At 39.1% G+C, this 72089-nt stretch overlaps 1 protein-coding gene and 1 pseudogene across 19 annotated transcripts; one reads left to right on the forward strand and one right to left on the reverse strand.

Moving 5' to 3' along the window:
- Nucleotides 1-10368: 10368 nt before the first annotated feature.
- LOC127128256 (putative pentatricopeptide repeat-containing protein At1g16830) lies at nt 10369-20384 on the forward strand. Of its 19 annotated transcripts, none has more exons than XM_051057487.1 (7): nt 10369-12639; nt 12812-12891; nt 13391-13648; nt 14425-14587; nt 16612-16778; nt 17519-17584; nt 19972-20384. In XM_051057487.1, the coding sequence occupies exon 1, from the start codon at nt 10584-10586 to the stop codon at nt 12543-12545; it is 1962 nt and encodes a 653-aa protein (XP_050913444.1). In that variant the 5' UTR covers nt 10369-10583; the 3' UTR covers nt 12546-12639; nt 12812-12891; nt 13391-13648; nt 14425-14587; nt 16612-16778; nt 17519-17584; nt 19972-20384. The 19 variants fall into 19 exon arrangements, with proteins under 19 accessions (XP_050913444.1, XP_050913442.1, XP_050913438.1 ...); XM_051057485.1 differs by having other exon boundaries at nt 14425-14485; nt 15743-16778; XM_051057481.1 differs by having other exon boundaries at nt 14425-14485.
- LOC127128258 (heat shock cognate 70 kDa protein-like) lies at nt 18201-20213 on the reverse strand (annotated as a pseudogene).
- Nucleotides 20385-72089: the final 51705 nt, after the last annotated feature.

Raw genomic sequence — 72089 nt, forward strand, 5'->3', positions numbered from 1 at the left:
GTGAGCATCTCCCCAGTGAAGTCAGCAGGTATCTGTGAGGGTTTTCCCGAAGCAGAGTCAGGGTTGATATCCCTGGCAAGTCAAGACAGTTGTATCCCCGCAGAGTGTTGGTGGTGCTTATCCCCAGCAGTTTCTCGAGCAGATTGGGTGCAAAGGAGGTTCTTCCCCAGCAAGGGTTGCCTTATCTTCAGCAGCAGTGTTATTCCCCAGCAGGGTGGAATCGGAGCGGTGACGAGTTCCTCAGCAGAGTGTCTCGTATTCCCCAGAGGAGTCCCTTGAGGGGGATGTTTTTATGCATTCATCATGTAAAAAAGGCATAGCATATTGCATAGAAAAATAATCGCGTAGCATTTCCATAATTATGGAGCATTACGCAGAAAAAATCAATCATGCATCATTGCAAACATCAGTTAGTCTCAGACTGTGGTTACCGTTTGAGAGGTGTTTTGCCAGAAGATGAAGGTGTTACTCCGAGTAGTATAGCCTCATGATTTGATCAAAGGTGGTTTCCCAGTAGTACTATACTGGAGAAGATTTCTTCCGTCGGGCAGAGATGGAAAGGTGATGCGTTCAGCTAGTCTCGAGCCGTGGTTACCGTTTGAGAGAGGTTGTGCCAGAAAGCGAAGATGTTACTCCGAAGAGTTTAGCCTCATGATTGGATCAGAGATGTACCCCAGTAGTGCGATACTGGAGGGAGCTTTTCCGTCGGACAGAGATGGAAATAACATCAAAGGACGTTATGCGATCAGCGCGATTCAAGCCGTGGTTACCGCTTGAGATTTGGTTTTGCCGGATAGTGAAGACGATACTTCGAGGAGTTCAGCATCGGGATTTTGGAGCAACAGTATTTCCCAGTCATCAGTAAGTGTCTGGTCGAGCTTTCTTTGGTGTCAGTAAACATCATCATTCGATGTCCAGTAAACGTCGAGTTATTTCCCAGTCATTGTTTAATGTCTGGTCGGTCATTGTTTGATGTCCTGTCAACATCCTTGTTTGATGTCCTGTCAACATCCTTGTTTGATGTCCTGTCAACATCCTTGTTTGATGTCATGTCCGCATCATTGGTTGATGTCTGTCCGCATCATTGTTTGATGTCTGTCCGCATCATTGTTTGATGTCTGTCCGCATCATTGTTTGATGTCTGTCCGCATCATTGTTTGATGTCATGTCCGCATCATTGGTTGATGTCTGTCCGCATCATTGTTTGATGTCTGTCCGCATCATTGTTTGATGTCTGTCTGCATCATTGTTTGATGTCTGTCCGCATCATTGTTTGATGTCTGTCCGCATCATTGTTTGATGTCTGTCCGCATCATTGTTTGATGTCTGTCTGCATCATTGTTTGATGTCTGTCCGCATCATTGTTTGATGTCTGTCTGCATCATTGTTTGATGTCTGTCTGCATCATTGTTTGATGTCTGTCCGCATCATTGTTTGATGTCTGTCCGCATCATTGTTTGATGTCTGTCTGCATCATTGTTTGATGTCTGTCCGCATCATTGTTTGATGTCATGTCAACATCATTGTTCGGTGCCTGTAAACATCGAGTTTCCTCCCGGTCATTGGGTAATGTCTGTTCGAGCTTTTTTTGGTGTCAGTAAACATCATCGTCCGATGTTCAGTAAACGTCGAGTTTCTTCCCAGTCATCAGTCAGTGTCTGGTTGAAGGTGTACCCTCTGACGTGTTGCCCTTAGAGTGGTGATTAGTGAAGTTTCCGACTATCAGGTTGAAGCACTTATGGTATTCAGGCCAGTTTTTCGGAGTTCAGACCGAAGTGGTTTTCGGACCAGGTAGAAGAAGAGAAAATTTTCGGGGTTCAAGAAAAGCAAAAAAAGAATGAGAATCCCGAGTGGATGTGGTGTTCAGACCATGGTTATCCCTGAGTTACCATTTATTTTGGTATCCAGGTCGACGTTTCAGAGTTTGTTTCTTCGCCGATGCTGACAGGCGTTGTTAATTATTATCCCATCAGAGTGCAAATTGTTCGTCTGTTCTTGGTATTCAATCACTCTTCATCCTGATCATCCGAAAGCCGAGGCTATTCGTATCGACAGGTGCACAGTGGATTGAATAGGGGCAGCTGTAACACCTCAAAATTTGCCCTCCTCTCTTGGGACTAGCATTAACATATTTGCATTTTCATTCTAGGTCATTAGGCATCTCATATTGCATAACATGTGGTTACATGGTGCAAGTCATCTTCCCAAGTCTTAATCAGGAGGTGAGGAAGTCAAGGTGCAAGCCTAGGGTTATTGATTGATCATGGCCATCTGAGGATGGGGCTATGAATTAGGGTTTCATGATTCTCCAATGGATGTTGGTCTTCATCTTGATTACAATGATACATCATCATCATCATGGTTGGATGTCATCAGAAGATTGAAGAAGATTCCTTGAGATTAGGGTTTTGACCACTGGTCAACCCTAATCAGTTGTATTGGGCCAATCAGGGCTGGATCAGGAGATGGGGTTATGATGGTTATGGGGTTCATTATTTGATTATTTTGTGTTAATTGAGGCTAGGGTATCACCCTTGAGCCATTTCAGTTGAAGATTGGGGCTTAAATTGATCAATGCATCGCCAAATTCATCTGTCAGATGAAAAGTCAACTGTGGTCAACTGTACATGATCTGATGGATTTGGAGGTGGAAATGAGTTGAAGACACTTCATTCATGTTGGAACAAGTGTTGAATGACATCTCAAAGCTTAAGAATGAAGAAAATCAAGTCAGGACAAAAACTGCCAAAAATAGCAGGTGACTTGTAACTGAAGTTTCCAAAAATGGAAAGTTTTGACCTCAAAAACAGATGTCCAAGGAAGCTTCAAATGAAAAATTGTTCAACATGACAGATGTAGATCTTGTTCTCACCTTTCCAAAAAGTCCAAGAACTTGAAAATCCAATGTGTGGTTTGCAAAATATGGCTCAGTGAATTTCAGAAAAGACCCGTAATCAGGAGGCCATAACTGCCACATACTTTGTCCAAATTGCAAGTTCTTTATATGCACAAACTCCATTTGACATGTACTTTGAGGGTGCATCATTGGATTTGTTCAAAAACGGCCAAGGCAAAAAGTCACTTTTCAACTGGACAGCTGAATTGGACCAGGGGCAAAATTGTCCAAATGTCAAAATAATCGGAATTTTTGAATGGGACTTTTTCCAACACCTCAGGAATGGCATTTTAAGTGTGTTTGAATATTCACTTCATGGTTAATGCACATGGTTTGAGTTTTGGGTTGAAAAATGAAATGCTAAAAATGGATCAATTACCACACACATGTGATTTTGAGAAATACTCAACCAATGGACATGGAACAAGTTTCTACACATTACATATGTCATTTGGGGATTGCTTGGGCTGTCAAAACAGCTGGCACTAGCTGTCATTGTGTATTTACCATTTTACCCCTCCTTTGAAAATGACACTTTCACTTAACATTACCATTTAACTAATTAACTTGATTAGTGAATGATTAAGCTACCATATAAATTCATAATCACTTCATAATCATAACAGAACCTCACAATTACCAAAGTTGGATCTAGAAACTCTTCATTCTCTCCATTTTCATCAAGAACACAAACACCTTCAAATCCACAATTCTTCATCATCCTTCAACGAAATCTCAAGATTCTTTTTGATTTGGATTGGTATCATCATCTTCTCCAACTGTTTGTGAAGAATGGAGCATGTGGAAGGCTAAATCGTAGCTGTTCAAAACTACCTCATCCATGGCAAATGCGGATTTCATGCTCTAGAAGCAACATCAATTGAAGCTGAACGCACATATCATCTTCCTAATCATTCTTGCGCATCTGTTTTGGATTAATTCACGCAAAGAACCTCTCTATCATCGCTGCCATTACAGGTTTGAGGTTTTTCGAATCTCATGAAATGTTCCATTCTCATATGCGTTAGAAAGAGTATGTTATGTAGGTCATGGATATGTGCTTGGTTTTGTGAATGGATGCCTGTAGCGTGAGAGATCTAGATTTAAAGTTACGAACATAAACCCTAGGTTGCTTGATTCGTGTGATAGAGGAACAATTAGGACGAATAGATTGGATATTTGGATTGTATGTGGAAAGACGAGTGCAACGACCATACGCATGTCCATTTTCGTTAACATTGAGTGTTCATCTTTTTTTTCAATTTTCTGGAATTTCTGTGTGAAGGAGACGATGAATTAGTGTGTTTGATCCGTGGAAGCGTTTGAATTTTCAAACTGGGAGTTTCCCGCTCCCGCCACTGAAAATTGCAGGATTGCCATTGTCATTTTTTAATTAATTCATTTAATTTCTAAAAAATATTTAACACTTTAAAAAATTCATAAAAAATAGTAAAAAATTCCTAAAAATATGGAGATTTTTTCCTTGACTTTGTTGACTTGTGTAGGATTTTTTTGACCTATTGGTCAAAGTTGTGCTTGGCAAATATTTTATTTGGCATAGGCTTTTCTAATGTATGTCACATTTTGATACATTTTGGCAATTTGATCATGAAATACTCATATCATAAAATAAATGGCTGAAATTTTTTGTGGTGGTTCTTGACTCATTGAGGATTATTTATATGTAAATTTCATGAATTTTTGATACCTGGTTAGAGAGCAGCAAATTCTGGAACTTAGGTGTGACAATTTGTGTCACACCTCTTGATGTCAACTTGTTGAATTTAATTGGATGACCTATGCATGTTGGAATTGGCTGAAATTTTGCATGATGACTTGTTGACATATTAGGATGCTTGATGAATTTTTGTAGGATTTTTCACTGTATTTTCAATATAATCTTGATTTTTCATTTCTGGTTGTTGAAATTGCAAGCTCATGTGATACAGGTTGGTAGATTGATTGGGAAATCCTCATATTGTATTGTATGGCCATGAAATTTGATATGCATGAACTAGACACATGTTAGGACCTCCCTGTTTTGGTCTCATCCATTTCTTTTTAGTTTCCAATGAGATATGAATTTTTGAAGTGGATGTATGCATTGATGGTGTGAATTGGAGCATGAAAATGTGTCTGTTTTTGTTGATTTTCATTGACATGGTTCCATTTGCCCAATTGAGCTCAAATTTGACATGGTAGACCTTGATTGACCCCTGTTTAGGTGTATTTAATTTGAGATTTTTTTGATGTGTTTTGGCATGGCTTTGAATGCAATACTTCTGTTTGTATATTTGGTGCTTCATTTGAACCAATATGGATTGTTTTGTGCATGAATTGAACTTGATGGATGATATAAACATGAGACCAAGGATGTTTGCTCTTGTTTGATTTTAATTTGATGTTGGATGGTGGATACCTTGCTGTTTTAACTTTTTTCTTGCTTTGGGACCCTAGGCTTGGCCTAGTGGTCTAGTTGCTAATGTTTGCTTGGTTTTTCAGGATCAAAAGCATAATGTACATGGAGAATGATACAAGTTGATTTTAATTGATGTTGTGGATGTTTGTACACTAACATAACATTGTTTTGTAGGTGTTGGAGCTTGGGCTTAAGCCTTGAGCTTGCTTTGTGTTGTATTGTTTAAACTGTTTGATTGTTTGCTGTACAATTTGTCTGATTGAATACTGACTGAGTTTGATTGTTTCCAGGTACTTTAGTTGCTCAGTTCCTTGTGAACTATTGCTTTGCTTTGCTTAAGCAACTTGCATTTGAGGTATAACCTTCTTACTTCATGTAGTCTGGAGACCCGGCTGTTACCGGGCCGGGCAAATTGTCTGAAGTCCTCCTTAAGAGGCAATGATTGTGTATGTTTATTTTTAAAGCCCAAGCAGGGAAAGTCCTTCAAGTAAGGCAATTGGTGGAAGGTAGGGACAAGCAACCTGTCCCCCACTATTCAGTTGAGTCTTCTCCTTGCTCCCATTACATGGTTGTAGCATTGAGATCAAAAGCCCAAGATCTTGTGCAGTGCACATTGTGTCAGAGTCGAGTATAGAAGGGTTCCCCTATTCTGGACCCATGCTCATTTGTCAGAAGCTCTCCCTGGTCAGGGATAAGAGCTGTGAGGTCTGATCCTCACTTCATCCCATCATCTGCTTCACCTTAGCCTCGTAATGGCAAGGTTAAGAGCAAACACAGCCTGTACAGACGATTGCTTAGGCAGTCAAACCTGATTGATTGAGCCCCTTGTTTGGCTATAGTGCGTGTTATGTGGATATCTGATTGACATGCTTGTTTGAGATACCTGTTCTCATTTGATGATATATGATTGTATGCTTGTGTGCTAGCTTCTTTCCTGGTTAGGTTAGTTTGCTTATGCAAGTAGGATAGAAAACCGAACTTAGGGTTAACGATGCATGACAACATTAGGCTCGAGTCCCAGCTCCCTAGTTGTGTATCTTTCCCCGGTTTCTGGTTAGCAATTTAGTCCCTTTCAGGGGAACTACATCGCCCTGATCCTCGTTCCAGACGAGGTATGTAGGCAGGTGGTCGTGCGAGACCACTCCGGGCAACCTTTTTCTTTTTTGCGTGCGTTTACTTGTTATCTGACTGTATGTTTGGGTTCGGATGCCGACGTAAGCCCAGTGATTGGCTGTCGGGCTCCACGTTTGCCCTTTTGAGTGTGTTTTGGTTCGGATGCCGACGTAATTCCATCAATTGGTTGTCGGGCTCCATGTTTGCCACCCTTGCTTGTTTGTATGTTTTGTGTTGTTTGGCGTGCGTAAGCCGAACTACAGTGGCTCTGATTCTTGTTCCAGACAAGATATGTAGGCATAAGGTGCGACGCCTTATCGAGCCCGTTTCTCCTAACCCCACCTGCGTTCCCCGTGTGTGTGTGTGATGTTTAGCAACCTTTTCTTTATTCTAGGACGTAGATCCCTAGGAGTACCTAGGACGTGAGGGGTGCTAATACCTTCCCCTCGCGTAACCGACTCCCGAACCTTTTCTCTCTGGTCGCGAGACCATGTCTTTCCAGGTTTCTCTGAGCGTTTCCTTTCCCTATCTTGGGATAAATAACGTTTAGTGGCGGCTCTGTGTGTTTTTATTTTGAGTCTCGCCGGTTGATTTTTCGCAGGATGCGACAACAAGGTTAGAGCTAAACTTACTAGCTGAAAAGGCAAGCAACTCTCATATGCTGGTAGAGTAACTCTGGCCAAGTCTGTCATTGAGGCCCTTCCAACTTATACTATGAGAAGTAATAAGGTTCATACCACTTGTTTGAAGGAAATTCATAAGATTCAAAGAAATTTCATATGAGGTCATAGTGATGATGAGAGGAAAATGCATACCATTAGGTGGAAGGATATTACTAAACCAAAGAAACTTGGAGGTTGGGATTGAGAAACCTAAAAAATATGAACGAGGTCTGCATTGCCAAACTAGGGTGGAAGCTTATGCTTAAAGAGAATACTTTGTGGCATGAGGTTATGAAAGGAAAGTATTTTAGGCAGTTTGATATTTGTGCCAAAATCATGATTCTTGTAAGTGGAAACAAATTGTGAATATCTGGCCTATGCTAGATAGAATGACCAAGTGGGAAGTGGGAAATGGACAAACTATCAAAGTTTGGTCTGACTGCTGGGTTGACCAAGGAATCAGACTCATTGATTATATAAACAGGCCTATGGAAGTCTATGATCAAGATTCTTTAGCTACTATTATGACTAGTAATGGAAGCTGGAACTTGAACGTTTTGAGGAATACCCTGCCTGCTAATTTGGTAGGGAGAATTTGTGCAATTGAACCTCCTACTCTAGACAACACTGAACCAGACAAGGGAATTTGTGGAGGAACTAACTCGAGATATTTTACAATATCCAATGTTTTTAATTCTATTGCAGGCAGGGCCGACCCTGTGGGTGTGCAAGGAGTGCCACCGCACAGGGCCTCCAAATTTTAAGGCCTCAAAATTTGATGTATGGGCCCAATATAAATATAATATTTACTAATATATAGCATTAGTTGCAAAAATGATCATGAAATGTAATGTAGCTGGGCAGTATTTGTTAAGTCTTGATGGTATAAATATGTGGGTTTGATTCCTTCTAACAATATTTTATGTATATTATTCATTTTAATAAAAAAAAGCCATCATATCAAATCCATTTTGAAATTTATCATGGGTTCACTAATCAAATATCACTTTATGTCTATTATTCATTTTAATAAAAAAAATGTCACCATATCAAATCCATTTTGAAATTTATTATGGGTTCACTAATCAAATATCACTTTATGTCTATTATTCATTTTAATTAAAAAAAATGCCACCATATCAAATTCATTTTGAAATTTATTATGGATTCACTAATCAAATATCACTTTATGTCTATTATTCATTTTAATAAAAAAAATGTCACCATATCAAATCCATTTTGAAATTTATTATGGGTTCACTAATCAATATATATATATATATATATATATATATATATATATATATATATATATATATATATATAAGTATCATTGTTTAATCTTATTTTTGAATAATATTTTAAAATTTTAAAAATTATTATTATAGTTTTTTATTTAAATTAGTATTAAATAGATAGTAACTTAAATTATTAGATTTAAAAGAACTCTTTAACTTATTTTAGCCTAACTTTTTTTAAAAAAGATTCACTAATTTAGATTTTTATCTTATTATATCACCTCTATATATTTATAGATATGTGTAAATATTATCGTCTGTCTTGTTCAAGTGTAATTGAATCTATAGTATAATATCTTTTTAAAATATAAATTTGAAAATATTTATATTTCTCTATCATTGTTAATAAACACATTAATAAATTTGGCATGTTTGTAATTTCACATTGTTTACTTTTTATTAATTAAAACACCTCGGTATTAATATTGTCAAAATTGTTCCAGGAATTATTTTATTTCATCAAATAGTATGAATTTTTCTTGTAATGGTAGAAAAATGAGAAAACTTAAATTTCAATGAGTCAAACTTCTAGACAATATATATATATATATATATATATATATATATATATATTTTAATTTACTGTGTTTTCATTTATTAAAGACCTAATTTAAAAAAAGAACAGGGCCTCTTAATTGTTTGGGCCGACCCTGATTACAGGTACAAGCACTCATATTCAAATGAACAATTTGAATCTTATATGGAAGTTGGAGGTGCCCGAGAGAATTCACAACTTTATATGGACGATTCACTAGAATGGTATCAAGACTAACAAATATCTTAGTCATCTCAAACTAAGATATCCATAATGCGATGAGTGTACTGAAGAGGATGAAATTATCCTGCATGTTTTGAGAGACTTCAGTCATGCTAAATCAATTTGGATACAACTTAATCATAACACACTGATCACACCCCTCATCGACTTATACATAAACATATCACACTTTATAGAGTCTCTCACCTTAAATGAGCAGGACTATTAAAATCATTGTAAAACACCATCATACAGGGTTTCTCGCCGCCGTGGGCAAGTCCTGACAATTATACATCGTTATACACCTATTAATGCCTCTGAATCTCCCTACCCTTATAGGAGTAACATGCACACCTGTAATTCTTTAACTAGTAGAGATGATGAGGACGAAGAGACAATGCTGTTGTAGTTAGAATTAATAAATTTAAATTAAGTTAAAGACTAAACAATGCATTAATATATATATATATATATATATATATATATATATATATATATATATATATATATATATATATATATATATATATATATATATATATATATATATATATATATATATATATATATATATATTTTAGTCACTTAATTTAAAATAATGTTCCACTTTAATCCTTTAATAAAAAAAATTAACATTTAGTACTTAGTTTCATTCTTGTTATCTTATTTGGTATATTCCATCAATCTATAAAAAAAAAGTTAAATTCTGATAACGTGGTATGAGAACAAAGTCATTGGTACAAATTTAAGACTCCATATGTAATTAAAAACTAAAACACTATTTAAATTATAGGGTTTCTAAAAACAAAATCTCCGCGGTTTAAATCGTGTATCAATTTTTAACTATATATATTAACTCAGATTTATACCGATTGACTCGTCGAAAGCGACTAAGTAAGGTAACATAAAAGAAGTTATGTGATTTACAAAACATTAAATTAAATTGAATTAAAAGATTTGGTGATTAATTATGATATATATATATATATATATATATATATATATATATATATATATATATATATATATATATATATATATATATATATATATATATATATATATATATATATATATATATATATATATATATATATATATATATATATAAAATTTTTATATATATAATTTTTTTTTAGTAAAAACATAAAATAATAATAAATAATAAAACCCCTGCTCTTTTACTTTTTTTTTTTTTACTCAAAACCCCTGCTCTTCCAAAAACAATAAACCCCAGAAATGAACTAATAAAACTAAGCAGCTCTGTCATCTTCCCCACTGTTCATAGCCGCAGTTGGCCGTCAAATGCAAAACCTTGCCGGAAAACACATCCGGACTTCTCACCGGCCGCCTTTAACAGTTAGAAACTCCTCCAACTTTTTCTTTTTCTATATATTCATTTATTTTTCTCAGTTTCCCCCTTTTCTATATCGCGCGCATGAACACCATTTTTTCAATAGCATTGCGGCCACAACACCGTTTCATCCCAATCCTCTTAAAGATGATAACAACACAAACAAACTCTCTCCAAATCCCTATCACCACCATCAAAACCAATTCAACCAACAACAACACTGTTTCAGAAATTTCAAAAATCAATAACCAGAGCGTGAAATCGAATTTCTCCGATTTAATCACCCTCGGAAGTTTCCTCCGGTCCTCGAAACAAGTTCGTCAGGACTCCCTTGTCTTCAATCGAATGGTCCCGGTGCTCCGCCGTCTCATTGAGCGTTACGAATCCCCCCAAACGATTCTCTCCGAGTTGGAGTCAATTGGTTGTATTAATCTCTCTAACACAAACAAAACCCCTAATCCTTTGTTACTCTTGTTGAGAATTTTCTCTCGTGCAGGTAATTACGCCATGGTTATTGAAACTTGTCAGCACATGGTAGAGTTTCATGGTTTTGCAATTTTTCGGAATACTTTTGCTTCGAATTTAGTTATGGAGTCGATGTTTAAAACTTCTCAACCCGAACGTGCTTTTTATATTATGGAGAATACAAAATTCCCTAATTTTCTCACTTTCAACATTGCACTTTTCCACCTTTCCAATTTAAATGATATTACCGGTGTTTCGTATGTTCTTAGACACATGTTGAGATTGAGTTATCGTCCTAATCATGCCACTTTTAGTGCGGTTCTGAATTCGTTTTGTAAAATGAATGCATTTCGGCAAGTTTATCAGATTTTGGGTCTAATGGTTGGTCTAGAGATTGACTTTTCTGTTAATGTTTGGACTGTACTCATTCATAGGTTCTGCAAATTGCGTAGGCTTGATGTTGCTTCCAACTTGTTGTACAAAATGATTCGAAATGGTTGTTCCCCTAACGTTGTCACGTATACCGCTTTAATTAAGGCATTTATGGAATCCAACATGGTGACTCATGCCTTACATTTGTTTAATGACATGGTTTCTGATGGCCTAGATCCCGATTTGGTTCTTTATAATGTGTTAATTGATTGTCTTTTGAAGTCCGGAATGCATGATGATGCAATTGAAGTTTTTCACCGGTTGTCGGAACAAAAAAACATGAGACCTGATTTGTATACCCTTACTTCATTGTTGTCTACAGTTTATCGGTCTGAACGGTTTGATCTCTTACCCAAAATAGTTCGAGCTTGCAGACATATAGGTGGTGATTTAGTATTCTGCAATGCTGTTTTAAACTCTTTTATTAAGTCTGGCCGTTCTTCTTGTGCTCTTGAATACTATGAACATATGATTGTTAAAGGTTTTAAGCCGGATAAGTATAGTATTGCTGGGCTACTAAGTGCACTTTGTGCTGAGAGAAGAATTGATGAAGCAGTTAATGTGTATCGAGGTAGTGCTATGATGTATCATGCGAATGATGCTCACATCCATACTGTGTTAACGAGTGGGCTTATAAATGCTGGTCAGTATCACTTGGCTGCCATTGTTTTTAGATCAGCAGCAGTCCAGAAATGTCCGCTTGACAGTGAAGCATATGCTGTTGGCATCCGTGCACATCTTAGAAGTGGATTAACTCTAGAGGCCAACACATTGTTTGACCAGATGAAGGACAATGGTATGGAACCTAATGTTCAGACATTTAATATGATTCTTTTCAGTTCATTTAAAGAAAAAAATCTTCAAAAGATTCAACTGTTGCTGAAAGAGATGATTGATTCAAGGATTGAGTTGGGTGATAGAAATTTCTCCAACTTGTGTAAATTTCAATGCAGTTGGAATCTGTTGGCTGAAATGAGAGATTTGGGTTTATTATCTGCCAAGGTGCTGCATGCCTTAAACTGTGGCAGGCATCCTGAAAGTGTAAAGGCAAATTATAAACACTGTGCTGAAGTTGATACAGAATGCAATCTAGTTCTGGATTCATCCAGTTCTGAAGATATGTCAGATGTAGCTGTGTCAGTTGGTTGAGCTGTTATTGTTACTACTGTGTTGTGGCCTGCATCTGATTGAATGGTTCATTCAATTCCTATATCATGAAATGCGGCATTCTATCCACAAACTGGTACTAGTTATCATGTGTTATATTCTTTATTTTTATTTTATTTTCTGCACGGAGAATAAATATTATTGTTTTCAAGTTAATAATAAATCTTATTGGAGTGCTCATGTCTTCTTGTATCCTGTGTCTCTACCCCTTATTGTTTGTCCTTGATTTGAGTCTGTTTTTTTGCAAGATTGCACGTATTGGTTTAGTGGTGACTGATTTCAAAGACATATTTGATTGGAATGCCAAAGATTTGAACATATCATCATGGTAACTATGATAATATGTATTTATTTATTTATATTTATAATTTATAGTTCTTTACGTTACTTTGTGTTAAGAATGTGTGGTTGAGCCTAATTCAACCCTACAAAACCGGTTGGTAGAATGAGGGCTGCCCCCACTTATAAACTCATGTTCAGGCCATATATTGTCCGATGTGGGACTCTTAACACACCCCCTCACGCCCAGGACTGCACATCTGGAGCGTGGAAATAAATGGTGGGTGACCCGATAGGGAAACCATAGTAGGTGGTCCACCGGATCTTAAACGAGGCTCTGATACCATGTTAAGAATGTGTGGTTGGGCCTAACTCAACCCTACAAAACCGGTTGGTAGAGTGAGGACTGCCCTCACTTATAAACTCATGTTCAGGCCATATATTGTCCAATGTGGGACTCTTAACACTTTGTTTTACAACAAGCCTCAAAATTTGAAGTTTGTTTCACGTCATGGATTAATGTTTCTATGTTTAATTTTGTTATTTAGGTTACTTTATGAGGAAAGAAGGTTCTTCTTATCCCATGAGTGTTTGCCCTGTTCTGATTAATTCAGTGAGGGAAGGTAATTTTCATCAATTTTCATGGTGAGCATTGAAATATTATTTTTTTAAACTTCACTTGCTTTGCTGATAGTTTTTTGTTTTTAATTAAACTCCGGCCGAGTTAAGCAGTGGTGAGCTTCAAACAACTTTATGCATTAAGCCGTGGTTACCAACAAAAGGGTCACTTTGGTGTTTCTTTTTTGGTAAATGCTATGTTGCTGATGTTTACAGCATGCATTTACAATTAGAGCTAATACTTGTTAATGCAATCATTAGTGATAATTTCCTTTGGATATATAAGCTGTTCTTATTTTGTTATGTTATGACTCATGCATAATATATTAATTTTGTTTCAAAGATGAAAAACACCTTTGTAATCAAAACAACTCACTCCATAATAATCAATACCTAAAGTTTAGGAGTAGCAATAACCTATCCGTGTTCTGTTCGTGCAGAATTCTATGAACACTTTGTTTCTAAAGAGATGTCATCTTCAAGATAAGAGTTAGAAATAGTTGAACTATATCCGGCCTTACTGACACATTTGAAGAGAAATATCAATCCCGTCATGTCACAACCCTAAGGCCGAAAATGTTATTAGGTTCACCGCCTTTGTCTTATTAGAATCTAATCCATTGTTAGAAAAGTACTAGATATCACAGGAATTGAGTTGACATTCAAATTTAGAACATAATAACTGAATGACTTGATTTTCAAATGAGACCAAAACCACTAAAGATGTTAGGTGTAGACTCATATCTGAATCAAACACTAACAGCACCTTAACATGTTGTCAGGCAGAAAATGGTATCACTTCCTATGCCAATTGGTATCCATATCTGGCTGAGCAAACCACATTAAACTATAAAGCTTTAGAGACTCCATAGCTGAAATGAATGCATGTAGCAGTAGCCACAGATTTTGATGCAGTGGTTTACTTTTTCTCATCTTCTGCTGTATTTCTTATGATGGATTTCAGATTGGATCACAATTAGAAGAATTTTAAAGCATTTGTTGGTTAAAAAAGTTATTATATTCAGGTAATTATCATAAAGCCAAAGGGGATAGGATCCTATGGAAAAACACCTAAATTCAAGTTGCAACTACTTGAGGACTGTAATCCATTGGATGGTTATCATTTTGTTAGTTTCTTATTCTATCTAGCTGGCATCAGTTGCATTTTCTTATTTTCAAATTTACAACCTTTCCTTTCAAATCCGGAAATGTCAACAAAATATCTGTACCATTATACCCTGTCTTCTATTAAAATTGCAATATTAATCTGTTTCATACTTAATACATATTTTCAAGAAATAGATATACATATCTTTCTAAAGAGAAAACATTGGCTTACGCTTCTGAATTGAAACAAATTTTTACGATGCTTCTATTTTTTGTGTGTAGAGAGATGACTTGTAGATTATGTAGTAAGAAGAGTAGATCAGATGGAGGATAGTCAAATATCTAAAAGCAGAGAAAGAGTGAAAAATCATAAGAGAAGCTGTGAAAACTGAAAAATATATTTCAAGTGTGATTAATGTACATACACTAATATCTTCATATAAACTATTCTAACTTAATGAGTCCGACTAATAGACTAAAGTCCGAATACATATTTCTATTGACAATAGTAAATAGAAATTATTTACAACACTCCCCCCATCAAGCAGGTGAATAAATAGTTATCATTCCCAGCTTGTAGATTGGACTAGGTAGTAATAAGGATCATACTTTAAGTTTAAATTGAATCTTGAATTATACACAGGGCTGTGTATAGAAATTTTTGGGACTTAGGCAAGACTGTCTTGTAGACTTAAAAATGTTGCTAAAAAACAATTCGATGTAGGGTTTGGGCTTTGAAAATTGACATGATGATTTTTTGATAATAATTAGAAACTGAGCTACGGTATAACTTATATTATAGAATATTAGGGTAATAAAATGACCATTTGTCCAGGTAGATCTACTCGTATATTCTGATATAAGACAATTAATACTAATGGATGGGAAATTTGAGGCCCAAAGTGCCTTAGTTGCCTAGGCCAGCCCTAGCCATGGCCATGATTGTACAATAGTTATTTTGCTAAAAAACAGATTATACAGTAATTCAAGGCTAATATATCATTGTTATCCATATTATTTGGGATGAAAATTTTGTAATTAGTTAATGTTAAATGTCTGTTAATATAAAACCCATTCCTGCTAGAAAAACTAGCTACTGAAAAGTAAATTTGCTCTGTTTCACATTCAATATTCCTCTTCTATAAGCTAACAGTTGGCCTTCGCATTTTTCATAGACCACACAAACCAGAAGCTTTAATTGAATATGTCCAAGGTCAAAGTTTTTGAACAAGTGACAGGAATATAGACACAGTATCTAGCAGAGTGATGGATCCCAGTTATGATAACATTATAAGAGAGTTTGTGAATGGCCTGCAACTCAAAAGCTGGCTATGGTTTTGCAATTCAGAACCTGAAATCATTCTTATGATGTGACAATTTTTCCAGTGTTGAGCATCTAAATGCACTGTGTTTTGTCAAAGTTCAAAGAAATATACTGCTCTTGCCCAATCTTAATTATCATATATATGATTAGAATTATTTTAGCATCAACCAGAACTTTGTTGTGGTGTGGTTTTATGTTGCTATACCTTCCTTCACTTGTAATTTGTAATTTTTTATAGATGGATTATTTTCTTTAGAATGGATTAGATGGAAGTGCAACTGACTTACAACAGATAACAATTTCTCCTAGTCACATCTATCTATTATGAGAAAGTTGGGTCCCTATTGCACACATGTTCGCTTCTCTGCCTCAAAATTTCCCGCTCTGTTGCCTATATAAAATTTATATTTTTCTCTGTAGTTTCTTATATGATTGTTTTATTATATTAGTTTATGTGTTTCTTATTCTTACTTTACAGCGATGCCTTTTATGTATCCTGTTAAAAATTTCAAATTTCGAACAAACATTTTTTCCTTCTGCATAACATTTCCGTTTTCCACTTTATCCTTTGTGAGACCACATACGCCACCTCATCATTTTGGTGCTGAAGAGATGCAGTGCTCTGTTTGTGGAAAAGAGATGCTGTGTTCCAATAGTGGGAAATATGAATTTTTAAATGTTTTGCTTCTCTCTCATCTTTGTTTTTCAATGTTGTTGCAGATACGCAGAGGACAAGGCTTTTAGTGGGGTGGTGAGCATTGTTGCAGAACATCATATTTGATGTGTAACCTTATCCTTGGGTTGGAGTTCAGAACTACATAGATTATTATTATTCTATCACCATGTTCGATTCATGTTGACCGCATATTCAAGATTCAGATTTGAAGGTACATAGAAACAACTCAGGAAATCTTTTACTTATATCCATACACCTGTGGCATATTTTTTGTATGTTTTATGGTAGATTTTTCCTCATTCGAATGTTGTAGGCATATAAAAGAAGTGGGAAAAATATGCTTCTCCTGTCCTTTTTACTGTGAATGAACTTATATAAGGGGGTTAAAACTAGTTCAAACTATATGACACTGTTGTTACAACAACAACAAAGCCTTATCCACTAAGTGAGGTTGGCTACATGGATCAAACTACGCATAATGTTCTAAAAGAAACGTATTTCTATCCAACCTCAGGTCAGGTTCTGTTTGGTAAAAAGTAAAAAATGTGAGATATCTCGTAAGTTAGCTGATAGTGGATAAACTAAGTAATTGAATAATTGAATTTGTAGGGTTTGGTAAAATTAGCGGCTGAGCTAATTGCAAAATATGAAATGACATAAAAAGATATTTTAAAATAATGATTTTTTTCCCAATTAAAGTAACAAGGATAAAATTGAGATAAAAATGTTAAACTACAAAATGTTTGAAATAGTTTATCAATAAACGCAATAAACTAGTAATTAAAAGCTGTAAGCTTATTAGAAAAAATTGCTTCCAAATAACTCTATTATGGCACAAAAATTTGCCTTGACTTAACAGAGCTTAATCAATAACTTGGCAGAACTATTTTGTTCTGTTTTTTTTGGTCTGTCCTCCATATTTCCTCTTCAAACCAATGTTTACTTTTTTAGAATGCAGGTTGCGACAGTTTCTGCAAGTTTCCTTGATTTCATGATTTCTCATGTTTTTTTACCGAGGTACGTTACTTTCAGACAATTTCTCTATTTTGCCAATAGTTCAATAAAGCATTTGTATGCATTTTGATGGAGTTTGTATGCCATTGTTGATAACTCTTTTTATGTTTTAATAATTATCATTTTGTTTGTAACCTGTTTTTGTCCTCTATTTTGGAGCACTGATTTTTTTTTCAAGCACTTTTTTTCCACCCATGATTGGTTAAAATCTCAAAAAATGTTATATCTTAAAACGAACAGAGTGTAGTGAAATGAAATAGAGATTTCACTATATTGTTTAAATGTTTTATGATGGAGCATAACAAATTTATCATTCTACCCAAATCGAAGGAGAAGAAAAGTGGTATCATGTGATGGAATGGAATAAATACTACTCCATCTAATGTGTCATACTAGTGTTGGACAAGTTGATTGAAAGTACATTTATTTTCTTCCTCATTGTTCTTAATTCCTATGACTACTTGAAGGGTGTACAACAGTACTAAGCCAAAGACAATAGTTCAATTTTATAAATAAAATTTAGAACACAAACCGTGCGAGATGTGGTTATCAGTTCTCACTCACTTTTGAGTGTTCGATCATTTTCAGACAAAAGTTGTTCCATTATCAAGGAGCTTACTTCTTGAATAGACTCAAATACTTCATTTAATTAGTTCTAAAGTTTCAAACTTCACTAGTGATCTTGTACAAAGCAGAATCAACCATGCCCTGAAATTCCTTTAGAAAATCCACAAAGACATGTGTTTCTTCGTCCTTGTTTCCATCCAGCAAATTTTGGCCTTTCACAACTGCAGTATAGATCTTCAATTTGTCAACAGGGGAAATCAAAGAACTAACATCATTATCAGCAATTACTTTCCTCACATGGCAAAGATAATCATTCAAATCATTTATTGCTTTAACTTTCTCCTCAAGTTTCTTCTCTTCAGCCTTAAAATTCTCAGCTTCTTGAATCATTCTCTCAGGTTTTTCAGTTGATAGGCTTTCTGTTTCATTCATTATTGTAATATCTTTCTTATTACCACTGGTTTCTTCCTCTGCAGCCAAGTTTAATATACCATCTGCATCTATTGCAAAGTATACTTGGATAGGAAGACCGCGTGGTGCAAGAGGAAGTGAGAGAGAAAACACACCAAGCAAGTTGTTCTCACTAGCTATTATTCTCTCACCCTCATAAACCTTAATTGAAACTCTACTTTGGTTATCTACATCTGTAAAATATGTTTTCTTCTTAGTGATAGGAATGGAAGTGTTCCTAGGAATCACGTCCTTTCTCTGACGTACCAAGAGACAAGGGTATGACATTCTCGCAACATTAAGTTTGGAACATACTTGACATTTAACATAGCAGCCTGGACAGCTGCACCATAAGCCACTGCTTCATCAGGGTTGATGCTCATACACAAATCCTTCCCATTAAAAAAGTCTTGCAATAGTTGTTGCAGTTTGGGGATTCGGGACGAGCCACCAATAAGGACCACATCATCTACACTACTTTTGTCCATTCCAGAATCCACAAAGCAGCTCTCAACAATCTCCATACACTTTTCAAAGAGGTCTATGTTGATCATCTCAAATTTTGCTCGAGTGATAGATGAAGATAACTCAATTCCCTGAAACAAAGCATTTACCTCAATAGTAGCAACAACAGCAAAAGAAAGAGTCCTTTTTGCCCTCTCGCAGCTAGTTCGTATCCTCCTCAAAGATCCTGGGTTTTCACTAATGTCTACTTTGTTCTTCCTTTGGATCTCCTCTACGAAGTGATTCATCATTCTGTTGTCAAAGTCCTCTCCTCCGAGGTGAGTGTCTCCAGCAACAGCCTTAACATGAAAGACATTATTCTTAAGTGTGAGGAGAGATACATCAAAAGTTCCAACACCGAAATCAAAGTTGAAAATGTTTCTATCTTCAACACAATTAGGTCTTTTTTGAAGGCCATGTGCAAGGGCAGCAGCAGTTGGTTCATTGATCATCTGCATTACATTCAAGCCTGCAATGGCACCAGCATCTATGGTGGCTTTTCGCTGAGAATCATTGAAATAGGCCGGAACTGTAATCACTGCATTTTTAATAGGTGTCTCCAAAAGTTTCTCTGCGATTTCCCACATTTTTGTGAGGATCATAGATGATATTTCCTCTGGAGAAAAGCTTTTTTCTTCACCCCTGTAATTAACAAGGATCACTGGGTTGTCATTAAAACCAGCAATGACCTTAAAGGGCCACAACAGTAAATCATTCTGAATAGTGATATCACTGTATTTCCTTCCAATTAACCTCTTCGCGTCTGCATAAACAAAATTTAGGTGATGTATAATTCGTTCTTTTCTATTCAAAGCATTATGGATAAGTATTATTAACCAGATTATTTAATGTACAAACCATTTATGCAGACACCAAAAGAAGAAAAATTACCAAAGATAGTGTTGGCTGGATTTGAAGCAGCTTGATTTTTAGCAGCATCACCAATCAACCTTTGATCACTAGAGAAAGCAACAAAAGAAGGCGTGATTCTGTTTCCTTGTTCATTGTGGATAATCTCAGTTCGGTTGTTTTGCCCCTGCCATACAGCAACACATGAATAAGTCATGCCAAGGTCGATTCCAATAGCAGGTCCCTCATATTTTTTGGCCATTCTGTTTCAAGTGAATGAATCTATTTTAGGGAATTTGGATAGATAGAATTTTTGAATATGTTTTTGGTTGGCTTTAATATACACCGTGAAATGTAAATTAGCTGAATGCGTCCACTTTTTAATCTTCTGTAATAAAAGTTGTATATGCATGTATATAGTTGGCTCCTTAAATTCCATAAAATCAATTAACACATCTTTCCTATACAAATCCATGACTTTTTATTATCCCCATCACTAAATAGGGTCTCTTTGTTTTCTTTTGTGAAGAATAAACTGAATGCTTTTGAGTGATTTGTTTGAAGTAAATGGAGAAAATTGATTAGTGAATTTACTGTATTTATTTTGTATAAGCACTACATTTCTCTTTCTAAATATAAGATCTCTTTGACTAAATTGCAGAATTAAAAAGTAGTATTAAATTTGTTAAAATTATTTTAGAAGTTTATCCTTCAAGAGTGAGAGTTAACATCGGGTTCTTAATTCTCGCGTTCCATTACTATTGTAATGACCAATTATGACGTCTGAAGGATTCTTATAGATCAAGACGTTCACAAGATATAATGTACACCAACTTCTCATCGGTAAGAAAGAAGTAAGAAAGGCAATAAAATTGCAATTCTTGGTAATTAATTGCAAGTCAATTAACAATTGTATAATTGTATAATAGGTCTCCTTACTTTGGCTACCAAGAGAAGGATGACAACAAGGGGAAATGACCTTTACTACTCGAGGGCAAGGAGAAACCAGAAGATTAGAAGTCCAAAGACAAGGGAAGGGGACTCCTACTCATTAAAGGGAAATCAAGAGGCATTGGAAGATGTATGAGCCAAGATAAAAACTGACTCTTCAATAGCAAGAAGTGAGGTCCAAACACCCCTGATTCAAGCCAAAAAAGCGGGTTCTATAGACTATCATTGTTTATTTAACATTGTTTTATGCATGGATGACTTTCTCCATCCAAATTTTGTCTTTTGTTTTCCATTTATTTTTATTCAAGAATTAACTTCTTTATTTATTAACTGTATGATGATCAAGTAAAGTTTCTAACACATCAAAAATCGTTCCTAAAAGGGAAATACTGTTAAGTTAAAGTAAAGCCCTTGTAAAGGAACCAAATAATCTGACTCCTTATGGTAGGAAAAAAAAAATGAAAGCCTCTTTTGATGGTATAAAGACCTCACTTCCCGGTTCCCTACTGAGGATACAAATGGTCATCCGTGAGCAATCCGCCCTGCATCCAAGGCCAAAACCTGAATTAGAGGGCAGCCAAAGCCATGAACATATCTATTTCAGAAACGCCTTTCACAACTAGAAACCAATTTTGGGAAGGACAAACAATTTTAACCAAAAAAACCCACCTCAAACAAAACAATAAAACACAAAGGATCTAGAAGACGAATTGTGCCTCAGTTACTCATAAAACACAAAATAATAAAAGCAAATTGGGATCATACTCGCAAAATTATAGGAGATTTTTTAAAACACTATATTATTAGGAAATCACATGAAAATATAAATATGCTTCCTGATTTCGAAGATATATATCCGAATGCATCCTAAACACACACAACTTAGACCAATTCTGAGTCACACTTAAGAAGTGTGACTTTTTCTTTGATTCGAAGATGTATTTTTGGAAACTGTCGGTAAATGCATATCCGTAGCATACTGAAACAAAAATAGAAATAGAAAACTACAAAATTGTATTTTGACAAAATAAAATTATCATTCATAACATAAAATCAACATTACATAGGTGATGTTAATAAAAAATCAGACATTGCATTTTAATATCCAGGTGGACGCTTCAACGTCTTCACAATATCTTCGATCGATCTTGAAATCATTGCTTCCACCTTGATCAAAATTTTAATTTCGAAACGGAAAAATGTATTCTACATAGCCCTTACATCTGTATCCGTCTTGAGTTCATAGTTGTTGAACTCAATCTTGCCTTTGTTGTTAATTGACAGTGAACGGTACTCGAGCCTCAGAATTTTCGATTATCTCCGTAAGGTAGGAGATTTTGCATTCCGTATTCCAGATCTGCAAAAGAGATGTACTCATTGATCTTAAATTTTTATCCGACTGTTGCGTTGGAAAAGGAGACATTTGCGACATATTAGATGATGTTCATTTGTGACATTTTTTGTTTGTATGAAATAAAAAACATGAGCCTATATTTATAGAAGTTATAGACAAACATGGACCTCAAAAATTCTATCTTGTATCAGTGGAGGTTTCAGAGATAAATCACCAGTACCACCCTATTGTCTTATTCTGTAGATGCATCTCTGGAACCTCTGTTGATCTAGATAGAAAATAGAACCTCTGTGTTTTGTTTGACAAACGAAAATTGTTGTGGTAAACATCAAAATGATTTAAAATATCTGAAATTGTATATATTACACTTCATTAATATTAATACACAATTATATATAATTAATTAATGGAGAAAAATTAAAACGAATCAAAAGATTTCGAAAAATTAACACTTGACGTGGGTTTGGCAAATCCTAGAGTGGTAGCCATATTTCGAGAACTTCATCCCCGACGTTGAGTCTGAGGGACATCATGAGGTTTCCGTGCCTACTGCAAAGTCCCTATTTGACGGAATATGTTAAAGCTTAGGTTATATCTGACCCATCTCCTCAAAGCCCAGTACTTGCCTGACCCAAAGCCCAGTTCCTGTCTGACCTACCTCCTCAAAGCCTAGTTCATGTCTGGCTACCTTCCCAAAGCCCAATTCCTGTCTTGCCCACCTTCTCAAAGCCCAGTTCCCGTCTGATCTACATTCTCAAAGTCCATCTCCTTTGTGATCCATCTTCTCAAAGCCCAGTTCCTGTCTGACCCGTCTTCTCAAAGCCCAATCCCCGTCTAGCCAATCCTTTAAAAGCCTGGTATTTGGCCCTTTATCTCCAAGTCCAATCCCTGCCTGTTCCATTATATCTATCCCCAACGTAGTTATATATCACTCCAAAGCCCATGTTTCACCTGTCAAACCATCTTCAAAATCTTACATGATATATTCTCCAATGGAAAATATTTTCACTTCTAACCAATACCTGCTTAACTTTTTAGTAGAGACAAAAACGAAAAATCAATCATATAATGCATACATAATATATTGAATATGTCATGCATTGACCAACATTTATTTTTCAACTACCCCATTTTCCCTCAAATATTACAACTAATCCCCAACAGCTGGCCCTATACAAAGGCCAATTCATCACTCCATATCCCCAATGAAGTTCACCAAAACCTATCTCCACATTACATTTCATTTGTTCCTGGTGGGCAATTTTTTTTGATATTTTGGTATTTAATCCTCTCCTACCTCGAATATCTGGAAGTCGTTGCTATCCATACATTCAGGTCCGAGATGATTAAATAGGGGCATCTATCATATCCCAATTTTTTTCTTATCCCTCACAATGTTCATCTAGTCCATAACCCTAATTCATATGCCTACATTCATACTCAATCATTTCACTTTCATTGGACTTGTATAAGACAAGAGGACATGCATCATGGATTCAAGGTATATGTAAGACCCCAATTTTTACCCTAAGATACCTCATGCTATCTCATCACTTACATTGACTTTGGGACCACACCTTGGCATCCTCCTCACCCCTAATTCATTGGGTTTGCATTGAGAGAGATCACCAAACACTTTTGACTGTATCATACTTTATTTTCTTTTATTCACTAACCAAAGTACCAAAAATATGTCTATGTATAACTTTGTTTCTTTTGTAGGCGTGTGTGTCCATTTATGCCCCCACCAAGCTCCTAACTAGGGTTTAAGACCCTCAATACAAGAGATCAATCAAACAAAGGTTCATAATGGTTCTAAGTATAATATATGGATCCCAATGATCTTTAATTGACATTTTGATCAAGAATTCATCAAGAGTTTGAAGCTTGTTTGTCAAGGAAGCCCTAATTCATCTAGGTATCTTGTGTGACTTCCTCAGCAAGTTTCTTCACCAATTGGTCAAATATATCAAACGATACTCCATTTAACATCATCATAATAATATATGATCCTCCATGAGCCCCAAAGATCAAAAGAACCCCAGGTTTACAAGTTGGTTCAAGGAGGTTGACAAGAAAAGTCAACTGGTCAAATCTAGGACTCCCTAGACCCTATCTCCTACAATTTTTGTCATACGAAAATTATTCCAAGAGAAAATTTACTCTTTATGACATTCTAAACAACTTTAATATTGTCATCAATATCTAATTTTGATTGGAAAGTCATTTTTTATGGTGAAAGATTATAGGTCATTTTGTTTGTGCCCTAGATGGAAGGTCAACTTCCTAGAACCGTAACTTGCTCAATTTTTATGATATGAAGGCTATTCAAGTTTCATGATCAATTTCAAGCTGTCTTCTACAACTTTTATTCTTTGAGAAATGTCAAATTCTACTTGCAAAAGCATATACCAAGAGGAAACATTATAGATCATTTTGAGCCATTACCATTGAACAAACATTTTTCCTCAACTTCTACAATCCATAACTCCCTCATGAAAGAATCAAACGGTGTCTAATTTGTGATCAAATTGAATAGAAATTAAATATCTACAACTTTGAAGAAGGAATTTTCATTTGAAGCTCATAGTAAAAGTTATTCAAGATGGAAAAAATGGTCATTTGACTTTTAACTTAGAGAATTTTCAACTATGTTTGATTTCTCCAACTTCCACCTCAAAATTCATCATGATCCAAGCTCCAAATTTAAAAAGTTTCAAAAGAAAATTTTTCCCCCTTCATGTTAGCTATCCAAAGAGTTCAAGATCATGGCATTTGGAGCATTTTGAGTGACATGCGCATGGGTGCAATGCATGGCTTCATTTGGTAAGTTCCATGATCAATTTCCATTTCACTAATGCATGAATTCATGCTATTGTTTCAGGTTGGTTTGTGCATAATTTCGGACCAATTCCAATCATTTGATGGGCCTATCACACGCCCATGCAACCATGCACACTAGAATTGCTATTTTTGGCATTTGAATGGAAGTGTGTGAAAATCAATTGGGAAGTCTATAAATGAAACTCATTCTGCTCAGAACCAGGGACCTCTTGCCCAAGCTTTGACCTGCAAACACTCCCACCCTCCATTGATAGAATTTCTTGAAGATTTCTCTTGAAATCGAGTTTTGATTCCCAATCTGTTTTTAAATTGAAACTCCAACAATTCAAAGCCCTTTTGCATCCAAATCATCTCCTGCAAGCTAGTAGAGGCAAGCCCAAGCAAATTGAGATCCAGATCGAGCTTTATCAATGCAAACAGAAGATGAATTTTGTGAAACTTTTCTTCTTCGATTCTCCCTCAATTCTCCATCATTTTACTTGGTTTTTGGTTGACTGAAGTCCTACCAATGTAGGCAACAAGATTGACTTGCTGTGAGGTCAAATCGAAGCAACCCAATTCATACTCCTCAATTTTAAATTCCACGTCTCTTTCAATATACTTGGAATTGGAGAATTTTGAGGTCAGATTTGGATTCATGACGATTTTCTCTTTAAAATAGAGTACTCACTTTTTATTTTCATGGAAGTTGGTGGTGGACCAGTCCGGTGAGGTCCACCGGAGAAGATGACCGGAGCTAGGGCTCCGGTGTTACGCTGGAACATCCCAGACCATCTAATCCTTATCTCACATTCTAATCTTGGCCATTGGTTCAGATGACTCATGTTACAAGCGCGTTGACTGAGGTGTACCATGGATGATACGCGCTTGGCCATCAGATCTGCCATCACAATTAATGAGGGAGGTCTGATGGCTCATGTTTTTTCCCATTTTATTTTAATTTCTGATTTTCTATTTAATCTATTTATTTTATTTAATTGATAAAAATTTCATTTTTAATCCAAAAAATATGTGACTTTCACCAAAAATCTTCAAAAATTTTTCTCTTCCATATTTTGAATTAAAATAATTTTTTGGATTAATTTTGATATTTTTTGTGAATTAATTGATTTTGGACTTGTTTTTAAATATTTAAAAATACTTATGACTTTCCAAAAATCATGAATTTTTTTGTCCAAGGTCCTTTGACCTTCCTTGTTTGACCTAGGATAAATCCCTTGGCCATTTATTTGGTGATTTGAAGGGATTTGAGGTTTTGTTAATTTTAAAATGCATTTTAATTCATTTTTAATTTGATTCTTAATTGTTTAAAAATTTTGTTGAGCCATTTGATTGACTTTGTGATGTTTGACTTTCTGTTTGGCATTGGTCATGGTTGATTTGAACTTCCGTTTGATCAATACTATTGGATTTAGGGGGTTGATGAAATGTACATTTCATCCCTCAAAATGAATAGATAATATTGATCAGATGAAATTCCTCCTATGACCAATTTGGGTTTCTATTTCCCCTCCTCTCTTCATCTTCATCCCTATTCTTCCCCAATTCCTCATTGATCAATGAATTCTCTTCAATTCAAATGTTAGTTGATTCATCAATGACCTTGTGTCAGATGAACCAACATGAGCTTGACTGAGATAGGTCCTTCCCATTTTATTTTTAGTGTGTGGTATGTTTTAGGAGTTTGGTTCTTTATACCAAGTCTTTAACATGCACTAACACCAATATCTTTATTTCCCGACCTCAGATAGTTGCGACTTCTACATAAGTCTAATTACAATTGCTTAACATAGAGCTAAATCTGTCCCAAAAAAGCATAACATTCTTGTAAGTGAGATTGTAAGTCTCTCATTCTTCATGGTATTGTGTGAAAACTTGACATTTTTTCCATTCATGAGAGCTAGTGGCATACTTGTTGATTTATCCAAGTTGGAGCCCTTCTCATGGATGATGTCTTGGTTCATGTATTCATACTTGTGAATGGATGGTTGAGTATTCTCCAAGGGATGACTTAAATAAATTAAACTCTTCACTAACATTTGACTAACTCTTTATTAATATTGCTTTACTTTCAAGTCATTTACTTAATGCAATTTAAACTTCAGTATCTTTATCATTCATTGCCATTTACATTTCATGCAACTTGTTTATGTTTCAGTTCTTTTCACTTTGCTCACTTGAGCCATATCTTGTGAGTGTATATATTTGTGCACTTGTGATTTTGTTCTATTTGTGGTCTTAGGACCTTAAAATACCCAATAACAACAGAAAACCTTAACAGATATCTTGGTGGACTGTTGGACTTGATATGAACTTTTGGACTTAGAATAGACAACCTCCCTTTGCTTTAAGGACTTGGCCAATGCCACTATCTGAGACTGAGCTATCCTTGATTGTGCCTTTCATATGGTGCAAACCTTAAGTGTAATTGGTTCATCTGTTATGTGGTCTCTATGTTTAAGCTGTTATTTTGACTTTGTGATTGATGTCTGATGATTGTTTCTGAGATTTTGCCAAGGAATATTTCATATGATACATTAGAAAACATTGAAGACTGCTAGCTATTGGAGTGCTTGCTTGGATGTTATGGATATCTTTATTTGATGCCTTGGTCTTTATATGATTTGCTTTAATGTTTTCTTATGCTTATTGCTTGCTCAAAAGTCCAAAGGAAATGGTTTTCTATCTGACATTTTTGTCTTGTGGATTGCATCCCATTGGTCAGATCTTTTCAACTCTTAACTTTTAATTTTTGTCTAGGATAATCTCTTTATCTCCTACCACTTCTTTAATTTCAAAATCTCTCCCTCTTTTCAAAACCTTACTTGTTTGTGATTTTCAACTTAGACATGTTTTAATGAGTAGAAGCTTTGGCCTTATTCCAATGAATGTTCAAACTTTTTCTTAAATTAAACTTGTAAATGAATTTAACCATATTGACCCCAATTTCAAAAGACAAAAAAAGGAACTAACAACCTCATTCAAACCTTTTGGCCTTTTTGTGCCTTTTTTGTTAAAATCAATTCACCAACTTCTTTGAAATTTTTACCACGAACTACATGGTTTTGATTCCTCATTTTTATGTTGGTACGTAGGCATAAGACCGAAGTTCTTGTCAAATACAAAAATATAATTATTGAATTCTTCTCTCATCCCATAACTCTATATTTTTATCAAACATCATTTTGATCAAAATACTTGCACATAAAAAAGGGCTCCCTAGGAGTACCTAGGACACTTTGGGTGCTAATAACTTCCCTCTGTATAACCAACCCCCTTACCTGTAATCTCTGACATTTTATTAGTTTTGATTTGAAAACTTCTTATCTTTGGGTTTTGTTCGTACTTTTCCCTTTTCCTTTGGAAACAATAAAAGTGAAATTCTAGTTATCAGACTTGGGATGTCACACGGGTTGTTATGACATCCAATTCTGCACAGACAGGGATTATGCAGAACTTAACAGTAAGTGCAGTAAATAACACAAGTAATTGTTTACCCAGTTCAGTCCAACATGACCTACATCTGGGGGCTACCAAGCCAGGGAGGAAATCCACTATTAGTAGTATCAATTCAAAGCTAAACTCACCCGTTTACAACTTATCACTTAATCACTACCCAATGCAATTTCAATCTTAACCTAAGATCAGAGTTCCTACTCACTCCCCCTCAATCACCTCAGTGATTACTATCTTTAAACAATATTAAAGACAAGTTGAAGTCACACTTCAAACAACTCTTGATTGTGCTTCACAGCTTTAATCAAGATACACAGCACTCACGCTTAAAAGCTTTGAGTGACACAACACTTACAACTCAATGAACACCCTATGCCACAGCAATCATCTACTTGATAATGGCTTGGCTTACAAGATACGTCTAATACAAGACTCACAAAAATACAGCAGTGAAGTATGATGGACACACAAAATCTTCACGCCTCAAAATCCCTGAAACTGAATGAAGGAACGCCTTCCTTTTATATTGCAGTATCCTCGGCTTTTGCACCTGTATTCTCCTGAATTTAAGGTCACGCGAGTTCCCATAAATTCAACATTTAGGTTACTAACAAATAGGCTATTTGTTAGGTTCATTGAATGTAGCTTGGTTGTTGATTTCCTGGATTTTCTCTCAGTTGTTGAATCCCTGAAGAATAGCCTGAGAAAAAGCTGAAACAGAAAACTGAACAACCTACAATATAGCATATGCTGTCAGGCATGAATGTCACGACATTCAGCTTGACATCAAGGTCCATATGCTGAGTCTGTTTTTCCAGAAAACAGACTGTACAATTTTGCTGACCTGTACATGATCAAAATGACCATACTACAGTAACAACTTACATTAATAAATGTCAAAGTGTCCAACTTAACATTTACACATTTGGCCTTAATTTAGTTATGTTATTCTCTTGAAGAACAAACTAAGTGACATGCTGAAGTATAGCAGAACACCACTCTGTCTAATGTTCAGTAGCTGTTGTCAATGATGAATGTCATAACATCCAGTTTGACATTCAGTCAGTAGGCCTTATGCCAGGTCTGGTCTTTCCTTGATAACCAGACTGGAAATAAATACTAAGTTCTAACAGAACACCAGCTGTTCTATTTCTTAGTATCTGTTGACAGGTATGAATGTCACAGCATCCAGTTTGACATTCAATAAATCCTGTGTTAGCTAGTCCTGCAGTAACTACAATATAGTCACACATACATGTCATGACATCAGTCAAGACATTAGTACCCATCTAGTGTTTTACCATATAATGCAGCCAATTAAACACCTACAAACTCCCCCTTTGGCAAAATTTTGGCTAAAACACTTTGATCCCCATAACAGAGTTCATAGCAGAGGAATTACACACCTAGCAGGAATTAATACTAGCTAATACACTCAGAGTGGCAGCACACTCACACACATACAGAAGTTAAATAAAAACTTCACACACAATCGCTGCAGGGGAGGAATCTGTCGTCATGAGAGTCTGTTGTAGAGACACCCAGTCTGTTGTAGAGACACCCACTCTGTTTGTCAGGGGTTACTCCCCCTTTTTGTCAAAAATGTTGCCAAAGCCAACAACATAACCATAAAATAACGACAGAGTTACAGACTTGGTTTTACTTCACAGTTTCAACCAAGTTACCATCCACTTGATCTTGCTTCACAACTTTGATCAAGTAACCACCCACTTTTGCTTTACAGTAGGTACCACCATATCAGATGCCATGATGTTGTTTCTGACATCCAGAACCACTCCTGCATGAACAACATCCTTGAACTCCTGCAGGTACATTGGCCTTCTCACATTAGGGTGTCTCCTTACCCTCTTGTATCCACCCTTGTTGCAAGTGGCATAGCTATGATCTGTTGGCCAATCATAGCCTAGTACAAATTGTTTAATAGGCAGAGATATTAAACAATTTATCCCAACCATCAGTGGTTGCTATAAGGTCTCAGAGAGACATATTCCCAGTTTGCTCCTTAAATTTTCAAACTGAGTAGCATCCAGAGCCTTTGTAAATATGTCAGCCAGTTGAAGATCCGTGGCTACATGTTCCAAAGTGATCACCTTGTCTTCCACCAGATCTCTGATGAAGTGGTGCCTAATGTCAATATGTTTGGTCCTGCTGTGTTGGATGGGATTCTTGGAGATATTGATGGCACTGAGATTATCACAGAACAATGTCATGACATTTTGAGTGACATTGTACTCAGTGAGCATCTTTTTCATCCAAACCAGTTGGGAACAACTGCTTCTAGCTGCTATGTATTCAGCCTCTGCAGTGGACAGAGAAACACAATTCTGCTTCTTGCTGAACCAAGATATGAGGTTGTCTCCTAAGAAGAAGCATCCACCTGATGTGCTTTTTCTGTCATCAGCACTCCCAGCCCAGTCTGCATCACAATACCCAAATAGGACAGGCTCAGACCCATGTGAATACAGCATCCCATAGTCACAGGTCCCATTGATGTACTTGAGAATCCGTTTGACTTGATTCAAGTGGCTCACCTTAGGCTCTGCTTGATATCTGGCACACACTCTAACTGCATAAGAAATGTCAGGTCTACTTGCAGTTAGGTACAGCAGACTACCTATCATGCTTCTATACAGGCATTGATCAACACTAGGCCCTCCATCATCTTTGGTCAACTTCAGATGAGTGGGAGCAGGAGTCCTCTTGTGCCTAGCATTATCCGTACCAAACTTCTTAACTATGTTCTTGGCATACTTGCTTTGCGAGAGAAACATAGAGTCCTCCATTTGGTTTACTTGCATTCCAAGGAAATAGGTCAGTTCTCCCACTAGACTCATTTCAAACTCAGACTGCATCTGGTGAACAAATTTTTGAACCATTTGTTCTGACATTCCACCAAAGACTATATCATCAACATAGATTTGAGCTATCATGATTTTGCCTTCTTCATCCTTCACAAACAGGGTTTTATCTATGCCACCCTTTCTGTATCCATTTGAGGTCAGAAATTCGGTTAACCTTTCATACCATGCTCTAGGTGCTTGTTTTAACCCATACAAGGCTTTCCTCAACTTGTATACATGCTCAGGTGTAACACCTCAAAATTTGCCCTCCTCTCTTGGGACTAGCTTAACATATTGCATATCATTTTTAGGTCATTAGGCATTGCATATTGCATATCATGTGGTTACATTGTGCAAGTCATCCTCTTAAGTCTTGATCAGGAGATGAAGAGGTCATGTGCAAGCTAGGGTACGACTACCCCCTTTCATCATCAGACACAGATGCTACCTAGTGTACGGTACATTTCTGAAGTGTAGTCTAGCGTACGACTACCCCCTTTCATCATCAGACACAGCCTAACGAACGGCTCATCCTGCAACTCCAATACGGTCTAGCATAAGACCCATTTGGATCTTCAACTCAGATACAATCTAGCATACGATCCGGTCTGATCTTCTATCCCCAGTGAAATCACCCGCTTAATGGAGGTTTCGTTCTGCAACTCAGAGACGATCTAGCGTACGATCCATTCTGATTTTTCATCCTCAGCAAAGTCATCCGCCCAATGAACAACTCACTCTAGTATTCAGATGCGATCTAGCGTATGACCCATTCTGATCCCTTATCCCCAGCAGCGTATAACACACTCTGACTCCCCAACGAAGTCGACAGCATAATGGATAACTCACTATACGGGCTAGCGTATGACCCGGTACGACATCCATGTCTTCAGATATCGTCTAATGTACGACGCACTCTGAAGCTCTCATCATTAAATTCCCTGGATGGCATCTTTAAGCCTATCTCCATCAAGACTAGCTCCTGATTGACAAGCGCAAATTTTTTGGGCATTCTAGTGTTCAATAATCTTCCACCTCCAAACCACGAATGGCATACATGCCATCCTAACTCTCTCGGTTCAAGAATATTGAACAGGGGCAGCTGTCATACCCCAAAATTTGCCCATTAATCTTGCAAAACATTTCTCGAAGCACTCCGACTTGTTCTGCAAGACACTGACCTTAAAGGAACAAAAGCCCAGCTCACAAATGGCCCAATTCAGAAAATGGCCCAAACTAGCCTGCTCGCTAGGCGAGTAATTCCTTCGCCTAGCGAACACTTCGTTATGACACTCGCCCCAGCGAAGCATCAGATCCAGTAAAAGCCCAAACTAGCTTGCTCGCTAGACGAGCAACTCCTTCGCCTAGCGAAGCTTGCGAATATCAGAATTTCTGGGCTTCATTCTGAGCCCATTAGGTCACAATAAGAGCATTATAAATAGCCAAGCTTCAGTAACAAAAAGGAGAACGAAAAACCGGGACGGAGACGGCCGGAAACCCTGGCATAGCAACCCCGGAGAGTAGCCCAGAGAAGTCGGAGTGAAGAAACCCTGACGGCCGCTCATCCGCACCGAAGTTACCGCCGCCCAACTCAACCCGATACCAAAAGTGACTTGCCAATTCAGCATTACCACTCCATTGCAAACAGGTTTGTGTATCATTATTGTTTTATGCTTCCAATTTGTAAATCTCTAAATACATAATGCGTCATGATTGAATTTTTGGATATGTAATTAGACTTTGCATGTGAATTCCAGTACGCCTGAATATCCTGAGTGTTTGACCATATTATTTCTGTAATTGAATGCAATAAGGCATGCAGCATGCTGAGATCATACTGTTCTGAAATTCAAAACCCGCAGCCGCTCGCTAGCATATCGCTAAGCGAGCATTCGCTAGGACCTCGCTAGGCGAGGCAGAGGCGAACGGGACAGCCGTTGATATTTGTTATGTCTTATGCGTAACCTGATCTATTCTATGTTAATTATGCACTGTTTTGCCTGACATTCATGCTGCTGTGTTTTCTTTTGCGGTGTAATCCTCGATTGCACCCTGATTGGTATTCTAACCCGTTTGCTGAATTTTGTAAAGGTTCACATATCCCAGGAAAAGAGTGCTGTTTAGGCCTTCCACTTTATTTGTGGGATACCCTTATGAAGATCCACCCTAAATTACTTAATTAATTTTAATGTATTAATTTTGATGTATTAATTTTAATGTATTGATTTTAATGTGGAGATTCATCCTAATCACCTAATTGACTTTAAAATATGACCTTTAAACATGTGATTTGGACCTCTCTTTGCTGCCCTACGGTATTACGGTATAACGGTCATGTCCCGCGAATGTGGGGATATACTTAGCCCAGACCCTTCGATTAAATCATCATAAAATAAATCATAGTCCCTCGAATGTTGCCTTCGAATATATGATTTTGTCCCTCGATGACCCTTCGGTGTAGCCCACGGTTAAATGATGATCGTCCCTTCGAATGCTAAGGTATCCTTACAAATGTTGCCTTCAATGACCAATCGATGACCAATCGACGACCCTTCGATGACCCTTCTACATCCAAAGGATAAAATTACTTACTTCTCAATAGTAAGGACAGTTTTACCCTCATAAGGATAGGAAATGCCCGAAAAGACCTCGGATAGGTATAACTCTTAATTGCTTATTCACAATTTAAAACTACTTTTCACACCTTACACTTTTCAAAACCTCTATTAGAAAATCACCACTTGGCATACATTCGCACTAGAAGCATTGCCGAGTTATATTTTTCTAAACTATTTTCAAAACTAAACGAGATAACCACTTTGTATACATTCATTCAAGAATCATTACAAAGTTAAATTCTCCTTTTCAAAACATTTCCTACACATTTCTCAACCACTTTTTCAAACTAGAAAAACATAAATGATTGAGCAATTAAGAGCCCATGGATAACCATGGATATAAAGGGTGCTAACACCTTCCCTTTGTATAATGTACCTCCCGAACCTAAGAATCTAAATTAAGGTCTTTCCTGTTCTTTTCCACCTTTCCTTATTGGATAAAAGAAAATTCGGTGGCGACTCTTGCTAACCGCGACATTGCGATTAAAAAACACAAAAAAAGTCAGTTCACCGTATGACAACAGTGATTTGAGGATCATTTGCGCAGAAGAAAATTTCAGGGTTCAAGAAAAGCATAAAAGAGAAGAGAGAATAATAATCCCGAGCGGATGAGTGGTGTTCAGGCCATAGTTATCCCTGTGTTACCATTTATTTTGGTATCCAGGTCGACATTTTTCGGTGATCAGGCCGACTTTCTCCGTACCAGACGGGATTTCTTTTTCAAGATTGTTTCTTCGCCGATGCTGACGGGCGTTGTTAATTATTTTCCCATCAGAGTGCAAATTGTTCGTCTGTTCTTGGTATTCAATCACTCTTCATCCTGATCATCTGAAAGCCGAGGCTGTTCATATGGACAGGTTCACAGTGGATTGAATAGGGGCAGCTGTAACACCTCAAAATTTGCCCTCCTCTCTTGGGACTAGCTTAACATATTGCATATCATTTTTAGGTCATTAGGCATTGCATATTGCATATCATGTGGTTACATTGTGCAAGTCATCCTCTTAAGTCTTGATCAGGAGATGAAGAGGTCATGTGCAAGCTAGGGTTTCATTAGACTGGTCATTAATCATCTGAGAATGTGGAGGTCCAAACTAGGGTTTTGTGGTTCTCAAAGGAGATTGGTCTTCATCTTGATTGAAATGATTCATCATCATCATCATGGTTTGTCATCATCAAGTGTTGGAGCAGACACCTTGAGATTAGGGTTTTGACCACTGGTCAACCCTAATCAGTTGCATTGGGCCAATCAGGGCATAGCAAGGAGATGGGGTCTATGATGGATATGAGGATCATTTCATGATTTTATCGAGCTTATTGAGGCTAGGGTTTCATCCTTGAGTCATTTCATCAGAGGATTGGGGCTTAACTTGATCAGTGCATTGCCAAATTCATCTATCAGTTGAAAAAGTCAACTGTGGTCAACTGTGCTTGATTTTATGGATTTGGAGGTGGGAGAGAGTTGGATACACTTCATTCATGTTGGAACAAGTGTTATTTGACATGTCAAAGCTCAAGAATGGAGAAAATAAAGTCAGAACAAAAATTGCCAAAAATAGAAAGTGACTTGTAATGGAAGTTTCCAAAAATGGAAAGTTTTTGACCACAAAATTACATATCCAAGGAAGCTTCAAATGAAAATTTGTTCAACATGAAAGTTGTAGATCTTGTTCTTACCTTTCCAAAAAGTCCAAGAACTTGAAATTTCCATGTATGGTTGACAAGTTATGGTCCATTCAATTTCCAAAAATACCTATAATCAAAGTGGCATAACTTTCACATGGAGTGTCCAAATTGAGTGATCTTTTTATGAGCAAACTCCATTTAACATGTACTTTCATGGTGCATAATCAAAATTCTTCAAAAATGGTCAATGCAAAAGGTCAATTTTCAAGTGCACCAATTAAAATCCAAGGGCAAAATGGTCCAACTTGAGAAATAATGGGAATTTTGGAATGGGAGTTTTTGAAACACATCATATATGCCAAATAGAAATGGTTTGGACTGTCATAAGTTTTCAAGGTGCAATATTTGGCTAGGCCATTTTGGAACTTGCACTTAAAATGCAAAATTTGGCATGACATAGTGAAAATGAAAAATACAATGCCAATCAACATGGGATCAAAGCCAACACATCACAAATGATATTTAGGAGATGTATGAGCTGTCATACAGCTGTCATGAGCCCTTATGTGAAATACCAATTTTGCCCTTGCATTGAAAAAACCACATTATGCTAATTACATTTCATTTGGTTAATTGGTGATTAGTAAGGTGATTAAGCAAGAGTATAAAGCTTTAATTGTAACTGAATTTGGATGACAATCACATTCACCAAGATCTGTAACAGAATTTCACCAAGAACCTCTCAAATTCTCCAAAAAGCTTCATCACTTTTTCTCATCAATCTTCTTCAATTCTTCACCAAAGTGCAAAATTCTTTTTGCTTCGTGTTCCTTGATCTTCCTTTTCCAACTGTTTCATCGATTCATTGCCAAAAAGCATTGGATTCGTGACTGTTCACATCATGCTCAACAATGGAGTTTGGAGATTTCTCTCATCTGGATCGTGCTTGAGCTGAAATACAAGTTGCTTTCATCTTCCTAAGCCTTCTTCTTCGTCTGTTTTGAAGAATTACACGTGGAAACTCAAAGAACATCAACTGCTCCATTCAAGGTACATGAACTCGAATTTCACCATTCCTTGAATTTCCGTATGCGTTTTGAAGATCTTGCAATGTAGATCATTATGATAGGTGTAGTTTTTGGAATGATTAACTGATGAGTGAGATATCTTGATTTTTAGTTTGGATGTCACTTAGGTTTTTGATCGATCCCGATGATACAGTTAGAATTAGGTTGAATTAGTTACATATTTGGAATCCTCATGCTCATACGGTTCCAATGGTTATAAACATGTTAATTTTGGTGAGAATTCATTGTTCATGATGTTCATGCGTTTTCTGGAGTTTCTGGGATGAAGAACGTGAATAGTAGCTCGTTTGATCCAAATATTGCCTGGCCTTTTGAATTTCTGTGTTTGGCGCCACTGTTGGCCAATCACAACATTCCGTTACCACTTAGTGAAGCGACGCCGTTTTGGCGCTTGGTTCAGGAATTACGCTTCTGCCATTAACAGATTTAATTAATTAATTATTTCATTTCATTTTCTTTTCTTATTTCATTTGATTCATTGAACTTCAAAAATTCCTAGAGAGTTCATTTTTCATCCAAATTTTGTGAGATTTTTTGTGCCATGCTCATGATAATGTGTAGAATTTTATGATGATTCTTGTGAATTTTTTGCATGTGTAGAAAATTAGAATGCTTAGGGATTGTTTGATGTGTCACATTTTTGTACACTTCACCATTTTTAACATGAAATGCTCATACTTCCAAAGAAATGAATGAAAATTTTTGTGCTTATTCTGGACATGTTGATGGTGATTTTCATGTAGAGTTTGTGATTTTTGGATACTTGGTGTTGGAGATATGATTTTTTGAATCTAGGTGTGACAATTTGTGTCACACCAAGCTAGGTCAACTTTCTGATTTTATTTGCCTGGCCTAGAAATGTTGAATTGCTCCAATCTTTTGCATGAATGATCATTGATATGTCAAGATAACATGTGATTTTTGCTGGAATTTTTGATGTCATTTTCAAATTGATTGATAATTTTCTTCTCCGTATGCTCATTTGGTAACATTGTGTGATACATGTTGGCATTTTGCTTGTGAAATTCTCATATGGTACTGGATGAAGATGAAATTTGATATGTGGATTGTAGACACATTGTGGGACATCATGCTTTTGGTCCCATTCATTTCTTAATTGTTGTCATAGTTTTATGAATTATTGAAATGGATGCTTGCTTGGATGTCTTGAATTGGCTTACATAATTGTGTCTGGACTTTTTGATTTTCATTGACCTACTTTCTTTTGTCCAATTGAGCTGAAAATTGACATGCTACTTGTTGATTGTGTCCTGTTTAGGTGTGAATTATTTGAGGATTTTTGGAATTGTTTTGGTATGCCTTTGATTGAAGTCATTCTGTTTGGACTTTTGGTGTTGTATTTGACCTAGTTTGTGGTATATTGTGCATGAATTGATATTGGTGAATGATATGAGCATGAGACCAATTGCATTTGCTTTCTATTTGTTTGAATGTGATTTTGGATTGGTTTTGCTTGCTGTTTAGATTTTTTTTATCCCTTTGGACCCTAGGCTTGGCCTAGTGGTCTAGTTTCTCACATTTGGTGTGGATTTTCAGGTTGAAAGGCAAAAAGCTTAAGGAGATAAATGCAAGTTGCAAAAATTGAATTTGTTTGATGTTGTAAACTAACATTGATTTTGTGTTGTAGGTTTGATGCTTGAGCTTGAGCTCATAGCTTGCACTTGTGTGCATTAACTTGTGTTGCTTGTACAGATTAACTGATTAACCATTTGCTGTTTACTGTTTGTCTGTCTGAGTACTGATGATACTTGATTGATTTCAGGTACATTTAGTCGCTTACAGTTCTTTAAGAACTTGCTTGCTGCTGCTTGGTTTTTAAACCAGTTGAGGTAGGACTTCTATTCTTCATGTAGTCTGGAAGACCTGGCTTGTTATTTAGCCAGGCAACTGTCTGAAGTCCTCCTTAAGAGGCGATGTTTGTGGTTGTTTACATTTGTGCCCAAGCAGGTAAAGACCTCTATGAGGCAATTGGCGGATCATAGGGATATGCAATCTATCCCCCGCTATTCTGTTGAGTCGTCCCTCTGCTCACACGGCTGTGTGTTGATGCATTGGGACACAAACCCAAGATCTTGTGCTGTTGCACAATCGAGTCAGAGTCTTGAGCGTAGAAGGGTCCCTCCATTCTGGACCCACGCTCCTTTGTCTGAAACTCTCCCTGGTCAGGGATAAGAGCTGTGAAGTCTAATCTTCACTCACCTTTCATCTGCTTCACCTTAGCCCCGCAATGGCAAGGTTAAGAGCGAATACTACCCCTGTACAGACGACTTGCCTAGGCAGTCAAACCCATTGTTTGAGCCCACTTGACTGAATATAGTGTGTGCTTTGTGAATATTTGTTTGAAATGCTTGTTTTGATCTGTTGATGCTTGCATGCTTGCTTTCTTCCTGGATAGGATTAGCTTGCAGTTGTGCAAGTAGGTAGAAACCGTAACATAGGGCAATGATGCATGACAACATTAGGCTCGAGTCCAGCTCCCTGGTAGTGTGTCTTCCCTTGGTTTCTGGCTAGAATTTTTTTCCCTTTCAGGGGAACTACGTCGCCCTGATCCTCATGCCAGATGAGGTACGTAGGCAGGAGACCGTGCGAGGTCTCTCCGGGCACCCTTTTCTTTTTTGCGTGTGTTTTGTTTGGCAGCTATCAGGCTCGAGTTCCCGACTCCCTGTTAGTCTGTGTGTGCCGTTTCTTCTGACGTCTCAGCGTCTCTTCTGGCTTGCTTGATGACTTGTAGGCTCGAGTTCCCGACTCCCTACTAGTTTGCATGTTCTTTCTTTCCCTTTCAGGGGAACTACATCACCCTGATCCTCGTTCCAGACGAGGTATGTAGGCAGGAGACCGTGCGAGGTCTCTCCGGGCACTTTTTTTTCTTTTTGTGTGTGTGCTTGACGGTTATAGGCTCGAGTTCCCGACTCCCTATTAACTTGTTGGTTGTTGTGTGCTTGGAAGCTGATGTAAGTCCATCGAGTGGCATTCGGGTTCCAGTGTGCGTGTGTTTTGGTTCGGATGCTGATGTAAGTCCAGTGATTGGCATTCAGGCTCCATGTTTGCCTGTGTTTGTGTTAGCTTGTTTGGCGTACGTGAGCCGAACTACGACAGCTCTGATTCTCGTTCCAGACGAGATACGTAGGCATAGGATGCGATGTCCTATCGAGCTCTCTTCCTCTTAACCCCACCTGTGTTGTCTTCGGTGCGTGTGTGTGTGGTGTTTTAGCAACCTTTTCTTTTCTTAGAGCGTGGATCCCGTCGAGTACGACGGACGTGAGGGGTGCTAATACCTTCCCCTTGCGTAACCGACTCCCTTACCCTTTCTCTTTGGTCGCGAGACCATGCTTTTTCTAGGTTTCTCTGAGCGTTTCCTTTCCCTATTTTGGGATAAATAACGCGCAGTGGCGGCTCTGTGTTGTTTTTGTTTTAGCCCGCCGGTTGTTTTTCGCGGATGCGACAGCTGGCGACTCTGCTGGGGACTGCATAGATGTTGACCTGTGCTGGTCCATCTTCCCTAAGCGAGTCCTTCCTAGCGTGCTAGGATTAGTTTAGGTTGCTTGTGTTGTGTTATTTATTGCATTTATTATTCTAACCAGTGTATATATTTGCATAAATATTTGCATGCATCATACTATCATGTTGCCATCCTCTGTGCAGGTGGTTCCTCTGTGGGGGTGGGTGTTCTGAGTGGGGCTAAAACCCAGGCCCGAGTATACACCTAGGATTAGTGTGGTCTCATGTTGCCTCCTTCATGTTAGGTCAATATGTGCCTGGCAGCATGATGTACCACAAGCCGGACGAGGTTCATTTGATAGTGCTTTCCTCTGTGGAGTATCCACTTTGGTTGAGTTACTTCATTTGAGCTGTTGACTCTGGTGACCGATCATTTCCCGGATCTTTGGTTTAGACGATCTCAGGAGAGCTACAATGGCACACCCGAAAGGGCAAACCCATTGAGTATCTCTGCCCGATTGTCGAGACTATTATCCGCCTTAGGGTGACCTGATTAGAATTTACCTGTGAGGGGAGGGTGGTTCTTTCAGATGCATGTTCAGATGGTGACTTTGATGGTGACTTTTGGTTCCGTTGATCAGAGTCGTATTTATAAGTCGGATTTATGGCCATTTATTTCAGAGACGCCGAAGTGCTGTCCGTGTTATTTATCAGTGGGGATCCGTTTATTTCAGGATTCCCCGGGCCGATTCAGATGATTGTTGGTATCTGTTCAGAGATGGTTTGATGATGATGATGGTGTATCTGTCTTCCGTTTATTTCGGAACCCTTGAGGTGGATTTGTGGTTACATGTTCCCTCAGATGGTTGTGATCGGTTCAGAGATCAGGGCTGTGATTCAGAGCAACAGATGATCAGAGGACTTGGAGGATGGCACAATGCATTGCAATTCATACATCTGCATCATTCTCATTTTGCATTCATCTGCACCTAAATTACGTCTAGCCATACGGGGAGTATTATGGATTGAGAATCTGGTTGAGAGACATCCGGATGTCAGAATATTATTGATGAATTTTTATCTGTCTCGATGAAACCAGAATCAAAGGACAGAATCTTCCTCATATGGATAGACGTTGCATTCATGCATATTAACCTGTTTGCTGTTTTGCAGGAATCATTGATCGCGCTCGTAGAACTGTACCTTTGCACTCAACCCGTCCTCACAGATACTTCACCAGACGCAATACTCCCAGACTGATGGATCCGCCTAACGCCGACCTTCTCGAGCTGAAAGAGAAGATGGGAGAGTTGATCAATGTCATGCAAGAGTTCGCCTTGGGGCAGAAAGTAATCGCCGAGAAGGTGGGGAGGATTGAAGACTGGCTGAAGATGGGGAACATGCAGGGAAACGTTTCGTCGTCTGGACCGAAGAAATCCTTTGGTAATGACCAGCGCAAGGATGAGGGTGAATCGAGTGCTGTGCATGCCCAGAGAGGACGTGGTAGGGATCGTTACTACCAACACACTGCTGCGGTAACTATTTCTGCTGACAATCAGCCTGCGCAACAGCAGCGTCAGCCATTCCAGCAGAGGCCTCAGAGGGCTGGATATCAAGTCAGGGGGAGGATGAATGATCGGCATTTTGACAGGCCGCCTGTGACATACTCTTTCCTATTGAAGAAGTTGAAGGATCTGGGGCTGGTACAGTTGAGGACTTTGGCACCTTTGAGACCTGATCAAAGGCCATCCAATTTCGATGAGAATGTCAAATGTGAATTCCATTCGGGTGCTCCCGGGCACAGTGTAGAGGACTGCAAAGCTTTTAAGCACGTAGTCCAAGACCTGGTGGATTCTAAAGCAATCAACTTTGCTCCATCTCCGAATGTTAATGCTAATCCCATGCCGGCACATGGTCAGGCAATGGTGAGTGCAATTGCTGAAGATTCGGATCACGCCTGTGGGATGGGTGAAGAGACTGATGGTAACTGCGAGTTTGATGGTTGGATAAAGTCGTGCGTACCAGGGATGGAAATCCAGAACTGGAAGGCTGAAAAGATCATCCGGGTCACTCTACTTGAAGAGTAATAATTTCTGTTTTCAGTTTTATTTGCATGAAAGCCATACGTGTTGCCCGACACGTAATGGTCCATTGTAAGGGCCACCTCATGTTTCATTTTGCAACATTTCTGCATCATTAATAAATGGATGTTTTTCAGTCAAAAAAGCGGTGTTCCCTGTTTTTCATTTATTTTGCAGTTTAAAAACAAATAAAAATGGCAATGTTTATTTTCATTTTTCTCTTTTTTTTGATTTGTCTCGTTCCAAATTCAAAAATAATTCTCCGGATCTCATTGATAACAATTTGGTTACACCTCATATGACTTCGACAATCCGAGCAATCAGGCTGAAGAAGAAGGCGAAGGAAATTGTGATCTGCTGGAATATTAGCCAGGTTGTTAAAACAAGAGGAGAAGGTGATTCAGCCGCTCGAGGGCGATGCGAGATTGTTACTCCAAGCACCGCCGAGGTCAGGAAAAAAATTGGGGCCGTTTCAGAGGCGAGCCGAGAGCAGAATGGTAGCCCTGTTAAAAGAGCATGTGGATACCTTCGCCTGGTCATGTCTGGATATGCCAGGGTCAAGTACCAATGGCGTTGTGCACGAGCTGCCATGGAGAGAAGACTGTCCTCTAAAGAAGCAGAACGCCAGTGCCTGTATCAGAGAGCCAGGGTGACTTTGTTTCGTGATATGATTCATCATGGAATCAAATGCTATGCTATGACATGATAGAAAAGTCCCCAAACAGGAGAGGGGCATCTGGCAGATCTGGCCAAGCTGAGTGGACCAGTTGAGATGATTCAAACTGAGGTTGAATTGAATAAGTGCACTATCAGAGTGCGATCCGGTAAGATGCTAGGGTTCATTATAAGAGAGGAATCGAGGTTGATCCTGCTAAAAAAAAAAAAAAAAAAAAGGGAAGAAAAATAAGAAATGCCTGAACCGAGAATGGAAAAAGAGGTTCGTGGTCTCTTAGGTAGATTGAACTACATGTCATGGTTCATATCTCATCTAACAGCCACGTGCGAACCCATAATTCAAGCTGTTGGAAAAAAAAGATCAAACGGTCAGGTGAAATAATGATTGCCAAGGGGCATTGAAAGAATAAAAGGAAAAGTCGCAGGAACCTCTGATTCTGATGTCTCCTGTGGAAGGAGCAACTGTTAATCTGTACTTGATAGCCTTTGAGGGGTCTACGAGGTGAAGTGGGTCGGCATGACGAGTCTTGTCGAAAAGAGCATGCAATTTACCTAAGCAAAAAGTTTACCGACTGTGAAACAGTACATTCACTGTTCGAGAAAACTTGATGTACTTTGGCATAGGCTGCTCGCCGACTGAGACAGTATGTGCTGGTTCATATCACTTTGTGGATTTCAAGATGGATCTGATCAAGTACATATCTGAGAAGCCAACATTAACCGGACGGGTTGCGAAAGAGCAAAAGAATGTTGATTGATTTGGGATACTCTTAGAAAAGCAATCAAGGGGTGTATTGTCTGATTACATCGCCCCGCAACCCGTTGAGGATTATCAACCGATGAAGTTTGAGTTCCCTGATGAGGACATCTCGAGGTGCTCCAATCGAAAGATTGAGAGTGACCGATCCCGGAGGAGGGGCTTGACCCTGAATCCGAACGGATTCTGATGTCTGATGGGGAAGGTTAATGTGGATGAGTCAGTGCCGTGTTGGTTACGCCAAAAGGATCCCGTATTCTTTTTGTTGCCCGGATGACATTTGAATGCACCAACGATGGTGGCGGAATACGAAGTTGGTATCCTGGGTATCGAACCTTGGTGCGCCTACTGGGGCAACTCATTGGTATATGATATGGAAGCAGTGCTACCGGTTGAGGTTCAGATTCCCTCTTTGAGAGTCCTGATGGATGTCAAGTTGCAAGAGGCTGAATGGATAAGGACCCGGTATGAAGAGCTGAGCCTGATTGAAGAAAAGAGGCTAGCAGCCATCTGTCATGGGCAGTTATACCAACAGCGGATGAAGCGTGCTTTCGACAAGAAGGTACGACCTCGGGTATATCACGTGGGTGATATGGTGCTGAAAAGGATCCTTCCTCCTCAAAATGATCGTAGGGGAAAATGGACACCGAATTATGAAGGTCCATTCGTGGTTAAGAAGGTTTTCTCTGGCGGAGCCTTATTGCTAACGACCATGGATGGCGAGGATTCTCCATCCCCTGTGAATGCGGACGCAGTTAAAAAATACTTCGTGTAAAGAGACCCGCTGGACGAAAAGAATAAAATAGTCCAGGCAAAAATGGGCATCCTGGCGAACCAAAAACAGAAAGAAAGGTTCGGGCAAAAATTAGTGATATAAAATGAAAAAACGTACACCCGGCAAGTCGAAAACCTGAAAAGGCGACTTGGGCAAAAAAGGGTATCCCGGTGGACTGAAAACCCGAAAGGGCGGTCCAGGCAAAAGAGGGATTGAAACGAACAACTGCGTCCGGCATGATCGTTTGCGCTTTGGTTAAAGCATCATGGATAATACCCGGTAGGGATCAATCAGAAACGTCTTGTTCAGAAGGCCGAACGCACGGAGAGTCTGAGGACATATGGGGTGTAACCGAGTTGGAACTCGATGAGATTGCGGGTTTCACATTGCCATTAGGATAGATTTTTCCTTTTGTGCAATTACCTCTTTTCAGGAATTGCTTCCTTTGTATTGCTCATTTGAGCCACACACTTTTCAATCAATAAAATGCATATTCAGTCAAATAATTTTTTTTGTTTTTGTTTTCATTACCGCTTTGATTGCAAAAACATCCAGATATTTTTGATAAAGAATCTTGCATTTTAAGACATACAGGTCCCTTCCAATGCATGTTTATAAGATTGAAAGCTTGAAATCTTATTCGGAAGGATGAGTGACTCAAGTGTTGAAATCTTGACACGCCTGGGGCACGGTTTTATCTAACGATCTGTTTTGCAAGAACTGTTAGATGTTTTCACTCACTTGCAGGTTGTGATGGAAAACAAATCCCCATGGAGTCCAATCAGGAACGATTGAATATGAAGGAACGAGGGTACGTTGATACGTACGACGATCCTTGATGATAATCAAGAAGACTCTTCAAAATCGGAAGATTGGAAAGTCTGTAGAAATTCCCCGCAGGGTCCAAACAGGGACGAATGAATGGGTAGAGAAGCGATGAGAATACGTCGAGGCGTACGACGGCCTTTGGAATTAATCAAGAAGACTCTTCAAAGTCGGAAAATTGAAATTATGTATAAATCCCAGGAGTACGTTTCCGTCGAGCGCGGAGCGATTGGGAATACAAGATGATGGAGCAGAAAAGGTCCAGACGAGTCTGGGAGTTCTCAAAAGTGGAAAGCCGATACGAGATTCGGAGGCGGATACCATGGTTCGACGAGTCGATGGGTGTTCTGTACCAACTTTTCTCATTTCCCCAGCGAGGTCCCCAAGCAGAGTTGAGAGGACCAATTCCCAGCAGATCCAAGGTCTGTGGATTCCCTAGCCGAGTCAGGATGGTTATCCTCGGCAGGTTTAAACGTGTTTCCTCAGCAGCCAGGCCTGAAGGTTGCTATTCCCCGAGTGGAGCGGGTTTCAATGAAATATATCTCCAGCAGTGTTCATCCTACCAGTGGATTGGATGAGTTTCCGTAGCGGACTGATATCTGCATCCCCAGCTGAGTTGATTCTATCTATGGATTGCATGGGTAATCCCCAGCGGAGTGGCATTCGCTTCCCTAGCAGGGTCAGGATGGTTATCCCCAGCAGGTGTTAGATCGATGCTTCCCCAGTTGCCAGGCCTGGAGGTGGCTGTTTCCCAGCAGAGTATCGGTGAGCATTTCCCCAGTGAAGTCGTCAGGTATCTGTGGGGTTTCCCCAAAGCAGGTTCGGGATTGATATCCCCAGCAAGTCAAAGATTGTTGTATCCCCACAGAGTGCAAAGGAGGTTCTTCCCCAGCAAGGGTTGCCTTGTCCCAGCAGCAGTATTGTTCCCCAGCGGGGTGGAGATTGGAGTATTGACGAGTTCCTCAGCAGAGTGTCTCGTGCTCCTCAGCAGAATCCCTTGAAGGGGATACTTTTTATACATTCATCATGAAAAAAATAGCATAGCATGTTGCATAGAAAAATAATAAAGCGCGTAGCATTTCCATAATTATGGAGCATTACGCAGAAAAAAATCAATCATGCATCATATTGCAAGCACAAGCTAGTCTCAAGCCGTGGTTACCGTTTGAGAGGTGGTTTTACCAGAAGTAGAGGTGTTACTCCGAGGAGTTTGGCCTCATGATTTGATCAAAGGTATTTCCCCAGTAGTGCGATATTGGAGGGGTTTTTCCGTCGGGCAGAGATGGAAAGGTTACGCGATCAGCGCGATTCAGGCCGTGGTTACCGCTTGAAGGTTTGGTTTCATCAGATGGTGAAGATGGTACTCCGAGGAGTTCAGCATCACGACGTCAGATCAACAATGTTCCCCAGTAGTGCGATATTGGAGGAAATGTTTCCGTCGGACAGAGATGGAAATAATATCAGAAGACGTTACGCGATCAGCGCGATTCCGGGGTTCAAATGGAGAAAAGGAGATGTTGAGGCATTTTCTGGAGATGGGGTTCAAATGAAGAAAGGGAAGTGTTGCGACATTTTCTGGAGATCGGGGTTCAATCAGAGAAGAGTATATGCTGAGGCATTTTCTGGGGTTCAGATGAAGATTGGAGTTGAAGAATGTATCCGGGATGAGGTCCTTAGGATTATCTTCTGTTCATGTGTCACCTTAGACTCTGGCTGAGGCTGATGGAGGTCGTTATGGGTGTCTTCTGAGGAAGAGATACACATGCTACCTTCCTTTGTGAAGGTATACCCTCTGACATGTCGCCCTCAGAGTGGTGTTGGTGTTATTTCCGGCGTTGCCAGCGGAATTATCACAAGAAGTTGAAGAACGGGGTTCAATCGGAGAAAGGGAAATGTTGAGGCATTTTCTAGAGATGGGGTTCAAATGGAGAAAGGGAAATGTTGAGGCATTTTCTGGAGAACGAGGTTCACAATGGCGATCGTGAGTTATCATCAGGTGACTGGGGTTCAAACTGGAGAATGGGGTTCATTATTTGGCAAATAGGAGAGCGGGGTTCAAATGCAGTTGTCATACCCCAAAATTTGCCCATTAATCTTGCAAAACATTTCTCGAAGCACTCCGACTTGTTCTGCAAGACACTGACCTTAAAGGAACAAAAGCCCAGCTCACAAATGGCCCAATTCAGAAAATGACCCAAACTAGCCTGCTCGCTAGGCGAGTAATTCCTTCGCCTAGCGAACACTTCGTTATGACACTCGCCCCAGCGAAGCATCAGATCCAGTAAAAGCCCTAACTAGCTTGCTCGCTAGGCGAGCAACTCCTTCGCCTAGCGAAGCTTGCGAATATCAGAATTTCTGGGCTTCATTCTGAGCCCATTAGGTCACAATAAGAGCATTATAAATAGCCAAGCTTCAGTAACAAAAAGGAGAACGAAAAACCGGGACGGAGACGGCCGGAAACCCTGGCATAGCAACCCCGGAGAGTAGCCCAGAGAAGTCGGAGTGAAGAAACCCTGACGGCCGCTCATCCGCACCGAAGTTACCGCCGCCCAACTCAACCCGATACCAAAAGTGACTTGCCAATTCAGCATTACCACTCCATTGCAAACAGGTTTGTGTATCATTATTGTTTTATGCTTCCAATTTGTAAATCTCTAAATACATAATGCGTCATGATTGAATTTTTGGATATGTAATTAGACTTTGCATGTGAATTCCAGTACGCCTGAATATCCTGAGTGTTTGACCATATTATTTCTGTAATTGAATGCAATAAGGCATGCAACATGCTGAGATCATACTGTTCTGAAATTCAAAACCCGCAGCCGCTCGCTAGCATATCGCTAAGCGAGCATGTAGCGAGCATTCGCTAGGACCTCGCTAGGCGAGGCAGAGGCGAACGGGACAACCGTTGATATTTGTTATGTCTTATGCGTAACCTGATCTATTCTATGTTAATTATGCACTGTTTTGCCTGACATTCATGCTGCTGTGTTTTCTTTTGCGGTGTAATCCTCGATTGCACCCTGATTGGTATTCTAACCCGTTTGCTGAATTTTGTAAAGGTTCACATATCCCAGGAAAAGAGTGTTGTTTAGGCCTTCCACTTTATTTGTGGGATACCCTTATGAAGATCCACCCTAAATTGCTTAATTAATTTTAATGTATTAATTTTAATGTATTAATTTTAATGTATTTATTTTAATGTATTTATTTTAATGTGGCGATTCATCCTAATCACCTAATTGACTTTAAAATATGACCTTTAAACATGTGATTTGGACCTCTCTTTGCTGCCCTACGGTATTACGGTATTACGGTATAACGGTCATGTCCCGCGAATGTGGGGATATACTTAGCCCAGACCCTTCGATTAAATCATCATAAAATAAATCATAGTCCCTCGGATGTTGCCTTTGAATATATGATTTTGTCCCTCGATGACCCTTCGGTGTAGCCCACGGTTAAATGATGATCGTCCCTTCGAATGCTAAGGTATCCTTACAAATGTTGCCTTCAATGACCAATCGATGACCAATCGATGACCCTTCGATGACCCTTCTACATCCAAAGGATAAAATTACTTACTTCTCAATAGTAAGGACAGTTTTACCCTCACAAGGATAGGAAATGCCCGGAAAGACCTCGGATAGGTATAACTCTTAATTGCTTATTCACAATTTAAAACTACTTTTCACACCTTACACTTTTCAAAACCTCTATTAGAAAATCACCAATTGGCATACATTCGCACTAGAAGCATTGCCGAGTTATATTTTTCTAAACTATTTTCAAAACTAAACGAGATAACCACTTTGTATACATTCATTCAAGAATCATTACAAAGTTAAATTCTCCTTTTCAAAACATTTCCTACACATTTCTCAACCACTTTTTCAAACTAGAAAAACATAAATGATTGAGCAATTAAGAGCCCATGGATAACCATGGATACAAAGGGTGCTAACACCTTCCCTTTGTATAATGTACCTCCCGAACCTAAGAATCTAAATTAAGGTCTTTCCTGTTCTTTTCCACCTTTCCTTATTGGATAAAAGAAAAGTCGGTGGCGACTCTTGCTAACCGCGACATTGCGATTAAAAAACACAAAAAAAGTCAGTTCACCGTATGACAGAACTGGCGACTCTGCTGGGGAATACAAAGAGAGGTCACCTTAAAAAAATCATTTATGCTTTAAATCGTTCCTTCTTTTAAGGGTATTTTTGAGTGAAAGATCCTACACCCGGATCTAGTGTACCTTAGGTAAGTAGCAAAAGATCATCGCGACTATCCGGCGTATACTGGAATGGTCAAAATGATGGCTACGGTTAATGTGACACTTTGGATGTCCTGATGTTCCTCATGTTTACTTGAGGAAAAATTTGGCTTCCGCGTGGTGTAATTAAAGCATTAACCAGACCTTTAGAACCCTAATTGACTCATCCTAGCCATTAGAAAGTAGTGAGATAACTGACTTCGGTTCCGACTGGGGTTGGTTGAGACTCGATACTACACTCTTTGAGATTGGACTTTAGGGAAGCTTTGGTCAACCACTTGGCGTTGCACTGAAGTGGACTTAAAGAAAGGTCGATGATCTGAGATCCTTCTAGAACCCGGTTACTATTCTAAGACAGGTTGAACCAACCAAACTTCAGTGGGGAGGGTACTTACCTATGGAACTCATGCAAGCCTTAAAACTTAGGAATGATGGTTGTGTGACTTGCTTGTGCTTGTTATTTACTTAACATCATAACATCATGACATCATGACATCATGGCATTGTACTAACCATTTCAAGGACTTTAAACATTGAAAACATTTCATACATTGCATAGCATGACATAACATTGCATAACAGGTATTCTAAGGGATCAGTGTTCTCACGGTTTTCCTCCAAACAGAAAAATGGACCTCGAACAAACCGTCAAAGATCTCCATGCTCAGAATGCTCAACTCCAGGAGATGATCTTGAACTTATCCAAGGGGCAGGAGGAACTGAAGGCTCTCTTGCTCGAGAAGAAAAAGGACAAGAAATCTGTGAGGCACATTAACCCGGGAAGAAGGCAGTTTACGAAGATCAATATGACTTTAGCACAAGCACTGCAGGGTATGCTAAAAGCAAATTTAATTACCCTCAGAGATCCTCCTGCGAAACCCAACACTACTTCTCCTAGTTATAATCCCGACGCCAGGTGTGCGTATCACTCCGATAGCCCCGGGCATAATACGAACGATTGTTGGTCGTTGAAGAATAAAATTCAGGATATGATCGACGCCGGAGAATTTGAATTGGATCCGCCTGAGACTCCTAAGGTCATCACTGCTCCTCTGCCTAATCATGACAAAACTCTTAATGCTATAGAGGATGCTGACAGCGATTGCGACCTGGATAGCTGGGTCTACCCAACAATTGGTGACGAACTCAATAATTGGAAGGCTGAAGACACTATCCCGATTTCCTTTAGTCGGGAGTAATTGTTATTGCTATTTTAGTATGTCAAAAGCATTGTGTCTATACCCGGGGCATAATAGCTAATTTTAAGGGTTTGTCATTTTCATAAGCATATTCATATTCAATAAATCAATGGACTTTTTGCATTCAAATATTGTGCTCTTTATCTTTCCTGTCATTTTTCAAACAAGCTATGTTTCTTGCACACACTCACGTAACAATTTGCCGATCCATATTCACTCTGGATCCTGTTGGTAATGACTCTGCTACTGTTCATTATGACTTTGAAAATCCGATCTACCAAGCCGAGGATGGAAGCGAGGAAGATTGTGAAGTCCCTGGAGAACTTGCCCGACTACTGCGAGAAGAAAAGACTATACAGCCACATTGAAATTGTAAATCTGGGTACTGAAATAAACAAGAAAGAAGTCAGAGGTTTCTTGGGGCACTCGAATTACATTGCCCGATTCATTCCACACTTGACTGCTACCTGCAAACCATCTTCAAATTACTAAAAAAGAAAAATCAAGAGATGGTATGGAATGATGAATAACAAAATCAGGAAATATCTCCAAGAACCTCCAATTCTGATGCTACCAGTTGAAGGAAGACCTCTAACTATGTATTTGACCGTGTTAGAAAATTCAATAGGGTGTGCTGGGGCAACATGACGAGTCTGGTCGAAAAGAGCATGTCATACACTGCCTTAGCAAAAGGTACCGACTGTGAAACAAGATACTCACAGCTCGAGAAAGCTTGTTGCGCTTTGGCTTGGGCTGCTCGCCGACTAAGACAGTATATGTTGAATCATACCACTTTATTGATTTCTAAGATGGATCTTATCAAATATACATTCGAGAAACCTGCTGTCTCCTGAAAGAGTTATCACTGATAATGGTACTAAACTGAACTCTGCACGCAGTGCAAAATAAAACACCATAACTCTTCTCCGTACCGGCCAAAGACGAACGGCGCCGTGGAGGCTGCTAACAATATCAAGAATATAAAAGTAACATACAAAGACTGGCATGAGATGTTACCTTTTGCTCTTCATGGTTACCGCACTTCGACAGGGGCAACCCCTTTCTCTTTAGGCTATGGAAGGGAAGCCGTTTTACCAGTGGAAGTTCAGATTCCCTCTCTAAGAATTGTGAAAGATGCAGGCTTAGATGAGGATGAATGGATTCAAACTCGACTCGATCAGATAAATCTGATTGATGAAAAGAGACTTGCGGCTGTTTGTCATGGGCAGATATATCAGAAGCGTATGACCCAGGCATTCAACAAAAAGGTCAAGAGACGAGTGTACCAAATCGGCGACTTAGTTATCAAGCGTACCATTCTACCGCAAGGTGATCCCAGAGGTAAATGGACTCCCACATACGAAGGGCCATTTATGGTTAAGAGGATATTCTCTGGTGGAGCCATGATACTTGCTACGATGGACGGCGAAGATTTCCCGCATCCTGTGAACGCGGACATAGTTAAAAAATACTACGCATAAAAGAGATCCGCTAGGCCGACGTATCTAGGAAAAAGTAAGGGCATCCCGGCAAACCAAAAGGGTTCGGGCAAAATTAGGGATAAACATATAAAAACGTACACCCGGCAAGTCGAAACCCTGAAAAGGCGGCTTGGGCAAAAAAGGGTATCCTGGTGGACTGAAAACCTGAAAAGGCGGTCCAGGCAAAAATTAGGAATAAAGCGTAAGACTATGTCCCGTTCTCAGCCAGCTTCACCCAAGTCAAAGGGACGGAACAAGCCAATCACTTCTATCCGACAGCAGGAGATGAGATGCTTGAAGACATAATGACAGTAGTGGAATTAAAATCAATAGGACCTTTTCTGCATAGCTTTCTCTTTGTTTTCTTGACGATTTCCTCTTACTAGGATTTTTGTCTCCTTGTACACAAATTGCCTGTTTACAGGCCCTCTTTCAAAATCAATACAATGTCATTTCCAAAAAGATGCTTTTGTTTTACCTTTTCTGGTTTGTTTGCGTAAGTGTCCATTGATTTACTTTGAATTGATTTATGCATTTGAATATGATCAATGTTTACCAAAAATGCATGCCTAGAATAGTAATAGCAATTACTACACGACTTCAGGATCGAGGAGAAGGTCTAATCACGCTTCCCAATGAACCCGTTGCTAATTCGATTCCCCGGCAACGCCAGTTATTCCCCGGAAGAAAGTGGCATCACTAGACTGGTCATCTCTTCTACCCCCAGCCAGGCTCTGTTGAATATCTCTGCCATCGGATAAAAGTCAAATACCCCTAGCTAAGGAAGGGTCACCAATACGAATATCTCCGACCAGAAGACTGAGATTTATTTCCCCAGTAGAGTCCCCTGGAAGAACGTTCCAGACACATAGTGCATACATTACATCATTTCATAACATACACATGTATACAATGCTCTCATTTATTCCAGACGCATAATTCACTCATTACATCATTTCACAGCACACGCATGCACACAACATTTGCATCTCATGCATCATGACATGGCATGAAGCTAACTTTATTTAGCAGGTCAATTATCCTCCTGACACAGTCAAAACAAAGGTCCATTCAGACGGACATCTTTATCAATTACATTCAAGATTCAACTATATCCCTCAGATACTGCCTAGCGTACGGTATATTCCGAGGTGTAGTCTAGTGTACGACTACTTTCTTCTTCAGATACATCTTTCAGATATACTCCATGTCAACATTCATTCTGACATCCTCCTAACGATGGCATCTATAAGCCCATCCCAAATATTCATTGCAAATACAACATATGCAAATACTATCAGATATAGCCTAGCGTACGGTTCATTCTGATTCAGCCCAACATATGACTCCTTCAACTCAGATGCGATCTAACGTACGGTCCATTCTGACCTTCAACAACTCCAATACAGTCTAATGTACGACCAAGTTAGACCTTCATCTCCTCAGATGCTACCTAGTGACAGGTACATTTCTGAGTTGTAGTCTAGTGTACGACTACCTCCCTTCATAAGCAGATTCATCCTAATGGACGGCTCATTCTGCTACTCAGATGCTACCTAGTGACGGGTACATTTCTGAATTGTAGTCTAGTGTACGACTACCCCTTTTATAAGCAGATTCAGCCTAATGGACGGCTCATTCTGCTCAGATACGGTTTAATGTACGACCCAGTTAGACCTTCATCTGCTCAGATGCTACCTAGTGACAGGTACATTTCTGAATTGTAGTCTAGTGTACGACTACCCCTTTTATAAGCAGATTCAGCCTAATGGACAGCTCATTCTGCTCAGATACGGTTTAATGTACGACCCAGTTAGACCTTCATCTGCTCAGATGCTACCTAGTGACAGGTACATTTCTGAATTGTAGTCTAGTGTACGACTACCCCTTTCATCGTCAGATTCAGCCTAATGGACGGCTCATTCTGCTCAGATACGGTTTGATGTACGACCCAGTTAGACCTTCATCTGCTCAGATGCTACCTAGTGACAGGTACATTTCTGAATTGTAGTCTAGTGTACGACTACCCCTTTTATAAGCAGATTCAGCCTAATGGACGGCTCATTCTGCTCAGATACGGTTTGATGTATGACCCAGTTAGACCTTCATCTGCTCAGATGCTACCTAGTGACAGGTACATTTCTGAATTGTAGTCTAGTGTACGACTACCCCTTTTATAAGCAGATTCAGCCTAATGGACGGCTCATTCTGCTCAGATACGGTTTAATGTACGACCCAGTTAGACCTTCATCTGCTCAGATGCTACCTAGTGACAGGTACATTTCTGAATTGTAGTCTAGTGTACGACTACCCCTTTCATCGTCAGATTCAGCCTAATGGACGGCTCATTCTGCTCAGATACGGTTTGATGTACGACCCAGTTAGACCTTCATCTGCTCAGATGCTACCTAGTGACCGGTACCTTTCTGAAGTGTAGTCTAGCATATGACTACCCCCTTTATAATCAGATTCATCCTAATGGACGGCTCATTCTGCTCAGATACGGTTTAATGTACGACCCGGTTAGACCTTCATCTGCTCAGATGCTACCTAGTGTACGGTATATTTCTGAAGTGTAGTCTAGCATATGACTACCCCCTTTTATAATCAGATTCAGCCTAATGGACGGCTCATTCTGCTCAGATACGGTTTAATGTACGACCCAGTTAGACCTTCATCTGCTCAGATGCTACCTAGTGACGGGTACATTTCTGAATTGTAGTCTAGTGTACGACTACCCCTTTCATCGTCAGATTCAGCCTAATGAACGACTCATTCTGCTCAGATACGGTTTGATGTACGACCCAGTTAGACCTTCATCTGCTCAGATGCTACCTAGTGACCGGTACCTTTCTGAAGTGTAGTCTAGCATATGACTACCCCCTTTATAATCAGATTCAGCCTAATGGACGGCTCATTCTGCTCAGATACGGTTTAATGTACGACCCGATTAGACCTTCATCTGCTCAGATGCTACCTAGTGTACGGTATATTTCTGAAGTGTAGTCTAGCATATGACTACCCCCTTTTATAATCAGATTCAGCCTAATGGACGACTCATTCTGCTCAGATACGGTTTAATGTACGACCCAGTTAGACCTTCATCTGCTCAGATGCTACCTAGTGTATGGTATATTTCTGAAGTGTAGTCTAGCATATGACTACCCCCTTTTATAATCAGATTCAGCCTAATGGACGGCTCATTCTGCTCAGATACGGTTTAATGTATGACCCAATTAGACCTTCATCTCCTCAGATGCTACCTAGTGTACGGTACATTTCTGAAGTGTAGTCTAGCGTACGACTACCCCCTTTCATCATCAGACACAGCCTAACGAACGGCTCATCCTGCAACTCCAATACGGTCTAGCATAAGACCCATTTGGATCTTCAACTCAGATACAATCTAGCATACGATCCGGTCTGATCTTCTATCCCCAGTGAAATCACCCGCTTAATGGAGGTTTCGTTCTGCAACTCAGAGACGATCTAGTGTACGATCCATTCTGATTTTTCATCCTCAGCAAAGTCATCCGCCCAATGAACAACTCACTCTAGTATTCAGATGCAATCTAGCGTATGACCCATTCTGATCCCTTATCCCCAGCAGCGTATAACACACTCTGACTCCCCAACGAAGTCGACAGCATAATGGATAACTCACTATACGGGCTAGCGTATGACCCGGTACGACATCCATGTCTTCAGATATCGTCTAATGTACTCAAGACTAGCTCTCATCATTAAATTCCCTGGATGGCATCTCATCATTAAATTCCCTGGATGGCATCTTTAAGCCTATCTCCATCAAGACTAGCTCCTGATTGACAAGCGCAAATTTTTTGGGCATTCTAGTGTTCAATAATCTTCCACCTCCAAACCACGAATGACATACATGCCATCCTAACTCTCTCGGTTCAAGAATATTGAACAGGGGCAGCTGTCATACCCCAAAATTTGCCCATTAATCTTGCAAAACATTTCTCGAAGCACTCCGACTTGTTCTGCAAGACACTGACCTTAAAGGAACAAAAGCCCAGCTCACAAATGGCCCAATTCAGAAAATGGCCCAAACTAGCCTGCTCGCTAGGCGAGTAATTCCTTCGCCTAGCGAACACTTCGTTATGACACTCGCCCCAGCGAAGCATCAGATCCAGTAAAAGCCCAAACTAGCTTGCTCGCTAGGCGAGCAACTCCTTCGCCTAGCGAAGCTTGCGAATATCAGAATTTCTGGGCTTCATTCTGAGCCCATTAGGTCACAATAAGAGCATTATAAATAGCCAAGCTTCAGTAACAAAAAGGAGAACGAAAAACCGGGACGGAGACGGCCGGAAACCCTGGCATAGCAACCCCGGAGAGTAGCCCAGAGAAGTCGGAGTGAAGAAACCCTGACGGCCGCTCATCCGCACCGAAGTTACCGCCGCCCAACTCAACCCGATACCAAAAGTGACTTGCCAATTCAGCATTACCACTCCATTGCAAACAGGTTTGTGTATCATTATTGTTTTATGCTTCCAATTTGTAAATCTCTAAATACATAATGCGTCATGATTGAATTTTTGGATATGTAATTAGACTTTGCATGTGAATTCCAGTACGCCTGAATATCCTGAGTGTTTGACCATATTATTTCTGTAATTGAATGCAATAAGGCATGCAGCATGCTGAGATCATACTGTTCTGAAATTCAAAACCCGCAGCCGCTCGCTAGCATATCGCTAAGCGAGCATGTAGCGAGCATTCGCTAGGACCTCGCTAGGCGAGGCAGAGGCGAACGGGACAGCCGTTGATATTTGTTATGTCTTATGCGTAACCTGATCTATTCTATGTTAATTATGCACTGTTTTGCCTGACATTCATGCTGCTGTGTTTTCTTTTGCGGTGTAATCCTCGATTGCACCCTGATTGGTATTCTAACCCGTTTGCTGAATTTTGTAAAGGTTCACATATCCCAGGAAAAGAGTGCTGTTTAGGCCTTCCACTTTATTTGTGGGATACCCTTATGAAGATCCACCCTAAATTACTTAATTAATTTTAATGTATTAATTTTGATGTATTAATTTTAATGTATTGATTTTAATGTGGAGATTCATCCTAATCACCTAATTGACTTTAAAATATGACCTTTAAACATGTGATTTGGACCTCTCTTTGCTGCCCTACGGTATTACGGTATAACGGTCATGTCCCGCGAATGTGGGGATATACTTAGCCCAGACCCTTCGATTAAATCATCATAAAATAAATCATAGTCCCTCGGATGTTGCCTTCGAATATATGATTTTGTCCCTCGATGACCCTTCGGTGTAGCCCACGGTTAAATGATGATCGTCCCTTCGAATGCTAAGGTATCCTTACAAATGTTGCCTTCAATGACCAATCGATGACCAATCGATGACCCTTCGATGACCCTTCTACATCCAAAGGATAAAATTACTTACTTCTCAATAGTAAGGACAGTTTTACCCTCATAAGGATAGGAAATGCCCGGAAAGACCTCGGATAGGTATAACTCTTAATTGCTTATTCACAATTTAAAACTACTTTTCACACCTTACACTTTTCAAAACCTCTATTAGAAAATCACCACTTGGCATACATTCGCACTAGAAGCATTGCCGAGTTATATTTTTCTAAACTATTTTCAAAACTAAACGAGATAACCACTTTGTATACATTCATTCAAGAATCATTACAAAGTTAAATTCTCCTTTTCAAAACATTTCCTACACATTTCTCAACCACTTTTTCAAACTAGAAAAACATAAATGATTGAGCAATTAAGAGCCCATGGATAACCATGGATATAAAGGGTGCTAACACCTTCCCTTTGTATAATGTACCTCCCGAACCTAAGAATCTAAATTAAGGTCTTTCCTGTTCTTTTCCACCTTTCCTTATTGGATAAAAGAAAAGTCGGTGGCGACTCTTGCTAACCGCGACATTGCGATTAAAAAACACAAAAAAAGTCAGTTCACCGTATGACAATAGTGATTTGAGGATCATTTGCGCAGAAGAAAATTTCGGGGTTCAAGAAAAGCATAAAAGAGAAGAGAGAATAATAATACCGAGCGGATGAGTGGTGTTCAGGCCATAGTTATCCCTGTGTTACCATTTATTTTGGTATCCAGGTCGACATTTTTCGGTGATCAGGCCGACTTTCTCCGTACCAGACGGGATTTCTTTTTCAAGATTGTTTCTTCGCCGATGCTGACGGGCGTTGTTAATTATTTTCCCATCAGAGTGCAAATTGTTCGTCTGTTCTTGGTATTCAATCACTCTTCATCCTGATCATCTGAAAGCCGAGGCTGTTCATATGGACAGGTTCACAGTGGATTGAATAGGGGCAGCTGTAACACCTCAAAATTTGCCCTCCTCTCTTGGGACTAGCTTAACATATTGCATATCATTTTTAGGTCATTAGGCATTGCATATTGCATATCATGTGGTTACATTGTGCAAGTCATCCTCTTAAGTCTTGATCAGGAGATGAAGAGGTCATGTGCAAGCTAGGGTTTCATTGGACTGGTCATTAATCATCTGAGAATGTGGAGGTCCAAACTAGGGTTTTGTGGTTCTCAAAGGAGATTGGTATTCATCTTGATTGAAATGATTCATCATCATCATCATGGTTTGTCATCATCAAGTGTTGGAGCAGACACCTTGAGATTAGGGTTTTGACCACTGGTCAACCCTAATCAGTTGCATTGGGCCAATCAGGGCATAGCAAGGAGATGGGGTCTATGATGGATATGAGGATCATTTCATGATTTTATCGAGCTTATTGAGGCTAGGGTTTCATCCTTGAGTCATTTCATCAGAGGATTGGGGCTTAACTTGATCAGTGCATTGCCAAATTCATCTATCAGTTGAAAAAGTCAACTGTGGTCAACTGTGCTTGATTTTATGGATTTGGAGGTGGGAGAGAGTTGGATACACTTCATTCATGTTGGAACAAGTGTTATTTGACATGTCAAATGTAACACCCCGATAATAATATGATAATTAATTAAATTAAGTTAATAATATATTTATTAATTTAATTAGATAATTGGATTATTATTATTAGTATTATGTTGGAATTATTGAATTATTATTATTATTGGAATAATAATATAATTTGGAAAATATATAAGTGGGAATTAAGGAAAAAGAGTTCATTTTTGGAAAATAAGGTTTTTACGTGAAAAGCAGAGAAGCGATCGTGAAAGAGGAAAAGGGGCAAAGAGGAAGAACCAGAGAGCAAAGGTTGGAGAAGAGCTTGGAGCTTAGAGATTTTGCCGGATTAACTCAGGTAAGGGGGGTTTATCGTCGATTAATGGGTATTATGGGATAATATGTGATGGGTAGTGATAAGCCGTTAATTTGACCCTAATTGGGATTATTGATGCTGAAGAATTATGTTGGATAAATTGTATTTAGACTGTAATTGAATCTGTGTTTGGGTTAGTTGTGAAATTCCGAACGTATAGCTTTTTACGGAATCGGAATCGGAGGTCTGGAAGTCCTCCAACGGCGGAAAATGCGGAGAATTCTGCATTCTGCCTTGTGTTAGCGCAGGAACTGCTGTTTTGTCTGCGTTAACCGGTTAACCCAGGGTGTTAACCGGTTAACACTGTTTTGAATTGTGAAAAGGTGCTGTTTTGCCTGCGTTAACCGGTTAACCCAGGGCGTTAACCGGTTAACACTGTTGCGTTTTGCCAGAAAATGTGTTTTTGCCTGCGTTAACCGGTTAACCCAGGGCGTTAACCGGTTAACACTGTTGCAGAGTGGAAAATTGGCTTTTTAATGTTGTGTACATAATTGAGAGTTGGCCTATGTTGGCGTATGATGTAATAGGGATTATTTCCCGCTGTTTTGAGCAGTATAGGTATTAGTAGAGTGTGCTAATACTGTGTTTAATTGATTGACATGATAATGATGTGTTGATACATGTGTTGATGATGTATGATGATATGCATAATGCTATGAATGTATATATTATGCATGTAATTGTGAATGGACTGTTGTATGGCTTAGAGTGTGAGCATGTGTCCATTGTGAATTGTTGTTGATGTTGCATTGCTAGATGATTAGCGTGCATAGCATAGCCTTTGGGGCTATAGCTAATTCCCATGGTGAGGAATTAGTGAGTGAACCATTGTGAATTGTTGTTGATGTTTGCATGCTAGATGATTAGTGTGCATAGTCTAGCCTTCGGGGTTGTAGCTAATTCCCATGGTGAGGAATTAGTGAGTGAGTCACTAGGTCTCAAATGAGTGGGACTAGTGAGCTTAGTAGCCGTATCTGGAGGGATCGGTGAGCTTGAACTATATGTTCAAGAATAGTCGGTACCGCATGTGTGGAGTCTCATTGCATAATGTATGTATGGCGTATAATATGAATGGATGTATTCCAATATTATACGTGTGTTTGTGTTGTTATGGAGTATGATTTAAGATTATACTTGTGTTTTATGTTGGTGTTGAGTATGATGTTGAGCTGATGTGCTGTTACTGATAGTATGTTGTGATTAGGGTGATTAATGTGTTAAATTACTTAACATGACATTATATTCTATAATGCTTATTATATCGATTGAGGAACTCACCCTTACAACTATTTTTCAGGTAACGAGAAATGAGTTGAGTAGAAGCGAATGCTTGGAGTCTAGTGTAGTCTCCTTAGTGGGTCGTGCTCTGATAGATGTAACATCGGGATGGGATGTTTTATGTTGTTGAATAATTTACATGTGAATGTTACATGTTTTACATGATTGAGGAGATCTCTATCCGCTGCGTTTTATGCAAATGTTTATGTTTTGAATAAATAAAAGAGCATGACCGTTATATTGTTGAATGGTGTGAATAATTGTGTGACACCCTTGAATGGCATAATTACTCTGAATTGTTATATGTTTATTATTTTTAATTAAATATTTGGGGTATTTTAGAAGGGTGTTACATTAGTGGTATCAGAGCATAGTCGGTCGAGTCGAGTCGTAATTATTCTGTTTCCCCTGTACGGGATAGGTGTTGTGTAACCCTATCAGTACTTATTGTTTGGCTTGTTGGGTTTTCAGAATAGAGATGGCTGGAAGAGGTAGAGACGATGCTGCGATTGCTGAGGCTCTGGGTATGCTAGCTGGAGTACTTGGAGGGAATCCGAATGTTGTGGGAATGGGAGCTGCTCGTCAATTGAGTGAGTTCCAGAAGAACAATCCTCCAATGTTCAAGGGAGCATACGATCCAGATGGCGCTCAGAAGTGGTTGAAGGAGATCGAGAGGATCTTCCGAGTAACTGAGTGTGCCGATAACCAGAAGGTCAGGTTCGGTACGCATATGCTATCAGAGGAAGCTGATGATTGGTGGGTTGCTACCCGCACTGAGTTGGAATCTGCTTGAAATGCTGAGATCACTTGGGCTGTGTTCAGAGAGAGATTCCTGAGGAAGTACTTTCCAGAAGATGTCAGAGGAAAGAAAGAGATAGAGTTCTTAGAGTTGAAGCAGGGTAACAAGTCTGTTACGGAGTATGCTGCTAAGTTCACAGAGCTGTCGAAATATTACACTCCCTATAATGAGGCTGCTGGAGAATTTTCGAAATGTGTGAAGTTTGAGAACGGGTTGCGTCCCGAGATCAAACAGGCTATTGGATATCAGCGGATCAGAGTGTTTTCTGACTTGGTCGACTGTTGCAGGATTTTTGAACAGGATTCCAAAGCCAGAGCAGAGAGCTATCAGCAGAGGGTTGATAGGAAAGGCAAGAATCAGAATGATCGTGGAAAACCGTATGCAGCTGGCAAAGGTTTTCAGAAGCAGAGTGGGATGAAGAGGCCTAGTGGGGGAGACTCTAGTGCTCCTGTTAAGTGTTATAGATGTGGTCGGGCCGGACATCGTGTCCATGAGTGTACCAGTGCTGAGATGAAGTGTTTCAAGTGTGGAAAAGGTGGTCATTTGGCTGCAGAGTGTCGGTTGAAGACTGTAACTTGTTTCAACTGTGGAGAGTTGGGTCATATCAGTCCACAGTGTCCTAAGCCGAAGAAAGAGAATCAGTCAGGAGGCAAGGTCTTTGCTTTATCGGGTTCTGAGACTTCTGCAGATGATCGTTTGATCCGAGGTACGTGTTGTATTAATGGCTTTCCTCTTGTAGCTATTATTGACACCGGTGCTACTCATTCCTTTATATCTTTGGATTGTGCTGTGAAACTTAAGTTAGAAATATCTGAGATGCTTGGAAGTATGGTGATTGATACTCCTGCAAAGGGTTCAGTGACTACTACTTCAGTTTGCTTGAGTTGTCCTTTGAGTATTTTTGGTAGAGATTTTGGGATAGACCTTGTGTGTCTTCCACTAGTGCAGATTGATGTTATCTTGGGTATGAACTGGTTGGTGTTTAACCGAGTTTCTATCAACTGTTTTGATAAGACTGTGATATTTCCTGAGAGTGAGGAAGGAAAGAGTTTGTTTCTATCAGCAAGGCAGGTGAATGAGGAAGTAGCAGATGGGGCAGAGTTGTTTATGCTGTTAGCGACTTTAGAGGCTAAAGATAAACTGGTGATTTGTGATCTAGCCGTGGTGTGTGATTTTCCTGATGTATTTCCGGAAGAAGTGAATGAATTACCGCCAGAGCGTGAAGTTGAGTTCTCGATTGATTTGGTACCTGGTACTAGACCGATATCGATGGCTCCGTACCGTATGTCTGCTGTTGAGTTAGCTGAATTGAAGAGTCAGTTGGAAGATCTGTTGGATAAGAAATTTATTCGTCCGAGTGTGTCACCGTGGGGTGCACCAGTGTTATTGGTTAAGAAGAAAGAAGGTACTATGAGGTTGTGTGTGGACTACAGGCAACTGAATAAAGTGACGATCAAGAATCGGTATCCTTTGCCGAGGATTGATGATTTGATGGATCAATTGGTTGGTGCGAGTGTGTTCAGCAAGATAGATTTGAGATCTGGGTATCATCAGATACGTGTAAAAACTGAGGATATTCAGAAGACTGCTTTCAGAACAAGGTATGGACATTATGAGTATTCTGTAATGCCTTTTGGGGTGACTAATGCGCCTGGAGTATTTATGGAGTATATGAATAGGATTTTCCATCCGTACCTAGACCAGTTTGTTGTGGTATTTATTGATGACATTTTGGTGTATTCGAAATCTGAAGAAGAGCATGCTGAGCATTTGAGAGTGGTTTTAGAAGTTCTACGAGAAAAGAAGTTATTTGCTAAACTCTCTAAATGTGAATTTTGGTTAGAAGAGGTTAGTTTTCTTGGTCATGTGATTTCAAGAGGTGGTGTTGCTGTTGATCCTTCTAAGATAGAAGCGGTATCTAAGTGGGAAGCTCCGAAGTCAGTTTCTGAGATAAGGAGTTTTCTTGGACTTGCAGGTTATTATAGGAAGTTCATTGAGGGATTTTCTAAGTTGGTGTTACCGTTGACGATGTTGACTAGAAAGGGACAAGCGTTTGTTTGGGACTCCAAATGTGAAGAAGGTTTCCAAGAGTTAAAGAGAAGGTTAACTAGTGCTCCTATTCTGATATTACCGAGTTCGTCGGAATCATTTGAGGTTTACTGTGATGCTTCATTGTTGGGTTTGGGTGGTGTGTTGATGCAGAATAAGCAGGTTATAGCTTATGCTTCGAGACAACTGAGAGTTCATGAGAGGAACTATCCGACGCACGATTTAGAGTTGGCAGCTGTGGTATTTGTTCTGAAGTTATGGAGACACTATTTGTACGGGTCAAGATTTGAAGTTTTCAGTGACCATAAAATGTTTGAAGTATTTGTTTGATCAGAAAGAACTGAATATGAGACAGAGGAGATGGTTAGAATTTCTGAAGGATTATGACTTTGGTTTGAATTACCATCCGGGTAAAGCAAACGTAGTGGCTGATGCATTGAGTCGGAAATCATTACATATGTCTATGTTAATGGTTAGGGAATTGGATTTAATTGAGCAGTTTAGAGATTTGAGTTTGGTGTGTGAGAGTACTCACAATAGTGTTAAATTGGGAATGTTGAAGTTAACGAGTGGTATTTTGGATGAGATTAGAGAGGGTCAGAAATCCGATATGCTTTTGGTTGATAAGTTGACTTTAGTGAATCAAGGTCAAGGTGGTGAATTCAGAGTTGATGAGAATGGTATTTTGAAATTTGGTAGTCGGGTGTGTATTCCGGATGTTACTGAGCTTAAGAAGAGTATTCTTGAGGAAGGACATCGTAGTGGATTGAGTATTCATCCTGGAGCTACGAAGATGTATCATGATTTGAAGAAGTTATTTTGGTGGCCGGGAATGAAAAGAGAAATTGCGAGTTTTGTTTATTCCTGTTTGACTTGTCAGAAGTCAAAGATTGAGCATCAGAAGCCGTCTGGGCTAATGCAACCGTTGGCTATTCCAGAGTGGAAGTGGGATAGTATCAGTATGGATTTTGTTTCTGGGTTGCCGAGGACAAGTAAGAATTTTGAAGCTATTTGGGTGATTGTTGATAGATTGACGAAATCGGCTCATTTCATTCCGATCAGAATGGATTATCCGTTAGAGAGACTAGCCGAGTTGTATATTGAGAAGATTGTAAGTTTGCATGGTATTCCGTCGAGTATTGTTTCGGACAGAGATCCTAGATTTACATCGAAGTTCTGGGAAGGTTTGCAGAAGGCTTTGGGAACTAAGCTGAGATTGAGTTCTGCATATCACCCGCAGACTGATGGTCAGACTGAGAGGACGAATCAGTCATTAGAGGATCTTTTGAGAGCTTGTGTTTTGGAAAAGGGAGGTGCTTGGGATTGTTATTTACCTTTGATTGAGTTTACCTACAACAATAGTTTTCATTCGAGCATTGGTATGGCACCGTTTGAAGCTTTGTATGGTAGGAGATGTCGGACACCTTTGTGTTGGTATGAGTCCGGTGAGAGTGCTGTGGTTGGACCGGAGATTGTTCAACAAACTACGGAAAAGATTAAGATGATTCAGGAGAAGATGAGAATTGCTCAGAGTCGTCAGAAGAGTTATCATGATAAGAGGAGGAAGTCACTTGAGTTCCAAGAGGGAGATCATGTGTTTCTTCGCGTTACTCCGATAACTGGTGTTGGTCGAGCTTTGAAGTCGAAAAAGTTGACACCTCGATTTATTGGTCCTTATTAGATTTTGGAGAGGATAGGGGAAGTAGCCTATCGTGTCGCTTTACCGCCGTCGCTTGCAAATTTGCATGAGGTTTTTCATGTGTCTCAGTTGAGGAGGTACATTCATGATCCGTCGCATGTAGTCCAAGTAGATGATGTACAGGTGAGAGATAACCTGACTGTTGAAACATCACCTATGAGGATCGAGGATCGGGAGTTGAAGCAGTTGCAGGGTAAAGAGATTGCCTTGGTGAAGGTAGCTTGGGGAGGACCAGCAGGTGACAATGTGACTTGGGAACTTGAGAGTCAGATGAAGGAGTCTTATCCGGAGTTATTCGCTTGAGGTATGTTTTCGAGGACGAAAACTCTTTTAGTGGGGGAGAGTTGTAACACCCCGATAATAATATGATAATTAATTAAATTAAGTTAATAATATATTTATTAATTTAATTAGATAATTGGATTATTATTATTAGTATTATGTTGGAATTATTGAATTATTATTATTATTGGAATAATAATATAATTTGGAAAATATATAAGTGGGAATTAAGGAAAAAGAGTTCATTTTTGGAAAATAAGGTTTTTACGTGAAAAGCAGAGAAGCGATCGTGAAAGAGGAAAAGGGGCAAAGAGGAAGAACCAGAGAGCAAAGGTTGGAGAAGAGCTTGGAGCTTAGAGATTTTGCCGGATTAACTCAGGTAAGGGGGGTTTATCGTCGATTAATGGGTATTATGGGATAATATGTGATGGGTAGTGATAAGCCGTTAATTTGACCCTAATTGGGATTATTGATGCTGAAGAATTATGTTGGATAAATTGTATTTAGACTGTAATTGAATCTGTGTTTGGGTTAGTTGTGAAATTCCGAACGTATAGCTTTTTACGGAATCGGAATCGGAGGTCCGGAAGTCCTCCAACGGCGGAAAATGCGGAGAATTCTGCATTCTGCCTTGTGTTAGCGCAGGAACTGCTGTTTTGTCTGCGTTAACCGGTTAACCCAGGGTGTTAACCGGTTAACACTGTTTTGAATTGTGAAAAGGTGCTGTTTTGCCTGCGTTAACCGGTTAACCCAGGGCGTTAACCGGTTAACACTGTTGCGTTTTGCCAGAAAATGTGTTTTTGCCTGCGTTAACCGGTTAACCCAGGGCGTTAACCGGTTAACACTGTTGCAGAGTGGAAAATTGGCTTTTTAATGTTGTGTACATAATTGAGAGTTGGCCTATGTTGGCGTATGATGTAATAGGGATTATTTCCCGCTGTTTTGAGCAGTATAGGTATTAGTAGAGTGTGCTAATACTGTGTTTAATTGATTGACATGATAATGATGTGTTGATACATGTGTTGATGATGTATGATGATATGCATAATGCTATGAATGTATATATTATGCATGTAATTGTGAATGGACTGTTGTATGGCTTAGAGTGTGAGCATGTGTCCATTGTGAATTGTTGTTGATGTTGCATTGCTAGATGATTAGCGTGCATAGCATAGCCTTTGGGGCTGTAGCTAATTCCCATGGTGAGGAATTAGTGAGTGAACCATTGTGAATTGTTGTTGATGTTTGCATGCTAGATGATTAGTGTGCATAGTCTAGCCTTCGGGGCTGTAGCTAATTCCCATGGTGAGGAATTAGTGAGTGAGTCACTAGGTCTCAAATGAGTGGGACTAGTGAGCTTAGTAGCCGTATCTGGAGGGATCGGTGAGCTTGAACTATATGTTCAAGAATAGTCGGTACCGCATGTGTGGAGTCTCATTGCATAATGTATGTATGGCGTATAATATGAATGGATGTATTCCAATATTATACGTGTGTTTGTGTTGTTATGGAGTATGATTTAAGATTATACTTGTGTTTTATGTTGGTGTTGAGTATGATGTTGAGCTGATGTGCTGTTACTGATAGTATGTTGTGATTAGGGTGATTAATGTGTTAAATTACTTAACATGACATTATATTCTATAATGCTTATTATATCGATTGAGGAACTCACCCTTACAACTATTTTTCAGGTAACGAGAAATGAGTTGAGTAGAAGCGAATGCTTGGAGTCTAGTGTAGTCTCCTTAGTGGGTCGTGCTCTGATAGATGTAACATCGGGATGGGATGTTTTATGTTGTTGAATAATTTACATGTGAATGTTACATGTTTTACATGATTGAGGAGATCTCTATCCGCTGCGTTTTATGCAAATGTTTATGTTTTGAATAAATAAAAGAGCATGACCGTAATATTGTTGAATGGTGTGAATAATTGTGTGACACCCTTGAATGGCATAATTACTCTGAATTGTTATATGTTTATTATTTTTAATTAAATATTTGGGGTATTTTAGAAGGGTGTTACATCAAAGCTCAAGAATGGAGAAAATAAAGTCAGAACAAAAATTGCCAAAAATAGAAAGTGACTTGTAATGGAAGTTTCCAAAAATGGAAAGTTTTTGACCACAAAATTACATGTCCAAGGAAGCTTCAAATGAAAATTTGTTCAACATGAAAGTTGTAGATCTTGTTCTTACCTTTCCAAAAAGTCCAAGAACTTGAAATTTCCATGTATGGTTGACAAGTTATCGTCCATTCAATTTCCAAAAATACCTATAATCAAAGTGGCATAACTTTCACATGGAGTGTCCAAATTGAGTGATCTTTTTATGAGCAAACTCCATTTAACATGTACTTTCATGGTGCATAATCAAAATTCTTCAAAAATGGTCAATGCAAAAGGTCAATTTTCAAGTGCACCAATTAAAATCCAAGGGCAAAATGGTCCAACTTGAGAAATAATGGGAATTTTGGAATGGGAGTTTTTGCAACACATCACATATGCCAAATAGAAATGGTTTGGACTGTCATAAGTTTTCAAGGTGCAATATTTGGCCAGGCCATTTTGGAACTTGCACTTAAAATGCAAAATTTGGCATGACATAGTGAAAATGAAAAATACAATGCCAATCAACATGGGATCAAAGCCAACACATCACAAATGATATTTAGGAGATGTATGAGCTGTCATACAGCTGTCATGAGCCCTTATGTGAAATACCAATTTTGCCCTTGCATTGAAAAAACCACATTATGCTAATTACATTTCATTTGGTTAATTGGTGATTAGTAAGGTGATTAAGCAAGAGTATAAAGCTTTAATTGTAACTGAATTTGGATGACAATCATATTCACCAAGATCTGTAACAGAATTTCACCAAGAACCTCTCAAATTCTCCAAAAAGCTTCATCACTTTTTCTCATCAATCTTCTTCAATTCTTCACCAAAGTGCAAAATTCTTTTTGCTTCGTGTTCCTTGATCTTCCTTCTCCAACTGTTTCATCGATTCATTGCCAAAAAGCATTGGATTCGTGACTGTTCACATCATGCTCAACAATGGAGTTTGGAGATTTCTCTCATCTGGATCATGCTTGAGCTGAAATACAAGTTGCTTTCATCTTCCTAAGCCTTCTTCTTCGTCTGTTTTGAAGAATTACGCGTGGAAACTCAAAGAACATCAACTGCTCCATTCAAGGTACATGAACTCGAATTTCACCATTCCTTGAATTTCCGTATGCGTTTTGAAGATCTTGCAATGTAGATCATTATGATAGGTGTAGTTTTTGGAATGATTAACTGATGAGTGAGATATCTTGATTTTTAGTTTGGATGTCACTTAGGTTTTTGATCGATCCCGATGATACAGTTAGAATTAGGTTGAATTAGTTACATATTTGGAATTCTCATGCTCATACGGTTCCAATGGTTATAAACATGTTAATTTTGGTGAGAATTCATTGTTCATGATGTTCATGCGTTTTCTGGAGTTTCTGGGATGAAGAACGTGAATAGTAGCTCGTTTGATCCAAATATTGCCTGGCCTTTTGAATTTCTGTGTTTGGCGCCACTGTTGGCCAATCACAACATTCCGTTACCACTTAGTGAAGCGACGCCGTTTTGGCGCTTGGTTCAGGAATTACGCTTCTGCCATTAACAGATTTAATTAATTAATTATTTCATTTCATTTTCTTTTCTTATTTCATTTGATTCATTGAACTTCAAAAATTCCTAGAGAGTTCATTTTTCATCCAAATTTTGTGAGATTTTTTGTGCCATGCTCATGATAATGTGTAGAATTTTATGATGATTTTTGTGAATTTTTTGCATGTGTAGAAAATTAGAATGCTTAGGGATTGTTTGATGTGTCACATTTTTGTACACTTCACCATTTTTAACATGAAATGCTCATACTTCCAAAGAAATGAATGAAAATGTTTGTGCTTATTCTGGACATGTTGATGGTGATTTTCATGTAGAGTTTGTGATTTTTGGATACTTGGTGTTGGAGATATGATTTTTTGAATCTAGGTGTGACAACTTGTGTCACACCAAGCTAGGTCAACTTTCTGATTTTATTTGCCTGGCCTAGAAATGTTGAATTGCTCCAATCTTTTGCATGAATGATCATTGATATGTCAAGATAACATGTGATTTTTGCTGGAATTTTTGATGTCATTTTCAAATTGATTGATAATTTTCTTCTCCGTATGCTCATTTGGTAACATTGTGTGATACATGTTGGCATTTTGCTTGTGAAATTCTCATATGGTACTGGATGAAGATGAAATTTGATATGTGGATTGTAGAAACATTGTGGGACATCATGCTTTTGGTCCCATTCATTTCTTAATTGTTGTCACTGTTTTATGAATTATTGAAATGGATGCTTGCTTGGATGTCTTGAATTGGCTTACATAATTGTGTCTGGACTTTTTGATTTTCATTGACCTACTTTCTTTTGTCCAATTGAGCTGAAAATTGACATGCTACTTGTTGATTGTGTCCTGTTTAGGTGTGAATTATTTGAGGATTTTTGGAATTGTTTTGGTATGCCTTTGATTGAAGTCATTCTGTTTGGACTTTTGGTGTTGTATTTGACCTAGTTTGTGGTATATTGTGCATGAATTGATATTGGTGAATGATATGAGCATGAGACCAATTGCATTTGCTTTCTATTTGTTTGAATGTGATTTTGGATTGGTTTTGCTTGCTGTTTAGATTTTTTTATCCCTTTGGACCCTAGGCTTGGCCTAGTGGTCTAGTTTCTCACATTTGGTGTGGATTTTCAGGTTGAAAGGCAAAAAGCTTAAGGAGATAAATGCAAGTTGCAAAAATTGAATTTGTTTGATGTTGTAAACTAACATTGATTTTGTGTTGTAGGTTTGATGCTTGAGCTTGAGCTCATAGCTTGCACTTGTGTGCATTAACTTGTGTTGCTTGTACAGATTAACTGATTAACCATTTGCTGTTTACTGTTTGTCTGTCTGAGTACTGATGATACTTGATTGATTTCAGGTACATTTAGTCGCTTACAGTTCTTTAAGAACTTGCTTGCTGCTGCTTGGTTTTTAAACCAGTTGAGGTAGGACTTCTATTCTTCATGTAGTCTGGAAGACCTGGCTTGTTATTTAGCCAGGCAACTGTCTGAAGTCCTCCTTAAGAGACGATGTTTGTGGTTGTTTACATTTGTGCCCAAGCAGGTAAAGACCTCTATGAGGCAATTGGCGGATCATAGGGATATGCAATCTATCCCCCGCTATTCTGTTGAGTCGTCCCTCTGCTCACACGGCTGTGTGTTGATGCATTGGGACACAAACCCAAGATCTTGTGCTGTTGCACAATCGAGTCAGAGTCTTGAGCGTAGAAGGGTCCCTCCATTCTGGACCCACGCTCCTTTGTCTGAAGCTCTCCCTGGTCAGGGATAAGAGCTGTGAAGTCTAATCTTCACTCACCTTTCATCTGCTTCACCTTAGCCCCGCAATGGCAAGGTTAAGAGCGAATACTACCCCTGTACAGACGACTTGCCTAGGCAGTCAAACCCATTGTTTGAGCCCACTTGACTGGATATAGTGTGTGCTTTGTGAATATTTGTTTGAAATGCTTGTTTTGATCTGTTGATGCTTGCATGCTTGCTTTCTTCCTGGATAGGATTAGCTTGCAGTTGTGCAAGTAGGTAGAAACCGTAACATAGGGCAATGATGCATGACAACATTAGGCTCGAGTCCAGCTCCTTGGTAGTGTGTCTTCCCTTGGTTTCTGGCTAGAATTTTTTTCCCTTTCAGGGGAACTACGTCGCCCTGATCCTCATGCCAGATGAGGTACGTAGGCAGGAGACCGTGCGAGGTCTCTCCGGGCACCCTTTTCTTTTTTGCGTGTGTTTTGTTTGGCAGCTATCAGGCTCGAGTTCCCGACTCCCTGTTAGTCTGTGTGTGCCGTTTCTTCTGACGTCTCAGCGTCTCTTCTGGCTTGCTTGATGACTTGTAGGCTCGAGTTCCCGACTCCCTACTAGTTTGCATGTTCTTTCTTTCCCTTTCAGGGGAACTACATCACCCTGATCCTCGTTCCAGACGAGGTATGTAGGCAGGAGACCGTGCGAGGTCTCTCCGGGCACTTTTTTTTCTTTTTGTGTGTGTGCTTGACGGTTATAGGCTCGAGTTCCCGACTCCCTATTAACTTGTTGGTTGTTGTGTGCTTGGAAGCTGATGTAAGTCCATCGAGTGGCATTCGGGTTCTAGTGTGCGTGTGTTTTGGTTCGGATGCTGATGTAAGTCCAGTGATTGGCATTCAGGCTCCATGTTTGCCTGTGTTTGTGTTTGCTTGTTTGGCGTGCGTGAGCCGAACTACGGCAGCTCTGATTCTCGTTCCAGACGAGATACGTAGGCATAGGAT

The sequence above is a fragment of the Lathyrus oleraceus genome, chromosome 3 (assembly GCF_024323335.1).
Source record: "Lathyrus oleraceus cultivar Zhongwan6 chromosome 3, CAAS_Psat_ZW6_1.0, whole genome shotgun sequence".
Lineage (NCBI taxonomy): Eukaryota > Viridiplantae > Streptophyta > Magnoliopsida > Fabales > Fabaceae > Lathyrus > Lathyrus oleraceus.

Bases quoted from the DNA above. Each gene is read 5' to 3' on its own strand.
- LOC127128256 (XM_051057480.1), top strand. From the start codon at position 10,584: ATGAACACCATTTTTTCAATAGCATTGCGGCCACAACACCGTTTCATC.